The sequence below is a fragment of the Ciconia boyciana genome, chromosome 8, assembly GCF_034638445.1.
Source record: "Ciconia boyciana chromosome 8, ASM3463844v1, whole genome shotgun sequence".
Classification (NCBI taxonomy): Eukaryota; Metazoa; Chordata; class Aves; order Ciconiiformes; family Ciconiidae; genus Ciconia; species Ciconia boyciana.
In genome coordinates, this window is record NC_132941.1 from 29,033,630 (window position 1) to 29,101,669 (window position 68,040).

Below are 68,040 nucleotides of genomic sequence, written 5' to 3' on the forward strand. Positions count from 1 at the left end.
AACTGGTATTACCGGTGCTGCCGCACAGCCCTTTCCCTGGAGCTGGCCTTAGAGTCCTGTCCAGAGTGAGACTGAGAAGAAAAAAATAGCTAGACCCAGCAAATGCAAATGGTACCAGAAGGCATGTTCCTCTGCGTTGGTGGTGGTGAAGTTTGGGCAAGAGATGCTGAGAGGCCCTGCTTTAGAGGGCTATGGTGGCCACCTGTTCTCTGCCCTGGGCTTTAAGTATTCACATGGTGGGTGTCTTCTGCAATGAAAACAAGCAATGAGAGAAGCCCCTTTACTCTGGTGTTGGATTTGTTGAAATCCTGCTTATTTTTTAGGGGACTACCTAATTTATTTGCCCGTCCTAAGGGTGGTAGTGAGGAGCCTGATGATGCACAGCACGTACCGAACTGTGTGGCTCCCAGCCGCAAAGCTTTGGCGATGCCCTTTGGCAAACCCAAGAGGTGGTCATCCTTGGAGAGCCGGCAACACGGCATCCAGAAACAAGGCGCTGCTCTGACGCAAGCACCTTCTCCATCATATCTCTTCCTAAAAACAGAGAGGAGGAGTAAAAAAAAAAAAATCATCCCAGATGTTTCTAAACAGGATGTTTACCCTCACCTCATGAGGCGGCAGGGGTTTAAGTGCTGGGAGATTTGGCTCTCTTATGGAGCTCCTCTGTGCGGGGTCCCGCTCCAGCGTGGGGCCAGGGGTGGGTTTTGGGAGAGCCCCAGGGCAGGGAGGGAAGGGGCAGAGCAAGGGGGCTCCGGCTCCCCCTGCGGCTCCCGGCGCGCCTCGCCTTTGTTCGGGCAGGGCTGGAGCCGAGCGGCCGCGGGGCGGGGAAGGGAGGGCTGGCAGGCCGGAGCCGGCTGCCCGAAAAGGTTTTTTTTTTAATCTCCAAGAAAAGAACCATCCAAACGCAACTCGAGAACTTTTTTTTTTTAATAAGACAAAGTAAAGGAAATTAAAAATTTTTAAAAATTTTAAAATAAGAAATTTGAGAAAAATAAGAAAAAACCCCTAACTCCCACCCCTTCGCGCAGACCCTGCCCCCGGCCCGCCCCACGCCGCGCACGGGGGCCGCGGGCGCGCAGCGCGGCGCCGCCCGGCCCCCCGGAGGCGGCAGCGGCGGCGGCGGGAGCGGCAGCGGCCCCGGCCCCGGCCCCGGCCCCGGCCCCGGCGGCGGCGGCGGGGAGGCGGGCGCCGGGCGCCGCCCGCCCCGCAGCCCGCCCGCCCCGCAGCCCGCCGCGCCGCGCCGCGCCGCCGGCCCCAAATGGATTATCTGCGGCTGGTGCTCTCCTGCCTCGTCCCCCTGCACGGCTGCCTGGCCGCCGGCAGCGCCCCAGGTACGGCCCCTTCCCCGGGCGGCGGGGGAGGGTCCCGGGGGTCCGGGGGTGGGGGGTTGTTTTGACAGGTGGCTTGCACCCCGGAGGATGGGCAGGAAGGAGAGGGCTGCCGCCGGCGCGGGGGTTTGGTTCCAATGGGCAACCGGGGGAGATGGAGGCTGGGTGAGAAATAGTTGGCGTGCTTGGCGTGCGGGGGGCACGTCAGCCCGAGTTTATTCTGCTACGTTTGACGCGCCCGGTTAAAACTACAAAGCGGAGCTGCGTCGGGAGGGAAGAGCAGATGTTGGGCTTATCGGGCTCCGGCCGGGCTCGCCAAAGGCTCCCCGAGTTGGGTTGGCCACTGAAATCCCAACGTGTGAGCAGGATGCTCCGTGCCCACCGCCGAGCCCATTGCCTCCGTCTTGTCTCCGCAGAGCTTCTCCTGTCCGGCAAACTCAGCGAGTATGGTGTTATCATCCCCTTCAGCGCTGATTGCCGGGGCCGCTTCCTCTCGCACGTGCTGTCGGGCGACGCGGTGGTGGGGATCGGCGAAGCTGCCTGTCCCCCGGCCTCGCACCCATCCCACCGCCGCATCCCCCGCAGCCCCCTGGATGAGTCCCCCCAGCACCGCGGGGCCGGCGGCCGCTTGCTGTACTTCAACGTCACGGTTTTCGGCAAGGAGCTGCACCTCCGGCTGAGGCCCAACCGGCGGCTGGTGCCGCCGGGTGCCGTGGCCGAATGGCAGGAGGATTTTGAGGTGCTTTTCCGGGAACCGCTCCAGCAGCGGTGCCTTTTCACCGGCGACATCTCCGGCATGCCTGGTGCCGCTGTGGCCATCAGCAACTGCGATGGACTGGTAAGCTCGAGGCCAGCGGGGTGGTTCGTGCACGCTGCTTGTGTGTTGGTGTGGTTTCCTCTTAAGTGGTGTATCACAGTGTCCTGAAACCTGATTTTTTTGGTGATGCGTTAGGTGGCTGCACCATACATTGCCCTTTACTGGCTGGCTGCTGCGGGTTCCCTTTCCCCACGTGGCCTGTGGCATAAGCAGGGCAGGGTACTACACGTGTGAGTGCTCTGTCCTTCCCCTGTATGTGCAGCTATATTTATTTAAAGGGGTTGAAAAAATTGCCTGTCCTATGCCTGAGCTGCCTCCTGCCCAGAGGTGGACCATGTCAGATGCTGTTATGCCCGCGGGCTCTGCCCTGCCTCCAGGACGGGTACCCACGCTGCTGGTGATGCTGCTTCATCCTTGCTCACCCGTGTTTTACCTTGGGACTGCTTCAGGAACTTTTTCTCCGCATTTCGCATCTCTTAAATGAGGCTGACTGAGTTCGAGCATCTCCTGAAATCACTGTTAGCGTGCGGTCTTGCTCCCTCTAAGCATCTTTTTGGCGGAGGACCTCTTTTTTTTTTTTTCTAATAGCTGATGTGCTCAGAGTCTTTTGGCTTTCTGAGTGCAGGGTGAGCACAGTTCAGCATCGGTAACTTACTAGCACAGCGCTTTAATTACTTAAATGGCTCTGTTACCTCCTTAACCCCGGTGTCTGGTCTGCCCGTGGGTCCCTACCTTTGATATGCTTGAGGAATTTCTTATTTTTTTATACCTTTGGCCCATTGCCCTTCAAATGTCCTTTGAGCCGATCTAATTCTTGTTTTAGGTGCCAGCGTTTGCTGTTTTCTCCTGGTACCACTTACGTTACTCCTGGGTTGGAATAAACGTCTTATTTTGCCTTTTTTTATATATATTTCTTTTTTTGGTTGTTTTATTCTGGGAGTTCCTTAGCCAATTTTGGCTGCTAGCACAAACAATTTGGCATTCCTTTCTTTTTATATAGTGCCTGGTGTTACTATACAAGCAGAAATGATAGAGCAGCACAGCTAGAAATACATATTTTGCCTACATATAGTAGTTTATTCTTTTGCCAACAATTTTAGCACATAACCCACACCTTTTGAAGCATCTTTTTTGGAATCGGATGAAGCTGTGAATTTGCAGAAATTTCTCCATGACATGGATCGTGCTGGGGCTGGTGAATTTGAGCAGGCTTGAAAGCTTTAAAGATATTTTGTATAACTCCAGCAAGCAACTAGTAGTGCTGCGTCTGGAATGAAAACCCATTTTTTAAGTGTGCAGGTTGCATTGCAGATAGAATTCCCATTGGCATCGTGAGCGAAGGGATGCTGGAAGTGGTCGGCAGCTGAGTGTCTGTCCCGCCACGGCCAGGAAGCAGTGAGGACGGTGTTAGGGGTTTTCTCTTCCCCGGAGCCTGCTCTACTGCTAGGGTCCATTTCAAGTAGGCTTTAGCTTAACTTTTCCAGGCTTTTCTAGGTGTTAGCCCCAAGTTCTCCCATCTCAGCCCCAGGCACACCTTCTCAGGTGGAGGTTATTGGTATTTTTGCCCTTGATTCAGCCATCCTTTGGCCACAGGTAGTAGCAGCGATGCCAGTTTAGGATGTAGCTTGTACTGCAGGATGCTTTTGCATGTGGATTTATGCAGCCATACCTGTCTTGCCATGCATGGTACCCCCAAACCCACTCTTTTAAGCTCGTGTAAAGGAAGAAGTGGCTCTTTGCCCAGGATCAGCAGTTCAGAGCTCTTGCTTCATCCCTCTTTGCCTTCATTAACCCCCGATGCAGCCAGCTCTGCGGGGGCTTTGCTGCTGCTGTGTGGGGTGGGATTAGCCAAGCCGTGTTGTGCTGATGCATGGGGCTTCGGTGGTTTGCAAACGCCGAGGGCTTCTGCAGGGCGGTTTTGGTGTGTCCCCATTTCCGAAGCTATCCTGGGACACGGTGTTAGCATTGTGTCGTCTCGCAGATGTTTTATTTCTTCATGTAGAGCTTCAGCAGCACTAGGGAAGAGAAAAAAAAAATGCTTTTTTTTTTTTTTTTTTCTTCCTGCAATGTATTTATTGCTCCATGGCCAACAAATAAATGCCCTGGCCTCAAGCAGCAATTTCCCATCATCCGGCGAAGCACATGTGGCGATTGCAGGCTGGGGGAAGAGGTCGGGAGGACAGAGCCTGAGCAGGGGCTCTGCTTCTACCCCAGTAAAGAGGATTTTGTGATACATCCAACGTAGCAGTTGGTTTCTCTCTTTCATGGGTTTTTCTGGCTGGTGTAGATTGCTGTATGGTCCTCTGGCTTAAGTTAGTCTGACAGCTCAGGGTCTGTCCCCTTTGGAGGAGTTGTGAGACCAAGAGGACCCCAAAAAAGCAGTGAAAAGAGCTCGATTTAGCAAATGGAGCAAGAAACAGAACCAAAAGGCAGTGGTAGGTGTGGATGGGATGGGAGGGTAGTATTTATGACCACGCTGTACCTCCAGCATGACTGGGCAGAGAAGCAGCAGAGCATCCGGGAGGGATGTACACGCGTGGGGACTGTTGCTAACATCGTGCTAGATAGGGACTAACTTAACGTGGGGAGCACTGGCTGTAGGTAGCTTTGTTGCTCTTGGATATGCACGTACCTTGGAATTGCTGTGGACTTTTTCTGGAAGTTATCCACGAGCTTCAAAAGGGGATTGTGGCTTTTGCATCCCGGTATAGTGTGCGTGGGAGGCACAGGACCGCACTTGGCCCCTTGTTTCTGGTCAGAGGAAGCATTCTGAGATGCTGTGGATGAAGGCTGTGTACACAAAGAGATTATGCTGTGTATAAATGGAGACTGAGATTATAAATAATGAGGGAAAAAAAACCCAGTTCTTGAAAAAGAGAGTGCACATTAAGTCTTTCCCAAATCCATATTTAGCCATGGAATTGAGCTGATTTTTTTCACAGTTGCCAAACCAATGGCACCTTCCACATTGGTTATTTGCTGCAGGCATCCACGCGTGAAAATCCGGCCTTTTTTTTTTTTTTTTTTGCAAGGGTGTCTCCTACCAGGGTGGGAAGATGCTGTCGTCCATAACATAATTTCAAAGCTGATCCAAGCCACCAAATTCCTAACTGGTAAAGTAGCGTTAGGCAGAAATCTCCCCCAGCAGATACATCTCGCTGCAGTGAAGGCATCCCATCCTTCCACGCTGGCTTTAGCAGCGTGTGGTCGACCTTGCTTCTTCGTGCTTTGCTGGTTGCAGAGACGGGTGAAGAATTATCGTCTGTAGGCACCGTATTTGCTTTTCATGGCTGACTTTTCCCTGCTGCTCTCTGGAGTTATTTGCACTAAACGCCAGTGTGCTGCAAACTGTAGAGCCAGCGTTTTCCTGTCGCCCTGTCGTCCCTGTCGTCCCGGCCTGCTTCAGATGGGTGGCAGCAGATAAGCTGAGCACAAAAGCCCTCAGGAACAGTAATTAATAGGGAATGAAGGGAGAAACAGTCTCCATAACAATCCCCCTGTGCAAAAAGTATGGATTTGTCTTCCAGGATTTTCCCTGCAGCTCCTGAACTGTAGGGTTAATTTTGGGAAGAAAAAAGGTGCTGGTTTAAATGCCTGGATGGTGAGATGTCTCAAGATGTTGCTCTCAATGGGAATGGAGCAAATGTGTCTGAAGGTGGTATTTTACCCCCCAGCTTCACTGGTGGAAAGCTCTCTCTGCATCCTGCTTAGCATCTTGCCTGAGTTTGCAGTACTAGACTGTGTGCCCGGTGAGGAGCATGGAGTGAAATCTTGCTTAATTCCATGTTCCTCTGTGGTGCCAATGAGCTTGCAGATGGAGAGGTACCAAAATAGTGACCGAGCACCTCTGGGCCGTGCCCTGGTGCCACGCACACTGTGCTGCTGCCAGGTGTGGTCCAGGTCTGTGCAGGGCAGATGCATCCCTACAGATGCCCCCGATGCCCTCGCCGGGCAGTCTCTGGATGAACGGAGAGCGGTGGCTAGCGATGGTGCCTGTGTTCACACAGCCCGGCTTTCTGGGACTTTTTGTCCAAATTAAGTGTGAATCGTGTAGGAAAAATACATACTATGCACGCAGCTGGATTTCTCCCTCCTCGGCCCTGTTCGCTTCTCTGGCTGAGTGGAGCGGCTTTATTAATTTTTCCACATTTCAGCTGCGTTGAAGTGTCAGAATTTCCTGAATTCCTGGGGGAGTTGGAGCTTTTTTACCCAGCAGCGGTGGAGGAGTTGCTTACCCGGGGTGCTGGGGGGGTCCCCCTTAGTGGGGCTGGCGCCGGGCCAGCAGGGCCAGTTCCTCTCTCCCATAGCCTGGGGAGATGCAGGAGAGCTGGACCCTCTGCGAGCTGGCACAAGTGAGTTTGGTGTTTTCCTTAAAAGAAAAAAAGAGTATATTTTCCCTCTTTACAGTGGAATTGTCTTCAAAGGGTCATTTTCTAGTTTGGGAATTACCTTCACTGAGAGCTGTAGACAGCATCTCATGTTAGAAATATCAGTAATGATAGTCTCACCTTGCCAGATTTAATTTGATTTGGTATTATTAAACCAAATAAAATTGGGGGTGAGAAGCACATGGCAAATTGATCGTTGAGGATGGGATCGATCTTTTGGCAAGAGCCCAAGGAAAGCTTATTAGCTTATTTAGCTTATTTTTGGGTGACGTCTGGCCTCTCTTGCTGTCTCCCTACAGTTATAACCTTCCCCAAATGCTGAAATACAACCCGAGCTGCTCCTTTTTAAGACTGAGCAGGTTCATGCATGCCTCTTGCAATGGTGTTTTTAGGTTGGTTTTTTATTTTTGTAAATGCCAAGGTGACTGCTGTGGTTTCTGTTTCATTTGTTAGGCTGCTCTGATCAGATGTGTACACAAGTTCTTGCGGTAGCCACTTTGCCTGTCGGTCATCGCTGGAGTCAGCAGTGTGTTGCATCCCACCTTTGGGAGAAAGCATGGGCAAGAAAGTCTGGCCTGCTTTATTTCTTGAGCCATATATCATTAGTCACAAGATGTAGAGCAGTGCAAACACAAGTGGGCTGTGGCTCGGGACCAGCCTCTTTCATATTTTAATCCAGCCTTGCCCCAGCGCAGCGGCAGAGCTTTCCTCCAGCTGCCTGACTCAGCAAGTCCCGGCTTTCGCTGTAAACCGATAAACCAGTGTTGGAGTGCCTCGTCCTGGGTGAAATGCCCCGTGGCAGGGCTGCGAGGGGGTAGCAGTGTCCCAGCAGACCTCCTCCTGGGGCAGGGGTTGCTTCTTCTGCTGCCGGGCTAAAATGGGATGCTGGCAGGGCTACTGTGCCGGGCGCTTTCGGGTAGCAGGCGTGCCACTCCAGCCCAAATTTGTAGTGATGTACAAGCTGGAAGCACGTTAGTTGGTGGAAATCATCAGCGTAATTCTTGCATATAAAATCAAAGCGTGTTTGTGATGCCTGTGTCAGATGCCCAGCTCTCTGCCCTTTGTAGCTACTCATTTTTGTGTTAAGCAGTGAAAGCCCACCTTCTCTTACCATATAATAAAGGGCAATGGCTTGGACCTGCCCCATCATCATGGACTTGCCCAACCATCACTGGACCTGACCTGTGGGTTGACTCCCTGGCTTGATCTCTGCCTCATCACCACCGCCATGCCTGGTGCTCCAGACTCTTGGTTGAACCTGGCTGTGATCTTCATCTTGTTGGCTGGGGGTGGTGGGACAAGCCCTGCCTGGAGAGGTCCTGCCCTGGTGACCTGAACGTCTCCTACGGGAAGGACCTGAGATACGTGTGTCAGGCAAGTTGATACTAGCACAACTGCCTGTACTTAGATTCCTCGGGAAGGAGGTAAAACAAAACCAGCCAAAAGCCTGCTTTCCAGAGGAGTTAAGCAGCTAATAAAACCCAAGTGGAGCAGGAAATTTGATGAAGTCTAACAGAGCCAGGTTGGCTGATGCCATGATGAATGCAACGGTACGTGAATGCAAAGGAGATCCAGTGACCCAGGCGGACTTGGAAGAGTCCCAGCTTTGCCTGGCTCTTTAGAAAGCCCAGCTCATGTCTTCGTACCGCTGTGTGCAAAATATATATATATATAATTTTAATTTTATTTTATTTGATGAAAACAGTTCCAATACCCCAGCCTTGATGAGGACTCCAGTAGGTACATGCTGTCGAAGGCTTTACTATAAGAACAGATCCATATGCTCTGCCTGTGCTTTCCAGGCAGCTATTCAAACAGCAGGCAGCAGCGGGCAGCGCTGGAGGACGGACCGCGTGCGTGCGCGATGGAGGGAGCTGTGAGAAATGCCGTGCTGGGGGGGCTGCCCACGGGATAGAAGCCAAATCCTGGCAATCCTTTTGCTTGCCCGAGGTCTGAGCTGGCCGGCGCTGCGGGGTATGAGTGCTCGGGCTGATGTCAAGGGGGATTTGGTGGGAGCTTGGTGTTAATTAGGAGCAGGTCGGTAGCCAGGACAACATTTCCAGCGATGTTTGCCCTCTCATTCATCTTCCCCTTCATTGGGAGGTGGAGTCGTAACACTTTCCAGCTTCTCCTCCAAAGGGATTCCCCTGTGTTAATTCCCAAGCACTTCACAGGGCAAAGACGATGGTTTCTTTTTCCTTCCTTCTCGCTGTGACTGCAGTTAGTAGCATTGGTGAAATGGCTGATTTCCTCCCCAGCGCTGTGGGGATGGGGATGGGCATGGGGAGGGTGCAGGGAAGCGAGGCGGCATCAGAGCCGGTGCAGCCTGTATCCCCTGATGCGCAGGGTTAGGCAGAACAACTCATTGCTGATGAGAAGGAATGGAGTTTCCTAGCCATATAAAGACATAACTTGAAGGTTTTTTTTGATTGGTTGGTTCCCCCCCCGCCCCCCCCTTTTTTTTTCCATCTACAGGACAAATTAAGGGTCATCATACGTGAACATGGTAATGGATCCATCCCAGCGTCATGGACAAGACACGTGGCTTATTTGGGATGCTTTTTCCCCTTGCATTCATGCATGCTCTGCATCAATCTTTAATGAGTATATTGAGTGTGTATGTACACGTATGTGTATATAAAAACACACCTTTTTTTCCCCATTTCTTCATTTCTTTGTGGAGTCCAGGCTGGCCTGATTCGGACAGACAGCAATGAGTTCTTCATCGAGCCCCTGGAGAGGGGGCAGCAGGAGACGGAGAAGCACGGGAGGGCCCACGTGGTGTACCGGCGGTCGGCCATCCGGCAGGATGGCGCTGAGCCCCGCCAGGACCTCCACCCTGAAGGTAGGGGCTGCTGGAATCTAGTCTTTCCCAGCAATTGATAATAACTATTTCTTGTGGCGGGAGGATTTCTCCTTCCCTCTTGCCCTCTGGCTTATACATCTCGCCCTATGGCTTTAGGCTGGCTTTAACTGCCAGCTGGGTCATCAGTGAGAAGAAAGGAAAGAAAATGCTGGGCTTTTGCTGCGAACTTTGAAATTCTTCCAAATTTGGTTAAAATTGGATGAGTTATATATGAGTTGTTCTTCCTCTTCTTTAAAGAGGAAGAATCTCCTAGATGGGTGTGATCAGGCCTATGCATGATCACATTGGCCTTGGGATGGGAAGCAGAGTTGGGACTCGTGACTGAAGGGGTCAGGAGGAGCCGGACTTGGTCTGGCTTGGCTGCCGACTGTGGCTTGGAGATGTAGGTGCTGCAGTCTTGTTTTAATCACCTATACGTTGTGAAATGTGGTGTTGATTTGACTTTTTAACAGATGATAGAAGCCCTTCCTTTTCCCAGCATTCATAATTAATTTCACTTTTCTAGTGCCTTGTCCTTTTTTTTCCTTCTTCTGTGCCTTGAAGGAGAAAACATGGGGTTTTTTTTTAATAGCATCACTTGGCCGTGTGCTGCACTCTGCGCGCATAAATCGCCTGCTGACTTCCCCTCTCACCCGCACAAAGCCGAGCGCACCCAGAAGTGTTTACAAGCACAGGGTCAACGTTGTGCACAAGCACTCTATAAACCTGTTTATATTTACGCAGAGGCATTAGCCTTCCCCGGTGTTTATTCACCTCTTGTGGCACCGTAATCAGCTCCCTGATTTTTAAAAAAGTGTAAAAGTTTTCCAGGGTGTGCTCATTGCTGTTGTAGCATTGCTAATGGAATTGCAATTGAGAGCTTCCAAGGCACTGCTGGGTGATGGGGTGAAGGATGCGATGAAGGGTGAAGGATGCTGAAGGATGGAGGATGTTCTGGCTGCAGCTATCTGCTCTCAAGGAGCAACCCCCAGCTTTGCACGCGTCCTCCCCAGCTATCCACCACCTCCCCAGGTGTCCCACCACCACCCAACAGATAGTGTAGGACCATCATCGCATAGATGTATCTTTTAGTGCTGGGTGCTGCCAATTCAGAGCCGTTTCCCCAGCACAAAGCAAGCTGGATCAACAACCTGGTTGGAGTTAAATATCCTATTTATTTTTCCTGCTTAATGTGTATTTTTTTGGAGTGTCACCGTGGTGTCAGGTCACCTCAATGGTTGTTTCTTTTTCTGCCCCCCGTGCCTTGCTCAGTGCCTGGCGTGCAGGTGGGCGATCTCCCCAACTCCCTGGAGCTGATGACGGAGCAGCTGGGGGACGCGGAGCGCAAGAGGCGCCATGCCAGGAAGGACGACTACAACATCGAGGTCTTGCTGGCAGTGGATGACTCGGTCGTACGCTTCCATGGGAAGGAACATGTCCAGAACTACGTCCTCACCCTCATGAACATAGTAAGGCTTGGCTTTGGGGGGCCATTGGCTCCCACCCCTCCCTTGGTTTACTGCTCTTCGGGTGCTGCAAATCGCTTATCCTGGAAAAAAATGGGCTGGAGGGGGGAAAGTGCTGCAGGAAGGGCTGTTCCTTCACTGGAACAGCCAGCTGTGGCATTTAATAGCTGTGGTAATTGGAGTGATGGAAATCAGAGCACTTTTATGTTCATCTCCGTCATGTTCCCCTGGCCAACGGCAAGGTCTGGTGTGTTGGTTGTCGTCACTGTCTGTCACCCGAGTCCAAAAGCATCTTCTGTTTCTCCTGGCCAAGACCATCTCCTCCTTGTGGCCGAAATCTCAGCAAATGCTAGGAAAGACAATGGTTGTTGATTACTTAGTTTGAAATGATGATATTTATTATTTATTTTGAAATTATGATGTTTATTATTTATTTTGAATAATATTTGTTGATGGGGGATTTTTATAGATTTTCAGAAGTTTTTTCACATTCCTTGGAAAACCTGTACACCTTGAGGATTCGTCAGATGTGTTTGAAAAGGAGTTTATAGCAGCTTTACAGCAGCCCTGCTTCTGCACCTCTCCTTACCCGGTGGTGTGGGGCAGCCCATGCTGATTCCCTACACCGCTTTTCTTTCCTTTTTAAGATAAAAATGTACATATTTCCCAAGTCCTGAGAGATGTGGAAGGATCAATATTTATTCATCTCGTCATCTTGTGGGAGGTTTGCTCTGCCGGCACCTGGATGTCTGCAAATAGGGTCCATGTTCAAAGATCTTTCGTGCGCTCTCCCATTTTTGTTTTGTTTTCCATGCTTTATCCTTGCCTCTATTTATTTATTTTTATTTAAGTGCTCTTTTCCATGGTGATGGAAAGTGTTCAAAAGGCACAACCAGCTCAGAAATAACCGAGCTATAAAGATGCTTTTGCTTTTTGGTTGGTTGCTTGTTTGTTTGGGCATTATTTCTGCCCTGGCAGGCAGGCTCAGAGCCATATTGCCAGTAACGAAGGGGAAATTGTCAACAAAAGGGGTAAGGATTTGCAGGATCAGAGGAAAAGCATAATGTGGCCAGTCCTAAATAGAGAAGATATTGGTTTTAAAAAGCAAATGCCTTCATTGCAAAGTTTTATCCTCTGGTGCGTTATCCAGATGCCTGTGGTAGGATGCTCTCAGCATCACTTAAATTCAGTCTCTGAAAGTTTCTCCCCTTTGCTTATTAAATCCTTCTGCAAGGGGGAAGCCACAGGGTTCCCTGTTCTGACCCCGGGCTCTTCCCACGTTATGGGGGTCGGAGATGATGTAATTTTTCCTTTCCGATCCGGGGGGACGGACGGTTTGAGTGCCTGGGGATTGTCAGCTCTAATCAAAAGGTTGGTTTTCAGGCGCATTTCATGGTTTATACCCCGCGGGCAGGACTTTTCAGGGAGTGAATGCGCAGGATGCTGGGCTGGGAGAAGGGAGGACCACTGTCTATTCAAATAAAGGCGGCACTGGAGACTTTAATGAATTAAATAAAGGGGAGAAAAACCAGCATCAATAAAAGGGGGGAAAAAACCAGGATAATGCATGCAACAAATACTTCCCCCAAGTATTATTTCCTTCTATACATTCCTCCCCCACCCCCTTCCCCTTCTTTCTTTCTGGTTTTTAGTGCATTTTCTTTCCAGCTTTGCCATGACCTCCGTCCGCCTCCTCTTCCCTTGGCGCCGCCTCGTTTCCTTACCGGCTCGGATTGCCTTGAAATACCCGATTCAGCAGAAAAAAAATGCTTTCTGGCCTGGATGGCAGAGGAGGGTGCCGGGGGTTGGCGGGGAGGAGCGTGCTGGGACCACACAGCTGAACACTAATCCCATTAGTTGGAGGCAAGGGGAAGGAGGAGAGGCTTGGCCAGCCCTCTAACGAGGAAAGGACTTAATGAGCTGAGCTGGAGTACGCCGGGGGATGCTGCACGGGAGCCAGCTGGGAAAGCCTCCAGGAGTTTTGCTATCAAGATCTATCCCAAGGGAAGGGGGGCAGTGAGCTTGGAAGTTCATAATAAACTTCCCTGGCCTTTTCTGGGTCCCTGCTGGGTGCTGATGTGGTGGTGGGACACATATCCCTTCCCGGTCCTTCACGGGCTTGGCTTAACATGGTACTACTGTAGGTAGGGTCCTGGGGCTCTCCCCGAGAGACAAACCCTTTTAACAGGAACTCTGTCAGCTGAAGCTTGGTGATAAATGATTCATCATGGAGACTTCCCCCCCCGGCCCCCCAAAAAAAACCAAACCACCCTTATTTTATTGCCAGAAATGTGGATGCCAGGCTTTTCATCAAACAGCGCTGTGTCTATCTGAGGAAGCTGACATGAGGATGACTGCTCTTTTTGTGCACCTAAGAGCTTCCCCACAGGCTGCTGTCCCTGCTAGCTCCCAGCCTGCATTCCCAGCCTGCTGTTCCCTTCTTGGCTCGGAGGCTACACGAGGATTTTGGGTCAGGTTGAAGTGAGTGGGAAATGCATCCTTTGCCATCGCTTGCTGTGCCTGCTGGAGAAGGTGCATCTGAGCATATCTCATAACTCCCAGCTGAGCATCACAGTGTCCACCCTAGCAAAACCTGGCCCCCTCCCTGACGCTGGCCCTTGGGATGAATATTTGGTGATGTGGTGGCTGGGGGAAGCTGTTCCCCTGTCTTGCTTGCTGCCTGTGGCAGGGATTGTGATGCTATTGAAGCAAAATTAGCATCCCCCAGCCACAGTGACTGCTGTGTGCGAGGGCTGAAGGGTGGGAGAAGGGCTGGGAACCAGGAGAGGATCCAGCGCCCTGTAAGGGGAAGAGGAGAGGAAATGTTTTGTGTCCTGCTTTGTTTTTCAGCCTCTTGTCATTCAGTTGGTCTCCTTGGTTTTCTCCTCTGTGCTTCCCACCCCTTGCCCTTGATCTTCTCAAGGCTGGGGCTGGCCCTGCTTGGGGGAGACAAGCCAAGCTATGGGCTCTGTTAAGCCTGGCTCTGGTGTCAACGGTTTGCTGGGGTTTTTGTAGGATAGTGCCCACGATTTGGTTAAGGAAGCAAAGGTACTTGGTGTTTTCCATTGTTTTGGGTTACTAGGGAAACCCCGTGAGTCAGAGCCCTCTCCAGGCTGGGACTTGTTGGCTGAATTATTGTTCCCAAGGGCTGAGCGACAAAGACTGCTACTGAGACCCCACGCAGGAGAGGGTTAGGGGAAAAAATCAAACTTCCAGCTTTATTTTTAACGTGGGATTATCTGTAAAGCCAAGCTGGAGTGTGGATTGCTTGAGAGACTGATTTGCTGAGCTCAGTGCCATTTCAGGAGGGAGGCCAGTCTAAAATAATGGGCAAATTATAGTCCTTCTGGTGTATGGGTTTGTTTTGGGGTGGTTCATGAGGCATCTCCTTGCTAACTGATAATAGCAAAAAATACCTCTGATGTCTCTCTTACATGTGCATGCGCTGTTTCCCATGCCCTGTGTAGGCTGACATGTTTGTTGCTATGTTTTTGGGACAACATAGCCTGTTGCGTAGAGAGCTGTGATAAAATCTGGAGTCTTGCTCTGCAGAGCAAACCTCCCCTGTCCTCCATTCCTCTATATTGAAAATGTAGGTAGCATAGGTCAGCCCTTGCAGAGGGTGGTGTGAATCCCTGCAGGGGATGGAAGTGTATGCAGCAAGCCCAATAATGTGGTCAGGAGGACTTTTGCCTCTGTTCCTACCCCCTCAGCCCCAGCAAACGGGCTTGGGGTGAATCCACCGGCATGAAAATTGAGCGAGGGAATAAAAGAAAGGAGCTTAAAGATGACTTGGCTGTTCTGAGTGAGCGATCTGGGGTTTTGAAATGTCAGCTATTCTGCTGGTTTGGCAAATTCTTCTCGTGTCTCTCTCTTTTGTTTTCCTTCCCTGAAGAACGGCAAGGTCTAGACGTTGCCAGTGCGGTTTGCTGTCGAGATCTTGTGTCTGGGGCTGCAGACTCGGGGCTGGCCAGACTTGCAGGGATTTAGGTAGACAGCCTTGCTCACTCCCAGCGCCAGCGAGGGTCTGTGGGGGGTGGCCCATGCACTTTGCAAATTCGCTGAGCCTTTCGGAGAGGATGCACAGGGTTTTAATGTTTCTTTCACTCTTTGTAAAGCTTAGCATCATCCCCTTGGCATTGCAGGGCTGGGGGCTTTGGAGTTGCCTGCGGGGGGTCCTGTGGGCTGGTTGTTCTTGCTGGTTTGCCCTTAACACACACCTAGCCTTAAGGGCTGGTCTTTTTCAGGAGAAAAAAAATCCTCTTTTAAATGAAATAGGAGAGCATGTCTTGCCAGGTGACAGTATTATACAGGCTGGGCATCTAACCATGTGGGCGAGAGGGATAAGAAGATCTTTATCCCATCTGTCTTTGGGGAGGTGGGTCCCTTTACTGGAGCCCTTTGCTGAGCAGGTATTTTCTGGAGGGATTTTCTTTGAAGATGTTGACTCATTTAATGGCATCTGCAGAGGGCAGGGGGAGTTGTGCCAAGCCTGCAAACTGCTCTCCAGGCCCATTTCCATCCCCTCTGCTGGCTTGCACCAGCTCCAGGGCGGGCTGATATAGGCAGCAAGCGCCGAGCCCTTTTGATTATGGTTTGTTTTTTTTTTTTTTCTCAATCAATTATTTATGTCTGGCTATTAAGGGAAGTCCGTAGCCTTGGGCAGTCTGGTTCCACATCTGCTTTCTGAATTAACTGTAAAGGTCACTGCGGAGCTGGTATCTGTTAGGTACAGATCCCTGCCTAAATGCTGCCCTCCCCTAGACAAAACAGGGGCTGGGGTTTAGGGTTAACCCTTTGGCTCGGAGGCTGGAGGGGTACCTAGTCCCTGCTAGCTGAAGGAGAGTGGGATTTAGCACTGCTTTAAAAGGGAGATTTAGGGGATTAAATCCCATCTTGGAGTAATACGGCTTCTTGCATCTTAGTCCCTTAATGAGCTGTTTCTAAGCTGCTTGTGGTCCTGCTGCTGTCCATAGCTGCTTCTCTAGCAAGGCTGAAGAAGGACGTGCAGTGCTGGGAGGGTGTTGATGAATTTAGTTGTCAATGCCTGTGAAAAGTATTGCTTTTCCCAAATTTAGGATATATTCTTTCTCCCAGTGTAGCTAATGTTGTCTGGGGGTGCACAGTTTGGGGCAGGGAGCTCATCTCAGGCCTGGGGACTGTTTGCAGGTACCACTGGTAGAAAGAGACATTGCTGAGAAGAGGGCTGCGTGGTAGGTCAGCCGGCACGGAGCAAAGCTCTTGCCCCAACAGCTCTTCTGCTCATGCTCCTTCCTCCTCTGGATGCGACCCTCCTCTTCTCCCGCTTGCTGGGGCTGCCATGCGGCAGGCTGTCACGGAGCATCCTTTCCTGCTGCCCGTGGGGTCTGCCGAGCATCCTGCCCAAATATCCTGCACAGCTGGGAAAGGGGAGGTCTGCGCTGCTCCCTTGGATGCTCCAAGTCATGGCAAGGTCAGGCAGTGGCTTGGCCAGGAGCTCCGGCTGGCGGAGAGGTCACTAAGGCAGGAACACGGTTTATCCCAATGGATCGAGAGGTCCTTGGGAGTGGAGAGCAAGCAGCAGAGTGCCGGAGGATGATGCTGAGGTGTTGACTGAAGCGGAGGCTTAATGGTGCTCCAGCTCCCCACAAGTGCTCGTGGTGAAGGAAAATGTGTAAAGATTTTGGAAAGTGAAGGAAATAGGCATGCTTTCCCCCTTGTTCCCCTGAACCATCCCCCAGGTCCAGCTCTCTGGCTCTTCAGGCCCATGGCATATTTTTCATTTCTCCCTTTCTCCCCCCATTTCTTGCCCTTTTATATTACCTCTCATATGACACGCATTAAGGCTGGAATATTTTTGTAAAGGGCCAAACTCCTGATGGGAGACTTCTCAGATCCGCTAATGTTTTCTCTGGGACACCAAAGCCTCCTACGTCCCAAAATGCAGGGCTGAGTGTGATCCCCCTGGGGTGCTGTAGCTCCTTGCTGGGATGGATGCTTCGTGCTTTGGTGGGACTGTAGGTATGAGTAATGTTTGCAAGCGGGAGCCCAGCTGCAGCGCGGCACAACCTTCCTCCCATCCGCACACATCCCAAAAAAAAGAGTGTTGGAAGAAATCCATCATATTCTCATTATTCTTACAAAATGCCTTTAAAAGGTATTGGTGCAGCGTGAAGGAGCATCCCAACCACGATAAGCAGGGGTGAGCTGAGGATGGGTTGTGCGGCGTTATCTTTCCATGCTGCTGAAGCAATCACCCCGCAGGGCTTACAGCCTGTGCATCCAAAGGGATGCATAATGGGGATGGACTGGCAATTTATTTAGTGATTATTTTATTTTTTTTTAATCAATTTTGCTGCATTCGAGACATGGCAGGCTCAGGACCTGCACCACCTCTCTGCAAAGCTCAAAGCCGCTCCACAGGACTATTAGTTGTCAGGAGGAAACGTTAATACTGAGTCTTTGGGTTTAAAAATGGCCCAAGTGGGTATTTCAGACAGAAGCACAGCCTCTGTAAACCGAGGGGCTTGTAAAGCACTTGTGCAGTCTGGAAAATGGCAGACTTGGATGCGGGCAGCGGTAAAGGGGCAGGGTGGTTGTCACCCAACCCTTGAGTTCAAATGTAAGCCTAAAAGAAAAAGAGGAATGGGGAGAAAAAAGAGAAAAGCTCCATAAATCTGGCTTTATAATATTCATCTAGTCTGGAAAGCTATGATAGAACTGAGGTAAATTATTTCTCTCTTGGACAAAGTTGAAAAAGTATATTTTAATTTAAACGTTAATTCTAGTCAATATTAAAAATGGTTTTAATTTGACTTCCTCAACTTCTGCACTGAACCTTCATTTGTGGCAGTGTTCATTTTGGAGACATTTGGGGAATAAGAAAGTCCCATTCTCTAAAAATCAATATTTTTTTGTCTGAGCTGTATTTTCACATGTGCTGTGCAGGTGGTTTAAGGCTAGTGCAGGATCTCCTGCGCTTGCGTGAGTTTATGGCTGCCCTCTCAGTGCCTCTCTTGGTGGCCAGCTGTCACCACGCTCAGCTCGCAGGGACCTTTCTCGTCTGGATGTCTTCTTCTCTTGGTAGCACTTAGGAGTAGAATTTGTTTATTCATCCTAGAAACGCAGCAGGAAAAGGTTATAGCTCATTATTTCCTTTGCAAAGTCATTTTTAATAACTGATGTTGATAGATATCTTATTGACTCACAAGCCCTCCCTCTTCTTTTCATTGTATTGTCTTCTCCTGGGGTTTCTGAAGCAGGAGGTCAACTTTGACTCACTGGTATAACTGAGTAATGCCCTTGCTTTGATACGATTGCTCGCCTCTCCCCAAAAAGCCATTTTTTCTTTCCACCAAATGCAAAGACGTTGGAGTCTGAAGCGTTTCCTTCCATCTGAGGAATTCATACTCTGAAGGGGGCTCATTGCAAGATGCTTGGCGGTGGACTCAGCCCCCGTGGGAAATGCAGCCCTCCTCCACTCTCTTGATGGGATGGGCGATGTCATTGACCATCTGAGCTACCCATCCTGGGGAAATTTGGCTTATTCCAGCTTGGCTTTTTGACTTTATGGTTTTTACACAGGGGAAAATAAAAAAAAAAGCTGGGGGTGGGAGGAGGGAGATGAGATCTTTGCCCCTGGTCTTGTGCGGTCTTGGAAAGCGGGGTAGGATGCTGAACGTGGGAGTGTGGAGGACAGGAGGGGCTTGAGAGCTGGGATGATCATATCTTCTTCTCTGTTTTATTTCCCTCCCTTCTTCAGGTGGATGAGATTTATCACGATGAGTCCCTAGGTGTTCACATCAACATCGTGCTGGTCAGGATGATCATGGTGGGATACCGCCAGGTAAATACAGCACTCAGACATGATGAGGAGGAGATGCTATTCAGGCTGGCCCCTGCTTTTCGGCCGCTTTCCTGGCTTGAGCCCTGCCCCGTGAGGGAAGGAGGGTCGCTGAAATGCAATATAGGCACAGCAGACAGCTGCTGCTTCTCCCAAGGCTGGTGAGCGTGCAGCAACACCATGGCTTAGTGTCTCATCACCATAATGTTTAGCACTTAGGTAAGCCCCGGCTTGGAAAAATGTGGCCGTTCAGGTCAGCCATTGAAGTCCAAGTGACAACTGTGCTGAGCAGGGATGAATTTGAACCCTCATCTGGCTGGTTTTTGGGGCCTGAAGGTCTGGAGAGCCCCATAACCGTCCAGCCCCAGGGCAAAGAGGGAGTCCTTGGGGAGATGGCAGGTGGCTGTGATCAGCCTTCATCTGCTTGCTCTGGGGTGTGGGAAAAACCACGAGAGGCCTTCCTGAGAAGCTCTAGGGTGGCAGCAGGTGATGAGACAAAGGTGGCTTCCTAAATTGCCAGGAGCTGGATATTAGTGAAGAGAAGACAAGGCTAGGATCTCCTGTATCCCAGCCTTGACTCAGCAGCCCTGGAAGGCTTCACTGGCTCTCCTGCAGCTCTCGGGTGGCTTGGGCATGGACAGAAAAAGTATGGGAAGGTTTCATGCAGTTTCTCAGGTTGCATTTATTTTTTAAGGCTCGTTTGAGCGTGGCAGCCAAAAGATTTTCTTTAAAACAATGTGATTTGCTCTACTTTGTGCGGCAAGCCCCTATCCTACATGAAGCGTTATAGGAAGGGTAATCATGACTCAACACGGTGATGTCTGTGTGTGGTCCACAAATAAGCCCCATTAGGTCTTGGAAAAAAGCCCTGCTTGTAACAGAAATCTGCTTGGCGGGCAGAAACCCAATGCCTCCTAGAGACCCAGGGATGAGCCGGTGTTTGAATCGAGGTGAGATCTCAGCTCACCACTGTTTAGATCTCATGCTTCCTGAGTGAGGAGTCCTGTGGCTTCTTGTCTCCCACCTCTCACTTTGTAGGATAAAACCTCTGTGGCTTCCGCTTAAGGGCCAGGGGAAGGGCAATATTTCTTACCTTTCTTCCCACTGTTGCAGCTCAGCAGGTACCTACCTGAGAGCATAATTTATTTTATAGAGCATAATTTTGCAAAATGCTAGTCTTGAACAAAAAAAAGATGAAGGACAAGGTGACTGCTGTAAACAGTCCTGGACACCTCCGCCTATTTCCTATTGGGGTTTCGATCTCTGTGGGTCAGGTTTTACAGGGGAGCATTGCTCTGCTCATTGCTGAGCATCAGCATCTTGCGATGTCTCAACGAGGAGCCCGTGCAGGAGCTGGGAATCCAAATCCTCTTTGCTTCCCAGCCACTCTCCTCTTTTATCTACTGCTGCCTCGAGCACTTGTGTGACTGAAGAGGGTCATACACCCTCCTGTACCAGACCACAACCATTTGTGGGAATTATTTCCTTGCTGTTTTTAAATAAAAAAAGGTGCAAGATGCTTTGCAGATGCAAAGCGGGATGTTGTTGCTTCTAATGGAGAAGCACTGCTTAGGAGTCTTTCCGACCCCAAAACTCTTGGTAGGCTCCTTCTCCCCCACTAACTTACCCTTTTTTTTTCCTTTTTTTTTTTTTTTTATTCTTTACCCAGTCAGTCAGCCTGATAGAGCGAGGGAACCCATCTCGGAGCTTGGAGCAGGTCTGCCGCTGGGCTCACTCGCAGCAGCGCTCCGACCCGGAGCACACTGAGTACCATGACCATGCTGTATTCCTCACCAGGCAAGATTTTGGTCCCGCAGGTATGCAAGGTACTGTATTTATCTCGATCAGGTATGTGCAGTTTGCTGGGGGAAAGCCAGCGAGGGGAGAGGATTTCTTGCAAACACCGTCTGTTTCTTGGCCAGCAAGGTCCAGAAAAAGGTTATAAAAATTGGTATTTTTTTTTAATGTGAAATAGAAGAAAGACAGAATTAATCCAGAGCATCAACCTGAATGGATAAAAACATCAACTTTATTCATTTTGCCCCTGCTTTGGTTTCATGCACCAATCCTCCCCTTGTCCCCAAGTGCCCTAAACAGTTTAAAAGTAACATAAAAAAGATAGAATACAACAGGGAGCTTCATGAGGCCAGTCAGTACTTTCTGTCCTCTGGAGGACCTTTAAAACCTGGGTTTACATGGGTTGGTTTCTTGGCCTTCTTAGAACTGGACATGGGAGCATTGAGTAAACCCTGGGCCAAAGAGGAGGTCGGAAGGAGCAATGGCAATAGTCCTCTCACCCTCTTGGTGTAGAAGCTGTGCTGATGTGGTCTGAGAAGTTAGAGACCTAGGCAAAAAATTAACAAAATTTGCAGGAAAAGCTTCTGGCATTTCACAGCTTCATTAGAAACACGGATACTTTGGTGGCATCATGAAAAGTGACTTCTTCCAGTTCTCCTGAGCCCACTACCTCCAAATTGCCACCTCCTCCTTCCCACACTGGTGGCAAGATCTGAATTTCCCATCAGGAGGCTCCCTTTGATGCCACGAACGTGCTGGTAATGTCACACTGATTTGTAGCAAGAGTCCTTCTGATGTGTGTGGGAGGAAGGAGAGATGGAGAAGGAGTCCTGTCCTCGCCTTGATTACCTCCGTGAAAAGGTTATTCCTGCAGCAGGGGATGAACCACAGAAGACATCCATCTGGAAGCCCTCTTGAACCTGCTGTTGGCCATCAAAGAGCAGAGCTTGGGTTGTGCCAACAGCCTCCCTGCTGAGCCGTTGACCTCCCTTGGGCACCTTGTCCAGAGTCACATGGCAGTGTGGGTGAAATACCAGGTTTTGTTTCGTTTTTCTAGACCCTTCCTGGCAAAGTGACTGTGTCCAAAGGCATTGGTGAGAGGACCTTTTTTGGCATGTCGGCAGAAGGGGGAGACTGGCTGGGCTCCCCTTTGGTGGGAAGGAGTCGTGAGATTGATGCAGTAGCCCTGCTGTAGGGATGCTCGTTCCAGCTCCTTCCCCTTTTCCCTGTGAATCTGGCGCCCTGCTCTTCACACATGTCCGGGATGGACGTTTGCTTTCTGTGGGAGTCCCCATGGCTGCCGTGTCCTTGCCTGGCTGTGTTGCATGGCACAACGTGTGGGTGCTTCTCACCCATTGGGAACTGCCCTCTTGTTGGGCTGCTGGAATAGTAACACTTTGCTTACTCTTGCCTCTTTTCCTCAAAAAGATGTTGTTTTAGCTCCATATCATCCCTTTTCAGCTCAGGGCTATATGCAACGAAGGACCAGACCGTGGCACCTCCAATACTTGCTCATGGCGTATGTTCACTGGTGGTATCTAAGCGGCTTGCTGAGGTGATGGCAAATACCTGCTGGCTTCTTTAGCCGCTGCTGCAGGATGAATGTGCCAGTTGGGAAGCATCTGCCCTGCTCGTATGTACCCTGAAGCTGAGCTGAAGGCAGAGGTGGTCCTGCCCCAAAGACCCTGCAGCCTAAATGAACAAGCCTTTGAGGATGAAGTCCTCCAAGTTACAGGGACCTGGGAATGGAGCCTAAATGTCAAGCCCATGCTTAGCTTGATGCCTCATCATTCCTTACAGTTGTGTGCCCTATTAGCAATGGAGATGGGGCTGAATCTGACTCGTTAACCCGTGCAGTCCTCTTAGCCCAGGCTATTTCCATGCCAGCAAGCCAACCATGCTCCATCACCACATCCCCACCAGACACGGCTCATACCTCCCCCTGTGTTTTGTCACCTCCCCTTAGCCAGTAAACCAGACCAGCATCTGGTCTAGCGCGGCACTGGATGCAAGTCCTTGCAAAGTGTTGCAGTCTTGTGGCATAGCTCTTCTCTGTTGCAGGTCCAAGCCAAGCCCTAAGGAGGTTTACAAAACTTCTCAGTCCTGGCAACAGCCCTGCTCATGGCATCTCTTGATGAGGATGGGAGCAGTCATGGCCAACGTGGAGAAATTTTGGAAAGCTGATGCAATTGTTGCTTTGGAAATCAAGGGAAGCTGGAAGGCACGAAGGGGAAGGGCCAGGAGGGACAGCTGAGCTACGCTGCCCTCGCACGTGGTTGCAAATAAACCCCTGCCCTTCAGAGAGAAATGCATCTTGGCAGTGGACAGATGGGTTGTAAATTATTAATTGCTGCTGCTGAAGCCCTGTCTAAACCAGAAGAGAGTGCCATGTTCCTCTGCAGCGGGCAGGCACGGAGGGCTTTCTGGCCCAGGCTGAAGGATGCTTTTGCTTAGATTTAATTTGTTGCCCTGTAAGTCACCCACGGTTGGCCTTTGAGCAGGCTGGTGGTCCATGTAGAAGGTCAGAGAGGCTGAAAGCAGGTAGGAAATGTCCATAGAGAAGAATAAAGTGCATTTGGAGGAAGCAAGAGACTGGCTGGTGTCTTGCCGGTATGGTGAGGACATGCCACTTCTCCTATGTATGTGTCTGCAGGCTAATCTAGTCTTTACCAATTAAGTATTTTCCAGGTAGTTACTTCTCACCATTGTTCTCCTGTGGAGCACCCTTCAGTTCTCACTGGGGTCTTAATTATGAGACCAATGTCTGCCTTCCAGAGCATCCACCTTTGTCCCATGTCCCGTCCAGACATCCAGAGCCTCTTTGGTTGGGAATGTGTCCCATTTTCATATTAGACAAAATATATTTGCTCTCCCCTTGTACAGAAAACTTTCCACATCTTTGCCCTTTCTTGTGAAAAGTTTCATAGGGGGTGTGGGGGGGAATCTTTTAAAGTGATTTATCTGGGATTTGACTCATTACTGTATGGTTAAACCCAATTATCTGATTCTCTCTCTCAAGCTCTTAGTTTGGCCTGTTACCTTTTGCTTTCCTTTTGACTGCAGTGCCCATTGAGCATGTCATTTCTCCTCTCTCTTTCTTAAGGTGTTTTAGTTTATTTGTTCATTGGAGTAAGTCTTGTTGCCCACTTGAATGTGGGGAAGATGAAAAACAAATGCTTCCCCCAGTAAATAAAACCCTGAGTGTATTTGTAAACTCCGAGTGTATTTATAAATAAAACCCTGAGAAGATCGTTGTCATTGCAGAGGTTTCTCTGAGGTTATGTGGTCCTTTGCAGGCAGAAGCGAACTCGCTCTGCATGTAATGAGAATCAAGGGCTTTTTGCTTGGCAGCTTGCGTTCACCTGACTTCTCCTTCACTTGGAGCATAGGCAAAAATGCATCCATTGCTTCCCACAAAATACCATGTGAGTGAGCCCTTCAAAGGTTTGTGTCTGGGCTTGTTTTGAAAAATTAAATTATTATGATGAGAGAAGTATCCTTTAGAAGTTCCAGTGCAGGTGGACACCCTGCAAAGTCTCCACTAGGCTGATAAATAGCAATATTGAGGGAAATGCTTGCCCCACACCCCCTTGGTTTTGCCTTCTGCCTGGGGTGATAGTAATGTCGGGGCATCTGACGGTGCAGCAGCAACCTGCCCCTTGTCCTGTCAGGCATCTGATCCGCTTTGTGCCACCACACAGTCAATTACTGTTGACTTTAGAGCAGAACCGTAGGAAACCTTTTATTTTTTGCTTTAATCTCTTGTCCTTGGCCAGCTGCATGGTGCCGGGACCCACCTGCTCGTTCAGCTTAGGAACGGAGCTGAGTGCAATCGCATCTTTCCTCTCCACCCTCTTCCAGGGCAACTAGTCACAAGTTGTTCCCCAGGCGCTGGATTGGTGTGAGCAAGTGGCCCATGAGTACGGTGGCACGTTGGCTCTGTGGATCCCATTTTTTGGATGGGGTGTGTGCAGGAGGGCAGGTGTAGGGGTGTGCATCCACCCTCAGCTCATCAACACCCCTTTCCTGCTGCAGCTCAGCCTCCCTCTTGGTTCATTGAGCTTTCCTCTTGGAGCATCCCTATCCCCAGGGCAGAGTTATCCAGCATGGTCCTGCCCTGCTTTTTCCTCTTTAAGTCCTTCCTTCACTAACTTCCTTTCCCTTGATGCCAAAAAGGGTCAGTCTTTTAAAAAATATATATATATTAAAAAAAATTTGGAAAGTAAATTCTGGAAGGTGCCAAGGAATTAATTGAATTGGGCAGAAATGTGAGGGAAAAAAAAGGAAAATAAACCAAAATCAAGATGACGCATTGCTGAATGGGTGGGGGGAAGGCTTCCCTGCCCACGGCTGCCCCACTGCACTGCACTTGATCGAGGGCTGGGGGCTGGGGAGGTGCATGGTCCTCCCTGGCTCTGTCTGGCAGGGGGTACCCCTGTGCCTGGGGCTGGTGCGGGTGCATGTGTGGGTGCATGGCAGGGGTCCCCCATAGCCTGTGGTGAGCAAGGCTGTATTTTTGGTGGGGCTCTGGGGGACACCTCACACCTTTCGTTCTCTCTTCCTTTCTTCTTTATTTTTTCAATAAAGAATGTGGGGGATGCCATTTCTGGGCTGGGAGGTGGTGGTCACTGACACGGATAAAGCACCCATGGGTCCCTTTGCTGCCCTCTCGCTGGCCCAGGTGCGTTGGCACGAGGGCAGAGGGATGGTAGTGAGCCTCGGCGTAACCTCAGCCTGCTTTTGGCACTGGCAGCTGGGATGGTTGTACTGGTGAGCAAGTCCCTGGGCTGCCGTCCAAGTGACCTGGGCAGCTCCTCCTCTTCAGCGCCTTCCTCTTCGTTTTCTCCTCCTGTTGCAGTGAAGCGAGGCTGCGGGTTTTTTTGTTGGGTTTTTTTTTTAATTTTTCATTTCCCCCCCCTCTCTCAAAGGTTTTCTGTCTCCTCTCTTCCTTTCTCCTTCCCTTCTCTCTTGCCCCAGGCTATGCGCCGGTGACAGGGATGTGCCACCCACTGCGCAGCTGCACCCTCAACCACGAAGATGGCTTCTCTTCGGCATTTGTTGTCGCCCACGAGACCGGCCACGTGTGAGTCATGGGGACAGAGCTGGCTGTCCCCTTCGGCAGGGGGACAAGCGTGGTGGTGCCCCTTTCTTTGCAAAAGGGACTTTCTGCTGGTGCAGGCGTGCTCACCACCGCAGCATGAATGGGCTGGTGTAAATCCCTCAGGAACCTGACTTTACACTGGCTTTTCCCACCAGGTTAGGCATGGAGCACGATGGCCAGGGCAACCGCTGTGCCGATGAGACTAGCATGGGGAGCATCATGGCACCACTGGTCCAGGCTGCCTTCCACCGCTACCACTGGTCCCGCTGCAGCAAGCAGGAGCTCAACCGCTACATTCAGTAAGTCAATTTTAACCAAGATGGGATGTTCTCCCTTCAGATGGTGTGACTGCCTGCATTTTGCACCCAGCAGCTCCTGCATGCAGCAAGCAGTGGACAGGTCCCTGTTGTTGGGATTGCTTGTTTTGACCAGAACAGCAAAAACAGATGCTTGGGAGGTTATTTTCCCTTTTTGTTCTACTAACAGCTTTGGTTCCTTGCATGAGTCTGAACTGGTTTTGGGCTGTGGAGGCTGGAGGCAAATAGGAGCCTGATAAAAGCTGCAGATGTCAACAGAGCAATAGTTTGTAGAAGATCTCTGCTAGTGGAGCCCAGATCCAGATCTCAAATATTTTTTTGCCATTTACTTTAGGCAGCCTGTGTGGTTTATCATTTAGGCTATAAAAATGTTGTGTGCTGCATAAAAAAAAGGTGTAGAAACAGGCCAGCAGCTTTCTGTGCGTTGAGGCCAAGAAGAGTCGCAGGTGACAGTGGTGGTACCCACTAGTGCCAGGGTGCTCTGTCCCCTAGGGAGCTGCAGGTAGGGGAGGGATGCTTGTCTTTGGGGGACTCTGCTGAGGCAGGTTGACCCTGGCTGGATGCCAGGTGCCCACCAAAGCCACTCTATCACTCCCCTCCTCAGCTGCGCAGGGGAGAGAAAATATAACGAAAGGCTTGTGGGTCGAGGTAAGGACAAAGAGACATCACTCACCAATTACTGTCACGGGCAAAACAGACTCGATTTGGGGAAATAGTTTCATTTATTGCCAATCAAATCAGAATAGGATAATGAGAAATAAAACCTAAATCTTAAAAACACCTTCCCCCCCACCTCTCCCTTCTTCCCGGGCTCAACTTCACTCCCAAATTCTCTACCTCCTCCCCCCAAGCAGCGCAGGGGGATGGGGAATGGGGGTTGCAGTCAGTCCCTCACACGTTGTCTCTGACGCTCCTCCCTCCTCAGGGGGCAGACGCCTCACACTCTCCCCCTCCTCCAGCGTGGGGTCCCTCCCACAGGAGACAGTTCTCCACGAACTTGTCCAACATGAGTCCTTCCCACGGGCTGCAGTTCTTCACGAACTGCTCCAGTGTGGGTTCCTTCCGTGGGGTGCAGTCCTTCAGGAACAGACTGCTCCAGCGTGGGTCCCCCATGGGGTCACAAGTCCTGCCAGCAAATCTGCTCCAGCGTGGGCTCCTCTCTCCATGGGTTCACAGGTCCTGCCAGGAGCCTGCTCCAGCATGGGCTTCCCATGGGGTCACAGCCTCCTTTGGGCATCCACCTGCTCCAGCATGGGGTCCTCCATGGGCTGCAGGTGGATATCTGCTCCACCGTGGGCCTCCATGGGCTGCAGGGGACAGCCTGCCTCACCATGGTCTTCACCAGGGGCTGCAGGGGAATCTCTGCTCCGGGTCCTGGAGCACCTCCTCCCCCTCCTTCTTCACTGACCTTGGTGTCTGCAGAGTTGTTTCTCTCACTCCTCTCTCCAGCTGCTGTTGCTGTTGCACAGCAACTTTTTCCCCTTCTTAAATACGTTATCCCAGAGGCATTACCACCGTCGCTGATGGGCTCAGCCTTGGCCAGCAGCAGGTCCGTCTTGGAGCCGGCTGGCACTGGCTCTATCGGACATGGGGGAAGCTCCTAACAGCTTCTCACAGAAGCCACCCCTGCAGGCCCCTCTGCTACCAAAACCTTGCCAAGCAAACCCAATACATCCGTGCAGTTGTTTTTTGCTGAAAGCGTGTTTTCCAGCGGTGGGTAGTTAGCGTCAGCGCCAAGAGAATTCACATTTCTCCATATCTGAATCTGGAGAGAGGGCTGGAGGTGAGGGAAGGGGTGAAGGAGGGAAATCCTCCGCGTCTGACTCCGCTTTGCCTCTGCCCTGCATCTCTGCAGCTCCTACGACTGCCTCCTGGATGACCCCTTTGAGCACCAGTGGCCCGTGTTACCCGAGCTGCCAGGCATTAACTACTCCATGGACGAGCAGTGCCGCTTTGACTTTGGCGTGGGCTACAAAACGTGCACGGCGGTGAGTATGGAGCCAATACAGGTTGCATGCCCGTATTGCCCCCCCCGGACCCCCAGCCAGGCGCTGTGGGGGCGAGGAGGTGTGCCACGAGCCCGCTGGGGCTCCCCGTTGCCATCCCAGCCCAGCTCCTCTGTGCTCCCCAGTTCCGCACCTTCGACCCCTGCAAGCAGCTGTGGTGCAGCCACCCAGACAACCCCTACTTCTGCAAGACCAAGAAGGGACCACCCTTGGATGGGACTGAGTGCTCTCCAGGCAAGGTAGGGGCTGGTCCTGCCTGATCCTCCCTTGGGAGGGGACGGGGACACCCTCGAGGGCAGCAGTCGGTGGGTGCCTGGTTTTTAGCTGGTGTTACTCCTTATTTTCCTGTTTGTGCTCAGATGAGGTCTTTGTTTTTCTTCTGATCGGCCTGCTTCTGCAGAGAAGCAGGAATTGTTTTGTCACCTGGCAAAAGAGCGATGACATCATTGCACAGCCAACCTCATGATGTCATCAGGCTTTTACTTTAGGCTCTTTTAGCATGCCTGTTATCACAGTATGAAGGTGTGGATACATTGGAAAAGCTCCTGGCCCATGTAGTTTTTGGGTGGTTCTTTGCCGGAGAACAGATGGGCGTAAAGTATCCAACAACTTTTGCTACGTTTCCATATAAATCCCAGCAATCTCGCTGAAAACGCTGCCTCCTCGAGTGCTTGAATGACGGTTTGCCAAAAGCTTCCAAAAGGAGGCTTTCTGAATTGTGTATGGATGTGTTACACGTTGTGCTGGCACATGGCTCCAGAGGACTGCAACATCTGGACTGGGAGGTCCTTCCTTCAGGCCCATGATGGGTACAGGCTGGGCTTTTCCCCAGGGCTGGAGTTAAACTCTGGGTCTGGGTGCCCATGGGGTGACACTGCAGCTTCATGCCAGGCGTTGCTTGCGTGCCTGGGAAGAAGTGCGGAGCTCTGGATTTCATTTACCAAAATGCCCAGCAGCTTGCTGCTGTGCTCCTTGCAAAAGTTTGGGTTCATCCCCCCTGTGCCAGCAGGGAGACATCCCCAGGGCTGATCCAGTCCTGGACCCAGGTGTAATTCAGTGCCTGCCCGAGTTATCTGCATGGGTAGGGAGAGGCAGTTTGCCTGGAGAGAGAAAACCAGTCCAGGAACTCAAAAATTTGGTGTTAGGGAAAGAAAATCAAAGGGATTTGTTTTGCAGAGGGATCTTTGCATGCCCCAGGCTTGTGCCTTCAGCAGGTTTTTGCACGAGTTTTTGAGCAGGTTTATGCAGCTGCAGGCTCTTTGTACCTGATCCAAAGCATGGATTTGTTGGGAGCCTGCCCTGCTTATCCCTGCTACTTTGCTGCATTTTCTGCTGCGAGTCCCATCCGCGGAGCTGTGCTGGGCTCTTGGAGCAAAGCTGCGGGCTGCTTGTGCTCCTGGGTCGGTCATGAAATGATGCAGCTCGCTCGTCCCCAAACTAGCCTGGAGGGCAGGCCTGCTGTCGCATGCCCAGGGACTGGTCCTGGTCCTGCTTCCTATGGGAGGGATGTGCCTGAGGGCATGATGAAGAGCACCTTCGTCCTGTGCTTTGCAAACTGCGAGCCATTTTTGAAGTGCTGTGGGTGTAGGAGAGCTCTCTTTACTGGTGCCCAGCGCTTTGGAAGAGACAGGCATAGACCTCACCCCTCTTTCTCCTCCCTTCCAGTGGTGCTTCAAGGGTCACTGCATCTGGAAGACGTCGGAGCAACCCTACAGCCAGGATGGCAGCTGGAGCTCCTGGTCCAAGTTCAGCTCGTGCTCCAGGACCTGCGGGGGAGGCGTGCGCTCGCGCAGCCGGAGCTGCGACAACCCGCCGTATGTTTGGCCTCTGGCTCCCTCCTTTTAGCGGGGGTAAAGCTGGAAGTGGCTGAGAGCCAGAGGTTCCTTGCTCTTCCCCTTGTGTGCTCAGTTGGCAGGGATGGGGACATCTGCTCCTGCCTGGACTGTGCCATGCATTTGGGCACTGAGCTGCATTGCACTTGAACAGCATCCCCCCCAGTACTCTTTTAACCCACCTGCTTTATTTTCCAGCCCAGCGTACGGTGGGCGCCACTGCCCAGGAGCCACCTACGAGTACCAAGTGTGCAACGCCGAGGAGTGCCCGGGGCCCTACCAGGATTTCCGTGCCCAGCAGTGCTCCAAGCGCAACTCCTATTACACCCACCAGAACAGCAAACACGCCTGGCTTCCCTATGAGCATCATGATGGTGAGTGGTGACAGGTCCTAGCAAAGGAGCAGTAGCCAAATTGTCTTCCCTCCCAGAGGAAGCCATGCTGGTGGCTGACACCATGGGATGGGGACTGTGCCAGCTGCACAGATGTTGGGTTGTGAAAAGCTCCTGAGCTGGGAACTAGAGCGCAACAAGCCAGCATCAAGCAGCTAGGTCCTTAAAATCAATCTCTTCTGCTTGTTCTCAGGTGTCACGTAGAGAAACCCAGACATTGCTCTGGTTTCTGCTGTCTCAAAGCACAGCAGAGGTGGGCTGAGAAGATGAGCCCATCTTGAAACCTCTCCCTGCTCCTCCTGCTGCGTTAGTAAGAGGAGAGCTCCTTGTAATGGTAGCCAGAGATAAATCCGTTTGTGCTACTTTAAAAGTTTTATCTCTGCTCTCTGTGTGCTTTGGCATGCAGAGGACTTGTTTTCCTTGGAGATGGTGGGGTGACCACGCTGTCTGCTCGCTCCCGGAGCCGCAGTGTGAAGGGTGCTGCTTTGGGCTGGGATGGGAGCCAGCTCTGCCTGCCTGGCCTGGCATTCCTCATACATGCAGCCAAGCGTCTTGCATTTCAGTGTCACGTAGAGTGTCCAGTCCAGTTGCTTCCTCTTAATTTCCTGAGTGTGCTGGGCAAAAGTGCAGGCTCTTGAGCAGCAAATGGACGTGGCAAAATAAGGCACATGAATAGCCTGGGCTTTGGAAACCTGGCTGTGCTCAGGGGTACAAGCTGAGATGGGTTTCTATTTTCAATCACCCTAATCTATTTCTGCAAACCCTTTTTTTTTCTCCCCGCTTTTTCCCCTTTACTTTTTATTTTGCTGCAGATGCTCAGAAGTGTGAGCTGATCTGCCAGTCTGAGGGAACGGGGGATGTGGTGTTCATGAATCAGGTTGTTCACGATGGTACCCGGTGCAGCTACCGAGACCCCTACAGCATCTGTGTCCGGGGCGAGTGCGTGGTGAGGAGCTGGCGGCTGCTGCACGACTGTCCCTGTCCTTTGCCTGTCCAGGAGAGAGCTTGTGCATCCCCTTGACCCACTATCCCTTGGGGACGCGTGTTTTAGCCCGGGGACCCACCCCGTGTGCAGCAAAGGGCTATGGGGATGGTGGAGCGATGGGCTGTGGGGCCGCAGGGACGTAACCCCATGCTTGTCTTCTCTTTCCCCACTGGTGACAGCACGTTGGCTGTGACAAGGAGGTCGGCTCCCTGAAGCAGGACGACAAATGCGGGGTCTGCGGGGGGGACAACTCCCACTGCCGGACGGTGAAGGGCACGCTGGCCAAGACCCCCAAGCAGCCGGGTGAGCGGGCTGGACGGGTTTGGGAGCGTGTTCGGTCAGGGTCAGCTGGATTCACATGTGGGTGTGAGCGGGTGTGTGTCTGGTTGGAGCAAATGTGCTCTTTCTCTTTCTTTCATCCTTCCTCCCTCCCTTTCAGCGGGTGTTTTGAAGATGTTTGAGATTCCGGCTGGGGCGAGGCACCTTCAGATAGAAGAGATGGAGCCGGCATCCCACAGCATTGGTGAGTACACTGTAGTTCACCTCTCCCTTCACCTGCTACCTCTTTCTCAGCCCTATTCTGACAGTTCCCACCCAAAGGGTCTTATTTGGGTCATTCCAGTCCTTCAAAGGCAGTGACCAGAGGAAATTACATTGAAATACCTCCTTTCTCCTCCAGCTGTTAAGAATCAAGCCACGGGTAACTTCATCCTTAACGCCAAGGGCAAAGAAGCTAAAAGCCAAGTGTTCATTGAGATGGGCTTGGAGTGGGAATACACTGTTGAACATGGCAAGGAGAGCCTGAAAACCAGCGGTCCTCTGCATGAGGCCATCAGCGTTTTGGTAAGCCTGGCTGACACATCCTCTGGGGGTGTTGGGGACGACCATCACCCAGCGGTACAGAGAGGGAAGGTGGTCTGAGATGAGATGCAGGAGGTGGTGGAAGGACTTTGGGAGAGAAAGGATGTAGGGCATGTCATTAAAACCAGGGAAACGAGCTAGCCAAAAACAAGGGGCAATGAGCTGTGTGCAAGAATGGCATAATGACGCATTGCTCGGCTGCTTGCCTTTGAGTCCAACTGTATTTTGCTCTGTGCAGCAATTGCTTATGACTCCACGTCTCAGTTACACTGGTATTTGGGGGAGTTCGGGACTGGGTTCCCTGGGCACCCAGGGAAGGGTAGGTCTGGACTCCCATCCATCCCTGTGGCCAGCGCTGGCTTTGGATGTAGACTGTGGTCCTGCAGGTCAGAGGAGAGGCCAGGGGAATGTGGCCCAGTGCTGGGGTTGGGATGTTTGGGCAGCGTTTTTCTCCACAACTGGAGTGGTACGTTCCCGAAGGGTAGACTCTGTTCAGAGCCCACCTAATCACGTTGGAGGTAGTAACGGCGTTTGTTTCTCCTACTCTTGTGTGTACCATACCATGTGGTCATTGTTAACTTCTTTTTTCTTTGGCCTCCTCTTCCCTTCCCTCTCCCATGGCATCCCTCCTTCCTCTCCTTCTCCCTCTCCGATTGTCCTCTCTCTGCCTGCAGGTCATCCCTCAGGAGGAGGAGGCGAGGAGCAGCCTGATGTATCGGTACATCATCCACGAAGACCTGCTGCCCATGATCGGAAACAACAATGTCCTGCTTGAGGAGATGGATTCCTATGAGTGGGCCCTCAAGAGCTGGTCTCAGTGCTCCAAGGCTTGCGGAGGAGGTAACTTTCCCTTCATAGCAGCCTACAGGGCATGCTTGGGAGGATGCTTGGGTACGTTAGGCAGTGCATGAGCCCTTTGGGGCGTCTCTGGCTTGGAAACATGCAGATGCTGTTTTAAAGTGTTTCTCCTCAAGATCACACACGGCAAGGCTTTAGACCTGGTACTGCTTGGAGGCCTGGCTTTCTTCTCCAAATCCATACACATGTTCTTTGCATCTCTGTAATTTGAGGGATCTACTACATGGGAACATGAGTGTTAAAAACCATTATTGCAGAGCAGTTTAGGTGAGTATTTTAGCCAGGTTTCTTATGAAAACAGGCTTATGCAATCGTGTGTGCATACCTTTGTCTGTCTATCCTTGTATCTGCTATGAGTTTTTAATTTGTTGGCTGTTTTTAGCCCAGTTTGAGCCAAGGAGTAGTGATTTTGCAGATGACTGCTCCTAAAGCTTGCATGGAAATAGGTGTGGACACACTGGGAGGTGCTGTGATGGAGGGCAGATAGCACACGTGAGCTCCTGGCAGAGTTATTGCTGGATTTTTCGTTCTGGGAGGAAGCACGTGTGCCTGCATGCTGGTGTCAGGGGTTTGCTGATGAAAGCCTTGCCTTGATATGTCCAGTGGGGTCTGACTTGAAAACTGGCCCTGCTCTGAGCAGGTCCTGGACCAGAGACCTCCAAGGTCACTTCCAACCTACCTGACCCTCAAATGATGAAGACTTCGTGCTTTCACCTTGCGCTGTCCAGCTCGCAGCAGGAAGATTTTAGGACTTGCAGAGCTGGAAAGCGAGCTCTCACTGGCTCCCCGGACCTTGCTGCAGCAGGGCTCCTGGCAGGGCAGCAGGCAGGTCATGGTTGAGGCTGGCTTAGCCCCAGTCTGGTCTGCTCCCAAGCAAGCACAGCGTATTTGGCACATTATAGCAGTGCTTTGGCTGGGCTTGTGATGTGCTGCTCTTTAACCCCCATCTGGAGAAATAAAGCCAAACGGGTAGCTCGCTAAGTGCTTGTGGCTGTGTCTCCCCCAGGAAACTCTGATGTCTTGACCTGGGTTTTTGGGAGAGCAGCTTGTGGGAGGGAGGGGGGAAGGCTGAGTCTGCTTCGTCCTGCTCTGCGTGTGCCCACGGCAGCCTGGGTGACCCCAGAAGGCTGGGGGGGTCTGGCACCCACATGAGCATCCTCTGCAAGCCTGGGTGAATCACTGCTGGGGTCCCACCTGAGCAGTGACACCTGAGAGCATGCGTCCCGGCAGGGATGCAGGAGGGGAATGGGCGGGGAGCCGGTGGGACCCCCACACCCATTGCCTCACCACCCATGCTCTGCCCCCCCAGGCATACAGTACACCAAGTACGGCTGCCGGCGGAAAAGCGACAACCGGATGGTGCATAGAAACTTCTGCGACAATAGCAAGAAGCCGAAGCCGATCCGGCGGCGCTGTAACCTGCAGGAGTGCTCCCAGCCAGTGTAAGTCCTCCCCGGCCGGCCTGAGGTGCTCTCATCCCCTCTGGGGGGGTATCTGGGGCTGCGTTCGGAGTGCGCCAGCCGCTTCCCAGCACGGGCATCGCCTCTAACGCCTTCGCCGTGTCCGTCTTCCCCCCCGGCAGCTGGGTGGCCGAAGAGTGGGGCGCCTGCAGCAAGTCCTGCGGCAAGCTGGGGGTGCAGGCGCGGGCGGTGCAGTGCGTGCAGCGCCTGCAGGACGGCACCAACCGCTCCCTGCACACCAAGTACTGCCCCGGGCAGCGGCCCGAGACGCGCCGGCCCTGCAGCCGCCTGCCCTGCCCTGCACAGTGGAGGACAGGCGCCTGGTCGGAGGTGAGCTGGGGCGGGAGGAAGCCCCCCGGCTGCATGGCAGTGTCTGGCGGAGGGGCATAGGGGCTGGATGTGAAGGCCAGGTGCTTATAGAGCAGGCTGGTCTCATAGGGATGGAGATAAGGGTACAAGAGCCAGCGATGTTTTCATTGAGGTTTGTGGGGAAACAAAATTAGGGACTAGCATCCTGGTGGAGAACGGGATGGGGTTGCTGGAGAGGGGGGAGGAAAAGCCCTTATTAGCAAGCAATATCCACCCAAGGCATTGTCATCTGCAAATACTCCTCCGGGGTGGCTGTCGGGGTGTGCCGGCTCCCCCCCCCACCGACATCTGTCTGTCTGGGCACAGTGCTCGGCGAGCTGCGGGGAAGGTGTCCAGCAGCGGCAGGTGGTTTGCAAAGGCAGCGAGAGCGGCGGGCGCTGCGAGGGCGACAAGCCGGAGACCGTCCAGAGCTGCCATGTGGCCCTCTGCCCGGGTGAGAGGAGGAGTAGGTGGTGGCACCTGGCGGGGGGCACGCTGGCAGGGACCAACCCTCTTGCATGCCTCCAGCCCATCTCGGCTTCAGGGGGATGCCAGCAAAGCAGGTCGTGTTGAACGCCCCTGATGCTGGCAGAGAAAGGGTTAAATGCCAGCCAAAATACTGCGCTTTCCTGATCTTGGCCCTGATATTTGCTGTAGATGGCTTTGGGTTTTCTGGCAGTTGGGGGATGCGATGAGCTGAGGGTATGATGGAGATGGGCATCCTGGAGTTTGTTTTGGGGGTTTTTTGGGTGGCTTAAGTGCTGGGCCAACCGGGTGCTCCCCAAGGGACCTCGTTTTTAAGGAGATGCCTTAAAACAAAAAAATCCCCCACCAAAACCCCCTCCTAAGGTGTGCCCCCAACCTCCCTTGGTGACTGGGCATCGTGGCACTCTCTCCGCAGGGAAGCTCTCCAGCATCACCACCAGCACCGACGCCGGTGACCACAGCACGCCCAAGGGGCAGCAGGTGCCCCAGGATGGGGCCAAAAACCCCGTTAGCAAGATCTCCTCCAGTAAGTATCCCTGCTTGGGTAAGGATGGCGCTTCCCGGGATAACCCTCCCGAGGGCTTCTGCAGCTCGGAGGGAGGATGAACATCCAGCAGCGGTTTTGGAGGGTTGTACCCTCTGCTGCTGCTTGCTGGCTGCTGCTCTGCAAAGCCTGCTGCTCGGTTGCCATCTGGTGGAGTCTGGGATCTTGCAGTTGCCACTGCCTTTGGCTGGGCACCGTGTTGCACTCCTTTTGACTCCTGGATTTTATGCCATTGAGGCGTAAGTTCCTTTTACTTTTTAAAAAAGTGTTAGTTCCTTTTTACTGTGAACTTTTTTCAGCCTCCCGTGTTTACCCAAGCGGGGAGATGGCTTCTGGCTTTTGTCCCTTGCTCCAAGCAAGGGGTTGCTTAGGGTGCTTCCTACCTGGGGCAAGCTGCATCATGATCTGATTTAAGATGCTGGTTCAGAGCATCCCTTGCTCTCTGTTTTTATTCTGGTGCACAGAAACTTCGAGCGTTTTGGCTTTGTTTTCCAACTCCCTCACCTCCCTTCCCATACAAACATTGCCAAAATTGCTGCCCTGGGGCAGAGAGCAATCGTTGGTTTGGTAGCACCCTGCAAGGGGGGCACCCCACATCCTTTGGGTCCATCGGGAAGGTGCAGGGGTGGGAGCCTAATGCCGCCCTCGTCCTTCGCACTGTCTGACGCTGCTCTGTCCCTGTCCAGGGGAGCCTTGCCTCGGGGACAAGTCCATCTTCTGCCAGATGGAGGTCCTGGCCCGCTACTGCTCCATCCCCGGCTACAACAAGCTCTGCTGTGAATCCTGTGGCAAGAAAGCCTCCTCTGCCACCGGCTCGCCCCCCACCACCAGCCCCAGCGCTCCCCTGGGGACTGCCGCTCCCAGCCCCGCTCTGCCACTCTCCCCCCGCCCCACTGCCCCTGCCCAGGGCGAATCTGGTGGGGACCCCACCCTGGCTCCTTGGGCCGGGCCAGCTGCTGGCGGAGGGATGCCCGGCAGTGATGCTTTCCCCGGGGGGCTGCCAGCCCCGAGTGAGCCGGGCAGGGGCCAGGCAGCCAGGTAACCCGCTCGGGATCACCTCGCTGTGGGGCAGGGGAAGCCTTTCGCCTCCCTCCCTCTCTTCCTCCTTCTCTTTTTCTCTCTCTCCCCACTTCCAGCGATGGTTTTCACAGGTGGTGCTGCCGGTTTTGAGCCGCAACCCGGCTCACCCAGAAATTCCTGGGAAAAACACTTTTTTCTTATGATCTCCCCCGCCCTCCCAGCTGTGGCATGATTTTTTTTGACAGCGCCACGGAAAAAAGGTGAAAAGGAGCAAAAAAAAGCAACAGCGGCTTGGCTGCAGGAAACCCATGATGGGCCGCTTCCTTCCAAGGTGCTAAAAAGATGGGGGGGGGGGCTTTAATGTTGTTTTTTCCTTCCCCCTGCCCCAAGCAGCAACACAAGATGTGCTGGAGAGGAGGGTCCTGGCTCGTTGGTTCAGCCCCGGTGCTTGGAGCTTGGGGGTAGCAATGGGAGGCTGCTGGGAAGCTGGGGGAGCAACTAGAGGGAGGTGGTGAGGTAGTGGGGGGGAAATGTTGGGAAATACCCTAACTGCTGCCCTGGGCTGTCCCCGTTGGGGTAGAGAGTTAGGGAAACACGTCTGGGGCAAGATGGAGCGTGAAAACCATAGACCAGCTTCTGTCCTGCATTGTAGGATAGGCAGGAGATGGTCCCAGCAACTCTAACATGAGCAATAAGAACAAGGTCAAAGATCAAAAATACGTGTAAAAAATGCCTGTCACCTGGCGGTGGCTTTTTAACCAATACTGCCCTTAGCCAGCCTGGAGCTGATACTGATGCCCAGCCTGCCCAGGACACCAGCCCGATCCCTGTACCCTTGTACCCAGTGCCTATGGGGCATCAAAATGGGGATGACTGGGAAGCTGGGAGTGGATTTTAGGGGCAGTTGCAAAGAAAGGACAGAGGAAGATTAATCTGTGTCTTTTTTGTCGCATGGGAGGGCATGAAAGGGGGGTGATTAACAGCATTAAAAAATATTGTGCCAAGTACTCAACATATGCACAGCACTTTAGGAGCCTAGGGCTGCGTGCAGCTTGCTTGGTATCAGGCCGGCTCCAGGCACAGGATCTGCCTGGAGGAGTTACAGTCCTCAAAATCTCCCCAAAGCGGGGTCAGGTGGCCTGCTGTGTCCCCGAGGGGTGTCCCCAAGGGGGCTGCCATGGTTTTGGTGCTTAGGGGTGTGCAGCCTCCCAACTGAGGGCATCCAGCACCTCCAGGTGCAGTGGCAGGGGGAAGGTGGGCTCCCGTGGGGGATGAGTGCAGGTAGGGATGAGGTTTTGGGGCCAGAGAGGTAGAGTCCGAGAAAGGCAAGGCTTGATGGATAGACCAGTTTGGCATCACAAAGCGGGATCTCTCGGGAGCGCGTGCATGGCGTGGGTGCATCCACTGGCCCCGATGGTGCTGCTTCCCTGGCCATCCGAGGAGCAGGATGGGGCATCTCTAGGGGCAGTGTTTGGTAAGATCTTCAGCTGTCTGGGGCTTGCTGGCGAGGCAGCTGGGGGTGCTCGGCATGCACTGGGAGCCCGCGGGTTTTAGGGCATGCTGGTGTTTGAGCCTGGTGCTTTCAGTGCTGTCGGCACAGGGGCGGAGCGCTGCATCAATAGCACTCGTGTGGCCACAAGAAACTTGAGGTCGGGGCATCTCAGAGGAGGTCATGTCAGTGTGCAGGCTCCCCTCAGCCTTTGCTAGTCTGGCGTGGCTTGCAGCAGGGGAGAGGTTGAGGTACGGGCTTTAATTGAAATGGAGACCTCTGTGCGTTCCTGATGTTTTAAGCATTGGACTCCCTCTGCAACGCTCCCCTGGAGTTACCCAATGGTACAAAAAAGGCTGAAGAGATGTTAAGATGGCAGCTTGTGCACCCTTCTGCCCCTGGATCGCCTCTGAGTCAAGGCTGGATGAGCATTTATTTAACTACTCTTAAAAGCACCTGAGGCTGGAGGACCCTGCCTCCCAGGTGCTGCCCTTTGGCATTAAGTGGGCTTCATGAAAGATGGAACAAAGCCACACATCTGTCTGAGCCAAGCAACTGGCACACCTCATGGGAGCGGACAGACAGAGGGATGCCTACAAAATGCTGCAGCGGGGTGCCCAGGTCCAGGGTGTGCAGGTATTGGCACCCACAGGATTGATGAGATGCTGGGGGTGTACCAGGGTGGGATTCATCCCTCGGACTGCTGACACCATCGCCATGCCTCTTGCCAGCGTATCCACCAGCACTGCCCTCTTTGGGAGTGCCAGCATTTATTTATTGTGCCAAAGATAACGCTTCGTTTACTCTTCAAGGAGCATCTCTCCCCGGCGGCACGGGGTGGGAGGGCTGGTGCCAGTTCTGGCTGTGCTGCAGCCCTCTGCTGCTGCTGGGATAGCCCTGGGCTGGCTTGGGGCAGGACTGAGCTTGCTTCGCCTTTCCCTGCCCGAAGCAAGGTTTTCTCGAGTGTTCAGCCCCCTGCCCCATAGCCTTGGAGGCACTGAATAAAAACAAAACCTTCCCCCCCTCAAAAATGGGCTCTAATATCTCCAGGGCTCAGTATAAGTGCGTGCGTGCATGCATGCTCACTCCTTCCTCCCAGATTCTCAGCTGCACCCCTCCCTTCAGTGCTGCCCTGGGCATTAATGCTTTATTGCATTGGGAATATTTGCAGTGGTTCCTTGCTATACCTCAGAGGAGAGCTGTGGCTCAGGACTGGCCCAGCCCCCTTGCACCCCGCAGCCAGGGTCCCTGGGGGGGCTTTGGGGCAAGGTGGCTGTGCTGCAGGTGCTAACCCCCACCTCCTGCCGAGAGAGGTGGGTGCGATTATTTAAAGCAGGGTGCGATAACCCCACCACCACCACCCCACGTGGATGCTCTGGGGTGGTGATGCTGCAGGGCCGGGACCTAGCACTGGGGTATTTATTCCACGCAAGAAGCGCCTCGGGCAGGCTGAGGTTGGGTTGCTTCTCACAGTACAGATGCCACAGTGCATGGAAAGCTGTGGTGTGGGGATGTAGCGATGCAATGTCCCAGCTCCCAGCAGGGATTTGGTCCTGTCTCCGGGAGGAGAGGGTGCGTCTGGTCCCCCGTGCCCTCCTGGGCCGGGCGGACGCCCAAAATCATTCCTGTGATATAACCTTGTCCAGTGTTATGATGATGTATAAAGTTTTGTACATATGAGATTCAGAGCTTTTTAACTTTTAATATTTATTAATTCTGTTGGGTTCTCTTTTTTCTTTTTTTTTTTTTGAACTCTAACATAATGTAAAAAAAAAAATTACACATCAAAGTCTCTTTCTGTTGACTTATTTGGGGGATGAGTGTGTGAGTGTGACCTGTGTGTGGTTGTTGAAATGGATTTCACGCAGCAAGCCACCACCTCTTTATTTCAACCTAGCCGCTCCCCCCCGCCTTAAATAAGACAAAGACTCAGCAAAACCCACGCATGTATAAATTAAAAGCACGATGTCTAAATTACAAGCACCTTGCGATGGCTGTAATAACATTTCATGACACCCAGCTGCTCAGCCTTACTCTTGCAAGGCTTGTTTCTAGCTGCGGTTGGCAGCAGCTTTATGGCACAATGTGCTCGTTTCCAGGGTGCAGAATAATGTCGGGATCACTGGACTGGCCATCCCTGCTGCTGCAAAGGGCTGTGAGTGTGGGGTGACTGGTCATCTCCCGGGGATCCTCCTAGGACAAAACCCGCTGGGGAGTTTATCATGCTGCAGGTCTGCAGTGACAAGCTCCCTGGATGCATGGTCCCCAAGGGCATGATGCTGCATTACAGGGTCGTGGGGCTGAGTCCGACCCTGCTGCTGCCTGTCTGCATTAGCTGCTTTCTCACTTGCCTTGCCATCCCCTTTCACGTTGCAGTACCCCAAGTCAATAGAACTGATGGTGAAAAGCGCATTTCTGACTGCCTGGGACATGGCTTTAGTGCCATACACTTGTTCTGCCTGTGCCTGCTACTGTTGGCATAGCAGGAGAAAAAAACTATATCTATATACATATATACACACACAAAAATGTATAGCTTGGCCATTCCAAAATAAATAAAGATCTGTTGCCGGTTCAGGCCAAGAAGAGCCCCTGAGCTTGCACTGACAACTGATGCCATGGTCAGGTAATAAATAACGAGTGACGAAACCAGGGCAGGGCTGAAGCTGCAGAATAAATGGCACTGTGGGCAGCAATGCCCAATGTTGGGGTGCATTTCAGCAGCCACCCCCTTCCCCTGTGCACGGCGGGGAGGAGTGATGCCAAACACCAGCTACCATTGCTGCTCATGGGCGAGGTTTGGGCAAGGGTTTTTAGGCAACCCCTAATGCAAGGCTTGGTGCTGTGTTGGTCGCCCCAGCTTGCACATGCTGCACTCCGTCCCTGAAGCAGAAGCACGGTGCTGGGTGCAGGGTGTCCTCTATGCTTGGGGTTGCTCGGTGGGTGCATGCCTCACCCCATCGCTGGTGGCCGCAGCTCCTCGGACGCAGCAGCAACGAGCAGGGGCAGGAGTGGGTCTCCAGCTCAGGCTGTGTCCCTCATGCTTGGGCAGAGCCCATCCTCCCGCAGCTCAGGGGCACGTGGCAGCAGAGAGATGCCGGTGGAGATGCTTGATGAAGTCTGCTTGGGACTGCGGCAGGACATGGTTAACAACAGACGCGGGGATCCAGCCCTTCCAGAGAGAAAACACCCCCAATTTGCTTCTGCAGGGTCAAAGAGAGTTGGGGGTGCCCATCCTGGGGAGGAAGGTGCATTTGCCTGCCAGGATGCATACCCCTTGCTGTCCCACCCCAAGTAACACAGCGGCACTTGCCTTCAGGTCCATGCTGAGGAGCCAGGTGAAGCGGGTACGGCTGGGGTCCCCCGCCAGCGGCTGCAGGACGATGCAGCTCAGCCGGGACTCGGCCCTGCGGTGGGCAAGGGAGCGGGCAGTTAGGGTCCCCCCATGGGGAAAAAATGGGGTAAGGAGATCCCAGAGCAAACACAACAGGGAGGTAGCTCTTGGTGTGTCTCCCTTGCCATGCCCGGTGCAAATGATGGCTGCAGTGGTGGTCTCCCCCCACAGGGAAATGATACCCCGTGATGGTCACTTTGGGGGGGCTGTACCTGATGCACCCTTCCTGCAAGGGCAGCGGCTCGACGTGGGTGGTGGTTCCCACCAGGTAGACAGCTGTCTCTCTCCTCACGCAGTGCCGCACGCTGACGAAGTCCCGCTGGCCCACCAGGTTGCCTGGGCTGGGAGCGGTGACTTCGTGCGTCACCAGCGTGTCCGTCCCAATGCGCTGCAGCACCTACCAGAGCAAGGAGCGCCACAGGGATTAGGCTCCTTGTGGCTGCCCCTCCAGGGACATCCCCGTCACCCCCTTACTCCTGCCCAGGGGACGTTAAGCCACCTTGGGGACAGAAGTGTGGGGTAGCAGCATGAGCAGAAGCAGCAGCAAGGTGGGAGCTTGGGGCTGGCACCTGGTGATAATTAAATCCTAATCCCCTGCAGGCTATTAAGGGGGAAAGTGCGTGATTTTTGCAGTCTTTTTTATCTGGGATGGGACCCTCTCTATGCTATTTCTTTTTCTGAAGGGACAGGGAAGTGGTAGCAATAAATAAGCAGAGACTGGGTAGCATCTGAGCCAGCCCAGGTGAGCTAGGGGAGGCTTTCTGAGGCTGGCAGCTTGCTTAGGGATATGGTGTGATTTGGGAGCTGAGAAATAAGGCAAATACTCAAAAGAAGCCTAAGATAATACATAAGCTTCCTGGGGGTGCCCCTCGCAGCGTGGTATGTTTGGTTTGGCCTCTTTTTTTGAGCTGATTCCCTTGAACAGCTTCTCCCCTGACATTAAAGTCTGAGCAATGTCAGAGTCCCTCAGCGTGGAAAAACCTCTGTGAGCAGGCACCGTGTGGAAGAGAGAGCTTGGAAACAACACGTTTCTCAGTGCCTCACTGGTAAAGCACATCTTCTCTCCCTGGGGTGATATGCTGCTCTTGCAGGAGTGTGGAATTAGCTTTAATCCTTCAGCCATCTTAAAAGGCTCGATAAATATGATTTTTTTGGATGCTAGCAACCCTGGTGATGCAAAACCTCAGACCGTCTGCCTGCGATGGCATCGCTTGCTGCCTGTCCCTTCTCACCTTATCTTATGCCATCCCTCCTCACCTTACCTTCACCTGGCTGAGGGTCAGGTTCCACTGGGGCATTTGCTCGATCTTCTCAAACAGCTCCTGGTACAGCCGTGCCACTGGCACGGCCAGGACCACCTCTGCCCGAAACACCTTGCCCAGCCCGGGGAGGGTGGTGCTGGACACGGCAGCCCCGGTGTCCTGGGAGAGCAGAGAGCCTGTATCAACCTCTTGCCCAAAAACACCCCAAGAGGCACTGGCTACGCACTGAAATGCCTTGCCAATAAATCATCCCAGTCCTCTTTTTAATCACCGTTTGGTGTACAGTCGAAAGCTATTATATCTAAATCATGCTACTATGGTTGCCTTTTTTTATTTTAAGCTCCTTTCTAGCTAAATTAAGCAATTCAGCAAACAGCTTAATGAACAAACACCGTAAATAACAACAAAGTCGCAATCTGTTGGGTTTTTCTGCAGAAATGCTCGTGGCTTTCCCCAGGAACGTGATTATCTGAGTTTCCCCTTCCAAGCTTTTTCTGCTATTTACTTTGCAGATTTGCTTGTGAATGTGCTTAACAAAGGCTTGCTTGGAAACCCTCTTTGCTGTGCATGCTTTTGCATGGCACATCTCCTGTGCTCACGGTTTCCCTTCAAGCAGGAGGAATAAGAGAAACAAATCCCCCCTCCGCAGGCTCATTTCTCCTCCTGAGAGCTTTTCTGGCATGAAGCAGTAAAGGCAAGAGGCGGCCGGGCTTTACCAGCTTCGTTTCTGCCTGCCAGCTGGTGTGCTGCTGCAGGATGCTCAGCGCTCGCTGCAGGGCCGTTTCTCCCTGGGTGATGTAGGAGAGGTCCATGCTGGAGAACTGGCTGGGGCTGACGTCTCCAGCAGGCTCGCAGCAGGCAGCTGCAGGAGCAAGGCAGAGCAATGTGAAAAGCCCCCCTGGCTTTGCCTGTGCATGTGGCTGTGGGTACAGAATTGCAAATGGAGCTGGAGCAGAGGGTTTTGCTGACCCAAAATCTCAGCTCTTACACTGCCATTTCCCCCACGCAACTGGTCGCCTCTTGGGCTGGGGGATGGCTTGGTGCAGAAAACCTTGCTGTCAGGAGCATCCCCGGCATTCATTCACTGTGTCTGTCCTGACCGCTTGGAAAGCTTTTTGAAATTGCTTTCCAAATCAATTCCCAGTAAGACTGTGGTACAAATTGCACGTTGCTTGGGTATTATTAACATTGCATAGGCAGCCTTTGGACCAAGCCACACTTCTAAAAAGCAGATGAATTTGCCAATTTTCAAGTCTTTAGGTAAGTGGTGGAACTAGAGACACAGCAGACATGCAACAAAACACTGATAAATGCTTGTAACCTCTGCTGAAAGCTTTGGCTGCCTGTACGGTGAGCCAATGCAATTTACCTTCCCGGAATCTCAGCGTCTCCCCACTAACCCAGTTTGCCATCAGTACAGGGAATGCTTTTAAGCTACCAGAGGGCTGGAGACCAGCCCAGCAGTGAGAAGACAATTAACTCTGTCCCCCAAAATATGGGTCAAATCATATGGTCTCCATCATGTGTTGCAAGGGGGTTGTGAGTAGGGCCAGAAAATGTAGTACCCAAGCGCCTGGGCTGAGCTTACCTGTCTCCTTCCCCATCTGCCTCTGAATATAATGAGGAATTTTGGAAGGCAGGCAATGGGATCCTCTTACCACCAGCCCTCTCACATCCTTCTGTATTACCGCAACGGCTGTTATCTTCAAGCCTAGGAGAGAGACGCACAGGCTTTGGTGAGCATGGAGTGTGCGAGGAAGATGCCGTGGTGCCCTGCATCTCTTCTTGAAGTTCATTTACAGCGAAGACCAAGACTAGCCTATGCATGATACAACGCAGAAGGAAAATAGATGCATAGATGTGACATTTCCAAGGGAGCACCTCCCAAGGGGATGCCCATCAGATGCAGACTTAGCATCTCCTTTAGGACGCTCTTTTCTGCCTGTTTTTCCTGAGGTCGGAGAGGAGATGAGCGGTGCTTACCAGGCAGGCGGCGGAGGTGGTCATGGGCGATGCCGCAGCACAGTTTGACGGTGGCCCGCAGCATGGCACAGGAGCAGGGCTGCCTCCAGGAGCACGCCGCATCCCAGCGCGCCTTTATAGCCGGCCTGAAGGACGGCACCTGATGATAGGACCATGCTGCCAGATAGCAGCTGGGAATAAGGAGTACTCAAGGACAAGGCAAGCGAGAGGAGGGGCTGAAGGGAAAGGCCACGCTTCCTTCTGAATGAGCCATCCCTGCCTTGCCTCCTGCCCTGGGCAGGCGGCTGTGAAATGAACACATCCCCAGGACACAGCTGAGATGGGACACTTTAGTGGTCCCCAGTGCCACTTGATCAAGGACTACGGTGGCAAACCCAAGCTGGCAAAGGCAACTGGTGGCACTTGCATGGAGGGAAGGGTGGGGTGGAAGATGAAAGCAATGTGGCTTTACTCTCGGGGAGCATGCAAGCTGCTGTTAAAAGTCATGCTCATGGAAAATGGTGCTTCTTCCCATGGAAACTTTATAGAAGTTATGGTGGTAATTGCTGCTGTTGTAACGCTTTATTTTCCTAAAGTAACTCTTTATTTTCCTCTTTTCTACTTTACTCTCTCCTAATCGTCCCCTGCAGACCTCTGTTACTCATGGTGATGGTGGGACCACTACATCTTTTGGCATGAAGTTATTCAGTCCTTCCCCTTGTGTTTTTAATGGCCCCTCTTAAAAGGTTAGACACAAAACCTACTAGGTCACTCCTTAAAATACAGCCACACTGTATTCCTCTTGCCCTTTGCAATACCTGCTTTTTCAAGTGCTTTGAAAACCCCGCTTGATTTTTGCCATGGAAAGGCTCTTCCACCTGTATGTACCTAAGGGGCTGGATGCTTTTGTTTCACTTAGCATCACTATGGCTCACTTTACCTTCAGCCTCTGAGGCTGCAACTGCCAAACTATTTGGGCAAGGAGGCCAGGAGGGCTTTTTGGCTTTAAAAGGGACAGGAGAGACTTCAAGGCTTGCAATCTGGGGTGATTGTGGTCAGCAGGTTTCTTGCTGGGGTGGGAACAGTCCTTCCGCAGCTGCCATGCAAGCACTGAAGGCAGCTGCCTGCAGACCCCTGTTTCCTGGCAGCTCTGGGGCTGTCACAGAGGTGACGGGGACAGTCTGGTGAATCTATACAGTATCGCATGTTGATTTAATAAGTTTTAGGAGTGGGGTAGTAAGAGAGGTGGCTTTTGGGCATGGCAGAATAACTGTGGCGGAAGGTAATTGAGTAAGTAGGAAAAGCAGTGGTAGGAAATGACTTTTCACTCAAAGCTGATGGAGTTAAATATGGTTATTTGCTCTTTCTTACTCACGGTGCTGGGTCCCTTCAGGTGAGTGCTCGCTCCCAGAAGCAGCCACTCACTGATGGGGTGACTCTTGCAGCCTGCCCAGCATCCCGGCTGCTGAGAAAGGCAGCAGCCCTTGCCAGTGCAGGGAGATGGGCCAGAGCAGGGGCTTGTCCCTGTGTCACCCTTCACAGCCTTGTCCCACACAGGAGCTGGGGGCTCTGGCTCTCTCTCCAAACACCTTCTGCACTGCTAATATCTTTTTTCCTATAGCAAGCATCACATCCCTTCAATACTCCCACTGTTGGCTGGGATGGAATGCGTGGAACAATTTCCTAGGAAAACTTCAGCTTTTTTCCCATGGGTTTTGGCCCTGCTGTGCCGGAGGGTTTTATTCCTGCCCTGGGGACTTGTTGGCTTGGCTCAGCCAGTTCCCACGTTCCCCGCCTGACTCACCAGCCCCAGCCCTGAACTTTCCTGCCCAGCTTTTCCTGCAGGGATAACCTCATGGCACAGCCACTGTGGCTTGCACAGCTGTGTCCCGTTGCAGCTTCACAGCTTTCTCCCTCCATTCCTGATTGCTGGGCAGGTTATAACAGCAACCCCCTGCCAGCTTCTGCTTCTTGGATGCTCTCCTGCTTATTTGCAGTCTGCTCCAGGGTGACTTCACATGCAGTGGCACCCAGATAAGTGCCTGTGTACATGTCCCATGCTTGCAGGAAAGTCTTGCAGATATGCATGTGTGATGTACATGGCCCAAAGCAGCTGCAAGCTTTGCAGGAGGGACTTGGGAGGTGCACTGTAGCCCAGCTGCAGCTCTGTGGGAGATTTGCTATTGCCAGAGCTCTCTGTTTAGTGCTGGGATTTACACTGCTCCTTTGGTGAGTTGCAAACCACTTTTTCTGGATTTTTCATGGGGTCTGGGGAGTCTCTGGGGCCCAGCAGTTAGGAAATACAATACTTTTTTTGCAAGCTGCCTAGGAAGGAGAGAACAGTGGCTGGTAAGAGATCTGGCCCAGAGCTTTAAACCTGCACCTCTGCTAGCTCCCAGGGAGAGCTGGTCCCTGCCAATGGTCTATCCTCTCATATGCGTTCCCCTCACTTTTGCGCACACTTTCTCATGTTAGTTTTGTCTCTGTAGAAAGCTGTAACTGACAGGCAGATAATGTTTTATCTCCCCATTTGGTGAGCAGCATCCATACGGTCTCCTGAGGGCTCTATGAGATGCCCTGGGAATAGAGTGACTTACAGGGGAAAAAGGAAATATCAAAAATTGCCTGTGATGGCAAGCCTGGAGGCCAGGAGAGGATGGCATTGCCACGTGAGGCCCCAGCTCAGAGCGGTGAGGGGCTGCTATGGGTCAGCCCTGGTCCATTGTCTGCTGATGCAAAGGTCCCACAACCTTGGGTGCTGGTTGTGGGACACCCCTGGGTGCAGGGTGCCGTGCACCCAGCCCCTGCTTGGCTGCAGCGGAGCGGTTTTCACCTGACATCTCCACCAGGTTTGGCTGCAGCCACTGGAGGTCACTGCTGATCTGCAGCTCCACATGCAAAGCCACTTTTGGAGAGGCGGGTAGAACCCCTGCTCCCAGGTGCTGGCTCTGGACTGCTCTGCCTCTAACCCCCTGCAAAATCCCTGGGAGCTGGGTGGTTGCTGGCATGTAGGACCTCCACTAGAAATAAGATCTGGCACCCCCAAGCCTCCCCAGATATCCCTGTCTCCTGCTCCTGGATGCAAGGACCCTTTGGGGACCCATCACTTCCAATTGCACAGCTCAGTGTAGGACCTCCTGGGAGGGATGCTGGCTCAGGCAACCTCCTACAGCTCCCGAGCAAACAGTACTGCCAAATGTGAAATGCAAAGCCTGTAACCGGCGCTTTGGGAGGCAAAGGCAGAATTTCAGCAGCTAATTCTTCCCTTGTTGTTCTTGTCAAATAGGCTGTAATGAAGTTAGCTAGTAGGAATAATGTACCTTTGAAGGAGGATGCTCTCATTCGTTTCTCTTCTTTGTGGCCAAGACCCTTTCTCCACGCTCTGAAGGAGGTGACTCGGTGTCCCATTTGGTGTTGCACTCCAGCTCTGTGGGTGCAATACAGTCAGCGTTGGGAGCTTGGAGCTGAAAGGTCCCTTGTAGGAGAGTTTGGAGCCATTGCCAAAGCAAGGGGTGATTTTACAGAAATGCCCATGTCCCTTCACGGTCTTTTGCTGTTTGAACATCCAACCAGAACTGGAAAAAATCTCCAGAAGGGACCTGGGAAACTTTAGGGTTCACTGTCTCAGCAGGAGATCAATACTTCCAGCAGCAATGCAAACTGATAAAATCCCCATTGAAATGTCCTCGCCATTTCCAAGGGTGCTGGAAACACATTTCCAGCTCCAATACCAACTATAGCACCTGGCCCCTCTGGCAGGACAAGTATCATCCTTCAGGACTAGAAGTTCAACCAATTTAGGGTAATGCTGTTGCTCAGCATTTAAGTAAAACCTGGACTAAAATCTTTTGGGGTTTCCACACCCCCTGAATATTGATGTCCCCTTGTCTGCAGGTAGTGAGCAAACCTCACTTATTTGTTTAGGGCAAAACTGATCTGCTACCTGCTGTAAGAGCTCACCCATCAGCAATATTATCCTCTCCCCACCCCAAGGAGTAAGGGTAGCATTTTCTGATTTAGCCTGTGCAATGCAAACCTCAGCTAAATTACAAATCTGCCTCTCTAAATCTCCTTTAGAGAAGGAGAAGGGGGAAAGAGAGCAATGGAAAAGGTCCTAAATGGCAGGTGGGTGCCTTCTGGCTTTGGCTGAGGAGCAAACACTGAGACAGGTTTTGGGTCCAAATAGTCCTCTCCAAACACCTGGCAAAGCAGCATGGTTTTGGATGGGGATTAAGGCTTGTGCAGGTCCATAGATGGTCACAGGGGTGGTGTGTGCCAGCAGAGATTACAGCAACTCAACAGCCTGTAAAACAGTCTGAGTCAGTCCAAACCCTGACTGTGAGACAAGAGGAATGGGAAATCATGGGATGCTCCCTGGGGAAAGGGTGAAGATGGGGAGCTAGTGGGACTCAGAGCTGCTATCAGTAGCTCTACAGAAAGCTGAGCAATGCAACAAGGGAGATACGGGCTTCTTCCTCCCACGGTCACACAGGGATCCTCCTGTTCAGACCCGAGGGCAAGTCCCAGGGCAATTACTCTCTGTGTCCTTGGGGCCTGCTCTGAGTGAGACTGCTCTGTAATCAGCAGATCCTTGATGCAGGAGAAGCCCTGATTTTAAGCAAAGTCTTGGATGGCCTCCAATACCTTTGCAGAAGTTGGCAGGAGAGGATAAGGCAGTGTCTTCAGCCCCATGGGAACCCTCTTGCAGGGCTGCTGTCATCCCTAACAGTGCTCTGGGGGTTTCTGGGAGCAGAGGTAGCCCTTGTGTCCCTGTCTTGCAGACCTGATGGGGCATTTAACTATGTGTTGCTGGGGTACCCTAAATATGGACCTAGAAAGCCAGGTCCCTTGGGAGTGTGACTTTATTTAAAGGTGGCTTTGGCCATACTGCTCTTGCTGGAAATGCCTGTGCTATGGGAGCTGCTCTCTGCCTCTCTCCTTTTCCTGGCTGTGTGTCCAGAAACGTTAAGAGTCAAACAGAAAATATAAAAATACATGGCATTTATTCCTGTGCATAACCAAAGCGCTCGTAATTAGTATCTTGAGATGGAAACCCAGACAGGTTTTCTTCTCCCAAACCAGGAGACTCGGTACTACATTGTCAGGCTCATAATTTTAAAAAATGGTCAGTGTCCCTCTTTTTCCTAAAAAGCACCTTCTATAATACAAAAAAAAAAAAAATTTCAAAGGCACATTCTTATCAGGAAGGAATGAAGAAATACTGCTTTTTCCTTGTGAGCCTCCCTCTAGTGCTGGAGAGGTGTTCAGTGGTTGTGGCTGATAACAATCCAACTTGAGAAGAGAATGCAAAACAGAAGAACAATATTTACTTGAAGCTAATTGTAATTTTCACAAATGGTCACCAAAAGAGCCCAAATATCAGCAGAAAAGGGAAGCTGCTGTATCTCTTTGTTGCTAGAACGCTGCCTTCCTGCATGTAGGGTTGAGGCAATCTTATCTCCATCTGCTGCCTCGATTAAAAGAGAAGGGGAACTGCTGTTCAGGCGATAAGAGAGGCCAGAGGCTTCTCCATTAATATGTAAACTTTGGATCAAAAGGAAGACGAGAGGCTCTAGGCAGAAGCCACCTCTCAATAGATGGGTTCTGAATCTGCATGCACCAGCAAAAGGCACATCTAGTATGTGCTCCCTTCTATAAAGAGGAGGAAGGGGACAGGATGGAGGTGTGACCCTGCTTTTAACTTTTCCAGTTTGGGCTGAATAATGTCCACCCTGAAGCATATTATCTGAAGTAACAGCTTTGTGATATTTGCCCAAGCGCTCTGTGATAGATTCTCAAATCCAGAAAGAACCACATCAGTCAAACATGATCTCTTGCCCTCTGTGGCAACCAGCATCTGAATTTGCCCTATAGCATGGACTGAACCACCAATAATTCATTTAAAAAAATACCCAAAGGATGGAGAACTTTCCAAACACCTTGGCAGCTTTTGTCCATGGTTTGAAAACATCTGGTTCCCCAGCTGAGCATTGCTGACTTCGGATCCAGCTGTGCATGTCACCCCTGTTAGAGTAGTAATTTCTCTACTTCCAGTGTCATCGCCCCGTGCTGAGTGTCCTGATAATCTCAAAACACCTTTTTAATCCACTCTTTGCAAACACTAAAATGCTTGTGCTCTTGTGGTTTTTAATTACAAGGTGTTTTTTATGACCTCGGATGATTCTTGCAGCCCTGCCTGTCTTAGAGGGGAAAAATGTGGAAAAATTCAAGTGTAGACACTACAGCAGGAAGCAGTCGCTGAGGATCAGCATCACGAGGGGAATATGCAGAGCTGCAGTGAGATGCTTTAATGCCTTGGAGACACCAATGTCTCTTCCCTTTTTCATTCTGCCAGTCCCTGCTCAAGTCCCCCATCTCCTTCTAGCCTCCCCCAGTAGCTGGTGGGTCTCCAGCATTTTTTTCCACATTTTTCAGCTCTATCTTCAAGACAATTCTCCCTGTTTCAAGATGAGGATTGAGACTGCTGGCCTATGCTCTTTAGAAGGGTCTTTTGCAATTTACTACACTCTCCCCTGCTCTGTTTTAACTTTGCCTTCATTTCCCCAATTTTTGGGAAAGCTCTGTGGGTTGCATTCCTCTGCCTTGCTCCTGTTTTTGCTCCAAGTGTAAATCCGACCCCCACTGAAATACAAGCTGTCCGTCCGTCTGTGTTGCCACCCCCCCAGCCTCATCCTTGATGCCTGATGTGACACCAGCCACATCCCTGGCAACAGAGTGCAAATTCCCCCCAGGAGTAAGAGGATGGCACTAAGCTGCGAGGGAGCTGAGTTGCCTTCACATGCAAATAAATGCAAACACCTTCGATTAATCTGGAAAGAACACACAATAATTGGCAACAGGTTATGCAGCATCTTGTCTTGCTTCTCTGCCCTTCTCCCTGAGGATTGTTCTGGGGTGGATGTCTCCGTGGTTGCATTAAAAAAATAATTTAGAAACCCCACACCTCCTCCAGAAATAAAATTTTGCATGTTCCTGGGCTCTTTTGGCAGCTGTAAAACTGTGCATTAAAGGAAGGTCATTCACTCTCTCTGTGGGGAACCTCCTCCCTGCTGGCTGCAGGTGTGCTCCCTCCCGACTGCTTTGATAAATGGGGAGAAAATACAGCATTTTTGGGTATTGGCTTGCAGAAGGGTTTCTTGGGCTCTGAGAAACTCATTCATTTGCAAAACAAGGCTGTTTTTCACAAGGACCAGTTTGGTTTCCAGTAAGTCCTTCCCCATGAAGGGGAAGAGTTCAGGAAGGGGAAATCTCAGCCTTTGGGGTGGGGAGGGCTGGCTTGGCTCCTCCAGCCCCAAGCAAAGGGTGCCTCTGGCTGTCCTGCAGTAGTTCCTCTTGTGGTCTCTTCTGATGCCCTTATTGCCCCATTTTTCTTATTAAAAGATGGTTGTGGAGGAGTTGGGCAGAGCCCTTGACAGCTCACATCAGGTTCGCAGAGAATTGGGATGCGTGGCAGGCTCTCAAAGTGCTCAGACTCCCTTATTCTTCTTCCGCTGTCAGCAGGAGGTTGCAGACCTTGGAGTTAGCCCCGTGCAAAGCAAACTCCCGCCCGGGCATGGTGCCCTGCCTGCCTTTTCGAGCAGTGCTACTCTGGCTCCCGACAGACTTGGAAACTGTGAAGATTTCTCTGTGGGACAAGGTGATAGCAAGATGGTCAGGAGGCTGTGGTGCTGGTGGACCTCATCCTCCTCCCAGCCCAGTATATTCACCATCAGGGCTTCTCCTGATGGTCTAAGCATGGGACTTCCATCCCCATCACCATGAACTTGTGGTGTCCTTCGCCCTCTCCCTACTGGTTTTGACCCACCCTGCTCAATAAGTGTACAACCATTAATTCTCTCCTCTCCCCAAGAAGTCCTCCTTTATCTCAAGCACATCATGATGTTTCTACAGTATCTGGCTGTATCCAGAGCTTACCTGTATGGGACCTGCTCCTCTCTCAGCTGCAGGCACATAAGAATTGGGCTGCTGGAAAACCTCAGGATGGTATCAAACTGGATTGAGGTCTCCACCTCTGTCTGGCTTCTCAGGGTGGCTTGGAGGAAAGGGGCATCTAGTTCTGCCTGGAAATCAATGGCGAGACTTCCCCTGCGAGAGGGAAGCACGTGGATCCAGTCACCGAGCAACGGCCCTGTACTGGGCACCCTGCACTGGCACCAAACAACCCCATAAGCATCTTAATTTTAGGTCTGGCCATGGAAAAGGAGTGTGTAACCGATGCCCGTCAGACCCCTACCCAACGTGTCTACCAGACAGGGCTGGACCCAGCAGGAGAAGAGCAAGGGGCTGTGGGAAGTCAGCCTAAGGTGGAGCATCCCTCATGCTGGGTGCTGAGCCCCGCCGAGTACCCCGCATCCCCAGAGCCAAGCAGTTTCTCACCCGCTGACCTTGTGTTGATGCTGGTTTTCAGTTCCTGCTCCCAAATGCTCACGTCCATGTCAGCTGAAATGTCAAGCCCCAGCCCGCCCTGGAGTTTGATGGCCACTTGGAGGCCAGACTGTAGAGGAATGACCTGGGAGATGGAGAAGGCAGAACTTTCTGTGATCGGGCACCTCTCTTGGCCAAGCAGCTGATATTGGCAGTGATGCATGTCTGCTGGGACTATCCCAACCCTGCAGCTGGGCTTTTGTGGGAGGAACTCAAGCCACATGTGTCCTGTGGCAGAGCCGAGCCATTCTGCTCTTTTACCAACCCCAAGAGACCTCTGGCAGTGCCACCGTGCTCTTAGATGTGCATACACAGTGAGTAACATACCTCAAATCCACTGGCTCATGCTATGGGATTCACTAGGATTTGGTGTCGAGGCAGGTTACCCCCTCCCCCCCCCCCCCATCCAGTACCTGGTGATGGTCCATCAGCAGGAGGTTCCCTTTGACCACGCTTGTGGGTTCTCCGCTGCTTAACAGGACCTTGGCCATTAAGTCTGTATATCCCTGGAAGAAGACTATTGGCCGCAGCTGAACATCGAAGAAGATGGCAGACATCCCGGCCATGAGCTCTGGCTCCTCTTCACCTTCCAAAACATTTTCTCCCAGCATCGACTCCATCCCTTGTGCTTCAATAGTGACCTAAAACACAGAAGCAGAGACGTGCAACCTGTGCAGAGCAAAGCTGGAGAGTCCATTTCGTGCCCTGCAACACTATTTGAGTTGCTATACTTGTCCAACTCTTGGATAGACACCCTTTGAAGCAGGAGGAATAGTGATGGCGTGGGCTGGATGGAGCATCCATGCTATCCCTGAGCACCATGCAGCAGTGGTGCTTTTTTTTGGGGGGGGTAGCAGACTCCCTTCTCCAGAGCAGGTCTGTCTGGCTTCTCATCAGTGATGGGGGGTATGCATTTATGCATTTCTGATACAGGGCACACTGAGTGCAGAGGTGAGGTCAAGCATCATAAGGAGGTTAAGAGGGGACACAGGTGGGGCAGTGTCACCACTGGGTTAGTGCTGCCACCCCCCTCCGTGTATGTCCCCCCAGCTGCTCTCCTGGCAGCACACCTGAGCTGCGTGAAGCCGCCGGCCATGGCTGAGCAGCGAGAAGTCAGAGACGCTCTTTCTCAGGAATCCACCTTCCAAAAACAGCAGGTCCAGCCCGAAGGTGGAAAGCAGGTCCTGGGTGACTGAAAGGCAGAGAGATGCCTGTAAGCATCCCTGGGCAATGTCTGGCACACCTCTTTTTGCAAATGAGTCACTGAACAGTGGTGAGCCATAAATGCTCTGAGAGCAGCAGCAGGGCATGAAGGCTGACAAGAAAATAAAGAGCCCATAGGTAGGATGTGCAAGGCTGGGATCCCGGCAAGCATGTCCTCTGCACCCAGTGCCACCAAGTCAGCACTCAGCAGGACGGGGCAGTTTCTTAAAAGAGCTTGTCCAGATTGCTTGTGGGAATTGGGAGGTCACTGGGTATGTCTAAAAGCAGGATCCTGAGAGCTCCTTGGTAATTTGTAAGCCTCCTCAACAGATTGTATGGCTAGTCCTGTAGAGCTGTCCCATCAATGGTCAGTGCAGCTGACCCGCACAGATCTTGTATGTTAGCCATTAAATATCTGATAAAGCTAAATTATTCAGAGGGGAAAGCTTCTCTGCACCATCGCCTTCCATTCTTGCAATAATCAAAGGATTTAGTGTTGCAATGTTTTTCTTCCAGGTGTTGGCTACTTTGCTTCCACCTACCCCCTACAAGGCTAGACTGAGCTAATTTGAAGAGGGACGGAAATGAGAGCTGAGGGGCGAAGATTTAAGCAGATATTTAGCAAGCATTGATTGTTGCAGTCTCTCTGAAGTTTGATGATTTTTATCTCAGTATAAGGATTCTCCTCTTTGAAGAGCTTATTAAAAATACCTAAGGAACTGAGGAATGGAGCTTCTTGACTTATCAGGAAAAGCACAGAAACTCCCACCTACAATCTACCATTGGTTTCATATCCAGCTGAAGTTCTTCTTTCAAATTAGCAGGACTTGGGAAAAGTATGTGGCACAGCCCAGCCCTCCTGCTGTAGAAAGCCAGGTGGTTGCAGGGGTGTCGGAGAGGCATATACGTCTCGGGTGATGGCAAGCAGCCAGCCTCAGCTGGTGCTGGGGGGCATGCTCAGAAACCTCACACCGAGATTTTGGGGCATTTCTATAAAGCCAAGGCCTCTTCTGAAAGCTGCCTTTTCCCACCAGCCCCTCCTTTAGCCATTTGAGGGGACCATGGGGTGAGTGTCCTCTGTGGTGTCACCTGTCAGAGGTCCTGAGAAAGAAGAGGAGATGCCAGCTTTCGAGAAGAAGTTGTAATTATTTATCCGTGGGTCTCTCATGATGTCTTTCATTATCTTCCTGGAAGCAAGAGGGAAAGGGTATGTCAGCACAGGGAAGGAAGGAAGGGAAAGTGTCAGTGGTCATTACAGAAATCTGTACAAAGAAGGAAATACAAATTTCAATACTATCTCTCAGTTGCCCAGAGAAGTGTGAGCAAAAAAGGAAATGAGCAGACGTGGGCTACCCTGGAATTTCCCTCTCCTCTGCTTTATTAGGATAAACCAGTCAGATATTTTTGTGCAGCTTTTGCTTAGCTCTGAAAAATGTTAGTGCTCGGTTCGTTTTGTGCAGATAGGAAGATTAATGCAGTTACAAATTGTGCGCTGCCCTGTGAGCCAGAGCGTTGGCCTCCAAGGACTCTGCCAAAGCCACGAGCCTGGGTCCTGGTGCCGTGGGGCAGAACAAGGAGGGATGCCAGGTTTTGGCTGTCTGGGCATCATCTGCATTAGCAGCCCTGCTGTTTTCTTCCTCCTGCAGCTGGGAATTTCCAGGCAGCTCCACGCAGTGATGCTAGCATGTGCGCTTATCCAGCTTTAAAGGCATGTTGGATCAAAAGCCACAGCTGGAGTGTGCAGGAACTAAAACCAGCAATGTAGAGCTAGGGAGAAAAATGCAACCTTCCCCCCAGACCCACCTTGCTGGGTGGTGGTCGGCATGCAGGCTGTTCTGGACCTTCAGCAGCAGAAATGTCGCTGTCTCTGTCTCCAGCTCATTGGCAGCCAGCAGGATGTTGATCACATCCATGGGCGAGGGCTCGTTATCTAGGAGGATTTCTGCAGCAGCCAGGCGACATGTTTTTTCATAGCTCTTCCTCTTCTCATGGAAAATCCTCCTCATTGCTCGTTTCACCTGATGTGAGAGAGCAATTAAAATGGTACTGTTAGGGTGGTGGTGATGTGCAAATGGTGGCTCCGTTTGCACACTGATGGCTTGGCTTTGAATGGGAAGAGGAGCACCAAGCCTTGGCAGTTTTGTATCATACCTTGCTGGAGATGTGCCGAGTGGGGAATCGCTGCAGGGCAGAGATGGCCACGGTGGTGACGGCGGCGGGACCCTCCTCAGCGTGGTCCAGGAGGGTGGGAATGGTTTCGGGGAGCACTGCATTCCCCAGCGCTAGCAGGTAAATGACCACCTCTGACTCCTCCTCAGCACCTCTTAGCCCCCTGAGGATGGTTTCCATCCCACGCTCCACCTCCTGCTCGGGGTTTGCAGGAGGGCAGAAAAGAAGGTGAGGGACAGGAGACGTTCTGGGCACCCCTGGAGGGAAGGGGTGTGTCTGAAAAAGCAAAGTATGGGGGTCTTCAGAGGACCCACCTGCAGCCCACACAGCTTCTGCTGGCACAGCTTGCCGACCACAGAACCCATGGCAACTATCCCTGTCTCCTGGACTTCGGGGGCCAGCTGCTTCCCATCCAGCTTGTCCTGGGTACCGGGAAAGGGGTATTAGGAAGCAGGAAAGAAAAATGGGGAAAAAGAGAGAGGAGGAGTATGTTTTACCTCTTATCTCAAAGTGTTTACCAAAAAAGTAAGGAAAAACTAGTTCTTACCTGCCTTGAAGGAGGCAATGCATGGTTTAATTGGATAAAATGCTGATTTTTCACAGTGGCTTTTAATTAAGCTTTTATTATCTGTAATGTGCTGATATAAAGCACTTTCTGCTGAATGCTTTTCCTCCGAGGAGCAACTACTCCCATCGCCACTGTCCCATTAAAAGCACATAAAATAATCCCATAAGCAGGAAGATATATTTCTACAGAAACATATTTTCCTTTTTCAGGAAAACATGCTTGCTGTTCCCTCCTGCCTGAAATGTGGTGAGGATCCATCCCAGACTCAGGACCCTCAGGGAGGGAGAGAAAAGTCCGTACTTACTAACACCAGGCGGAGAAGCTCTCCAGAAGGCCGGGGAGAGAAAGCTGCTGCATAGAGAAACTTCTCCAGCAGGGACTTGGGCTCCTTGCTGAAATCCAGAAAGTCCGAGAGAGCTGCCAAGGATGCCACCGACTGTGCGGCCACTGCTGCTTCCACGAGGAAGGGGCTGGAGCGAGAAGAGCGAGATCACCTGTGGCATGACCCACCAATAGAGCTGGAGAAGAAACAAGGTGCCCTGTACAACTCCTCATCCCCCTTTCTCTTCTCTATGCTTTCCTCTTGCTTTAAAATCCACAGGAACTTCAGTTCATGGGTTAAAAAAGCCTAGGAAGTTGGCTCTTGCTCTGAACTCACCCATGTCTAGGTAGTTCACTGCAGAGCAGAGCCCGGCCCCAGCACCCACACTGACAGGGATGGATGCTAGAGCCATGGGTGGACGGTCTGTAAATAACAGGCCTTCAACGACATTTGCAGAAAGCCTTGCTGGAGCATTCGCTCTGCTCCAAAGCCAGCAAAAAAAAAAAAAAGCAAGCCATGCAGTGGTTGTACAGAACAGGCATTAAGAAAAAAGCAGAGTATGTTTGCACTAGTCAGGACAGCTGCCTTGACCAGGTATGGTGTATGGACCAGCATCAAATGACCCTAGTTGCCAGGGTCAGGAATGACCCTACATGCCAGTACTCTACATGCACAGAAAGCCAATTTTGGCAAGATAGCTCCTGGGAGTCTCACAGCATCTCCTCGGGCGCTCTTCTCAGCAGCTGCAGAACATCTCTCTTCTTGGCGCTGCGCAGCATCTGGATAAACCTCTGGAACTGCCATGTGGTCGCTGCCTTCGAGGTGTCCATTTTGACTCTCTGGGTGTCAAAAGCCTTCAGGTAGGCTCTCAGCTGCAAAGATGAGGTTTGTTAGGTGGAATTTAGCCTCTTTTACCTCTCATCCTCAATCATGGGGGATTGTTTATACTTGGGAAATATTTAGGAGTGGGAGAGGCTCATGGGGTTGTGCAATTTCCTGCAGGCATCTACTGCAGCCTCCCACCCCCACCACTGAGGGCTTGTGCTGAAGCCCAAATGCCTCAATTTGTGGTATGTGCCAGGAAAAGAGCAGGAGAAACTGTGAGTATCACCGGTGCCTGAAAGTCACTGCAATTCCAGATTTCCTAGGTGAAAAGCCTGGAGGACTTGAGGAGGCAGAAATAACTCCTCCTTTGTCCTTGCTAGCCTGACCTGTGGTGGAAATGTTTCCTGACCTCAGACCTGTGATGAGTTTAACCCCACTGGATGTGCCAGCCATGCACCAGGTTACTTCTCCCATCACAGAAATGCAGCTATGTCTGGGGGGACAGTGGGGTCCTTCCACCACAGGTAGCAACATTAGACACTATTTAGGAGAGGTAACAAGTCAGGCTGCTGCTCTACAGCGCTCCTGGGGCTGCATCCTGCCTCGACAGTGGTAACCAACCCATCCAAATGCACCACTGTGCTTTAACCCCAAATCCCACAGCCTTCTCCTGCCTGCTCAGGTGCCCAGCTTGGAGGAGAGCACATGGCAACTTTTGGGGGTGGATAGCATCACTGACCGATGGGCAGCGGGTGCAGACCCTCCTGAAGGGCAGGCTGGCCATGCCCAGGGGCTGGTGCTGTCCCCCTGTGCCAGCCAGCACATCCTCGAGGCTTTGTCCAGCCACCTCTGCTGGGCCGGGCATCGGAGGAGACGCAAGCTGGAGCTGCTGCCTGTGGAGGGAGAAGAAGCCATCAGGAAGTGCTTTGTCATTTACACCCTCCGTGGCTCAGAGGCTGGTTGGGTTCATGCAGGTTTGGAGAAGGACGAGATGTGGGGGGAAGCTGTCAAAAGGTGTCTGGTGTTCCCTCCATGCCACGCCCAGCTGCTGCACCCTCTCCTCCTTGCTGCCTGCACCAGGCTGTGCCAGCCAAGCTGGCAGGAGAGCAGTGAACGCTTTAACTCCAACAGAGGCACCTTCATCCCATGCCAGGCTGCCTAGTTCGGGCAGTGGTATAGGGACATCACTCACCTTGAACTGATTTTGATGCCGGTGGTGGACCTCAGGGCTGGAGACACCACGTGGCTTTCCTCCGCCAGCACCGACTGGAGGAGGTTGCCTTTCACTATGTACTGGCTTTTGCTGGTGGGCTGCCACTCGACTCCAAAAATCTTGAAAAAGGAAAAGCAAGGAGAAAAAACACACCCTTTTCTCTCATCCCCTCTCCCCAGATTTCTCTCCTCTCTAAGGCAGCAAAAGAGCTTTCCAGTCCACGAAGTCACCTGCTTCCCTTGCAAAATGTAGGAAAGGAGAATCCAGAAGAGCCCAACCTTTTCCCAGATGTGGGAGAAGGCAGCACCAGGTGAAGACCACGGCGAGGGGATGCTCTCGCCCATGGCTGACGTGGGGGGACAGACTGGTGACACCATGCGGGCTTTCTCTTTCATTACAAGGTGATGTCACCCTGGCTCAGCCACAGCAGAAAAGGGCAGCAGAGGGAGCAAGGAATGCTCCTGCCTCGTGTGGGTGATGCCTGGAGACTGCAAACTGGAAATAAATGCCTCCCAAAGCATTGCCCTTCTTTCAGATCCATTTGACAGCGCTAGCTCCGTAGCTGTCCCAACGCAGCTGCATGGCATGGGAAGAGGCATGGCCCTCAATGCCAAAACCTGCCTCATCCTGACGAGCATCAGCAAGGACATTATCCAAGCGAAAGAGAAAGCTAAGCAACAGCAATTTCCACTGAGCTCATGCCAAAAAATGCTTGGCTTCCTTGCTGTGCTGCATGGTGACCTTGGGGAAGCTCTCTGGCTTTTTTCCTTCCAAAAGAAATGACGCACTTGCTGGACTTCACCTCTGCCTCTTCTCCCTGCCCCAGCGAGGGGAGCACCGGTCATGCCGGGAGATGTTATCAGAGTAGCTGGGCTTGCACATGGCAGGTCTTGGGGAAGGGGAAGAGCTGAACCATGTGCAAGCGGTGGTTTTTGACAGCAAATGGCATTAGCAATAATAATATCGCTATTTTAATAGAGAGGGGTTTTTTATCCATAGGCTTTGCCTTTTACAGAGCTGGGCAGCATCGCTATTTTGCTGTCACAGCTATGGATACAGGCAAGGTCCAGAGAGCTGCCTAAGTCCAGGTGGCAGGCTTGTGGGAAAACCTTATTGCCAAAAATGTGCTATGCAGGGTTGGTTACTTTCTTGGTTAAGTTTGCCATGATTCATACCCCAGAAAGCTTTTATTATAAGAACATTCAGAGTTTGACTGCCAGGTGTCGACACCCCTGCTGAAGCCCAGGGGCTCTCTATGCAGTGATGTCCATTTTTATATTTAATTCAGTAGAACTTATATCTTTTAAAAAAACAATTTTAATCGTGGCAGGTATAACTGCATTGGGACCCACAGAGTTTCATCTATTTATGTCAGGGCTGAACACGGGCTACTGCTTTAAATGAAACAAGCAGCAGTCTTTGGTCCTGTCCCCTGTCAACCTAATCCCCAATCTGATGAGTCTGAGGTCTAGAAAACATTTCTGTATCTCCACCTTCCCAAGCAGGATTAGCTGACAGGTCAGAAGTGATAACAAGGATGGGGATGGGATGACCCAGGACATCTTTTCTGCTCCTACCCACCTCAAAACCATATGCTCCTCCTGAGGTATGTTGGTGCATCCCACTTTTGGTATGGGTCTAAGAGCTGGAGCCCCATCCCAGGCTGGTGCAGAAGGCTGAAGCCAGCTGGGAGTAGGACTCACAGCCCACCTGTAGGAAGATTTTGGGGACTACCCTGATGTACTTGATGTAAGTTGAGCCCACCACCGCGAGACCAATGGACTTGCTTTGTTTACGGAGGCGAATCCAGACTTCGGCTTTGTGCAGCTGAGGAGATCTTTTGTCTTCATGATGGAATGGTTGGACATGGCATATGTGATTTGGCAGCTCCCAGAGACGTCCTCCTGAAACACAAATGTAAGTGACCATGGTTAAGGGTGATCGGCTTTGATTAAGCCTGAATAAAATGATCTGTGTAGAGGACAGACACAAAAGACAAACTACTAAAGAGAAAAATCATCAAAAAGCTAGAAACTGGGCTGTATTTGGGGGTGTTGTATAGCTCCAAGTCCATCTGGGCAGGAAATTTGCTTTTGCAAATTTAGGCTAACACCAGCAGCAGCACCTTTGTGCCTGCATTTTGGGTTTTGAGGTTATTTCATGTTGTTTGCAGGTCACTACAGCATCAGTTGAGCTCTGGAGGGAGGGATTTCCCTGCCATTTGCCAGCTGCTGGCTGGGCTGAGCAAAGCAAATCCTGCTTGGCAGAAATTCTTGTAGAGTTTTTTCTCCACTTTTCCTACTGTCCAGGGAAATATGACAATTTTGTAAGTGTGCCCACTTCTGAAAATAATCTACAGATTATTTTATTTTAAATCTTCTGTCTTTCCAATAGCCATCCTCGCCTACAGCCCAGGGGCAGCTGGATCAGCAAAGCCTATGATGTTTATCCTGAATTTTGGCTCTGCTGAAGCACCTTGGCTGGCTGTGCTTCGGGGCCAGCTCTCCTGCTGCGGCATGGTCGGCTTTCGGGCAGGATCTGGCCCTGGCTCTGCACCTACCTCCACTGTGATGCTGGCATGGGGCTGGAGCTGGAGCAGACTGACAACGCCTCGCTTCAGGTTTGAGATCAGGATGCTTTCTGCTTTGTCCCCGTAGAAGGCTTTGACCTGGGAGGGCAAGAGGCAGTGTCTGCTTGTGGGGACGGCTCTGGGGGCCCTGCGGGCGCTTTGCTGCCTTCCCTGCTGAACTGCATCTCCCCCACAACCTAAGCAACACCCTGTAGATACCCGAAGATTTTTCACAAGGAGGACTGTATCCCTCAATAGCACAGGCTTTGTGGATGCATGCCCACAAATTTTCCCCCCCTTTTTTTTTTTTTTCCCCCTGATGGTTTTCCTAAGCCTTAGAGGAGAAGGTCAGAAAGAAGCTCACATCCCACAGTCAGGACTGAGGCCCTTTTCACACAGGATGCTGCAGCTCTGGCCGAGCCTGCAGCCCCTTTGGAGAATGGGGCTTCATCTAGGGTCACACTGGACCTTGCGGGAGGCCTGCATTTGTCACCCTGTCAGGTTCCTCGTGCTCTGATATGAAATCAGATGTGGAGCAGGAGTTTGTACGGGCTTTTTAGCCAGGAAAATTTGGGGTGTGGGCAGGAATGCTCTACGGAGGGCATGAGCAAGCCCAGGAGGTGTCCAGCTGACCTTCCCACTGCTCCAAGAGATGAACACTGGCTGCTGGAGCTCTGCCCGGGCTTCCTGGCTCAGTGCAATCTCTGCAGGGGGACCTCCAGTGCCGTCCTGGCTCCTCTCCTCTTCTGGCTCGTGTTGGGCTTTCAGGTCGCTGATCTATGAGAGCAGAAGATGGCAGAAAGCAGTGCCAAGCATGTCTGCTCTAAAGTTGCTATGCATTTTACCTGCAGGCGATGGCCTCTTGGTCAGAGAGGTCATTTTTCAGATGGCTTGGGCTAGACAGGGAAGGGGCTGAAGAAAGACAGCAGCACTGCTCCCAGGAGGAGTACCTGGGTGCAATGGCTTTACCACCTCACGCACCTGCACCTGGAGCAGCTCTTCCCCACCTCGGTCCCTCCAGAGCCGGTGCAGCTGGACCAACGCCTCAGCCCGCAGCCAGGGTCCCTGTGGGGACGGCGTGGATGCATGGTCCAGCTGGACGTCCAGGGTATAGCGGTACTGATACAGGGTCCCAGGCTCGAAAGAAAGCGGCTGCAAATCCCCTAAGGAAAGATGCAAATGTTGGAGGTACGCGGTTGCAGACCTCAGTCCCTCTGCTCGCTGCAGCCAGCATCCTCCACCCTAGAGAGGACCTGGACTTGCAGGGATCCTTGCAACCTGCATCACTTTGCCTCCTGAAAGTGTCATTTTTATGCCAAGCACTAGGTATAGCTGACATGTTTGGGGGAGAACATGGGAAGGTTTTCTTGGGAAATTATTTGTGCCTGTGGCTTGGATATTTGGGTGTTCTCAGGGTGACAGCTGATTCCTGCTTGTGTTTCCAGTGTTGCCTTAGAAATGATGGCCAGAGTGGGGGCCCTCCTTGGGGACTTCAGCACTTTTTGAAAGTGCCAGAGAAACACACTTTAATCCTAAAGGAAAGTTTTCTGAGCATGCCCATGGACAGGAGGGATGTCTTGAAGTGTCCTTTCACCATTGTGCGTTAACTGGGGCAACGTTACCATTTTTATTTAAGGGAGAAGAGAGGCCATATTGTTCATATCATGTGTTTCCCATCAGAACTGCCAATTCTTAATTAAATCACTGACTTTGTGTTGGGGCAAAATGAAGTTGATGGGGCAACTTTAGATCAAACTCCCTGTTTTAATCTGATTTATCTAGAATTATTTGGACTCACTTCTCTTGTTCATATACAAAGATGATTGTAGGGGGAAGGGTTGCCTTTGCCATGACATAACCAGTCTCATCTATTTTCTAAAGTAATTTGAAATTCTTCTGCAAATGTGATGCACTTGCTGGGCTTCTGAAGTGTCTTATAGTTTTGCTACTTTTGCTATAATGATAAATGAATCGAAGGAAATCCAGCTCACTCCCTGGGGCTTTCCTCCATGAGTCAGACTGGGGAGTTCCTATATTTCTGCACTGTGTGCAGTTTGAAAAGCCCCAGCTCTCTGGTTTTCCTCGCCCCCCCCAGGGAAGACTTTCACAGTCCCCCAAAATTTCCCTGCCTCGGGAGATGCTCAGACCATTTGCAGTTGTGGCAACAACTCTTCCCTCCCCAGCCTGCATTATGGCGAGCCCCGGGAGGCTCTGTGCACCGGGACGAGCATCCCGCCTCTCGGGGCATCGGGGCCCCGTTGTGTCCCTGGACCCTGTCAGCCCAAAGTCTCTTACCTTTTGCTGTGCTCACGAAGGACAAGCAAAGCAGGCAAACGTATCCCGAAACGGCCTGCGGATTCATGGTGGGCCCTGGGAGCTGGGCGGGAGACGGGAAGGAAGGGGGGTGGGAGAGGGACTGTACAACAAAAGTGGGCAAGATTTGCAGCGTCAGGCGATGGGGCCCGACCTTCTCCCTATCCCCGCCTTACACACCCAAGGAAAAGCAAATAATTAAACCTTTGCACCAACCGCCAGCAGCCACGGAGGGTTTGGAAATCAGCTGGGGTTTGCCAAAGACCGGCGGGAGGGGAGGAAAGCTGCAAAAAAGAGCTGCCAGAAGCATTGCGGGTGGAGAAACTGCCGGTTTGCCCTGATACGGGAGGGGGATGCTCAGAAAGCTGCTCCATCCCTTGGTGAACCATCTCTTCCCACCAGAAGGGAAAGGGGAATAAATTGTTGCTTTTAAGAGAAAAGATCTGGAAGGGGGAAAACTGCTTTTCCATCCTTTTAGTTAGAGACTGGGATTTGCAGCCCGGAGGCTCAAGTTACTTAAAGGGCCAGGCTGGAGGGGGACGGGGAAAGCCCGCCGATGGGTCGGACCGTGACCACCTTTACCCCCTGCCAAAACAGCCCGGGAAAGGGTTTAGGAGATGGGTGCTTTGCTGGTTGTGCTCCACACAGCCTGCTAACCCCTCGGCCCACCAGCTGTGCATTTTTTTTTCCATGCATGAGCTTTCTGATTGCTGAGTTTAATTGCTTCCTAAAGACACTACAGACTGCAAAGGGTCAAAGTCCCTCCGAGGTGGCGATGGAGCGGCTTAGGGTCCTGTGAAGTCTTTTTCCCAAAAAGAGTGGGCAAGCGGGAGAGAGCAGGGCACATCGCACCCTTCTTGTACAGGGACCTGAGAGGCAGTAATGTCATTACGGAAGCGATCTGCGTATTGCAGTGGGACCAAAACCCAACAGGTTTGGTGTTATGGCATCTTCCAGCTCTGCATCACCACTGGGCTTTTGGGCCAGTACTGTGACTCAAAAAGCAGGGCAGATCCAGCTGTGAGCCACCTAGGGAAAGTCTAGCTATAGGTTTCCCATATGTGGTGTCTCCACTTGGTCCTTTGATGGTCTTTATGGACAAATATCCCATATTTGGACTGAAGCCTTTTCTTCTCTTTATTATTGTCTTTCTTGCTGTTTTGTCAGCTTTTTGTTCAACAGTTTCCTTTTGAGTGATGATCATTAGGGCTATCCTTGAGTCACAGGGTGTGACACCATTAGTTGGGAGGGTCTGCCTGCATCAGCTTCTCCTCCTGGGATGTATGGACCTGGGGGACTTCTGCTCTGCCAGTGTGCACTGAGAAAGCAAAGCACACTGGGGATGAATGAAAGTCCCGCTGAACACAGAAAGCTTTAGCCCTTTAGCCAGGGTGGGGAAAAAAATAAATATTTAGAAGAGCAAAGTGTCTGTTGAGGGTCTGAGTCCCAAAAATAAGGCCCCAGAGTGTTTGCTGGTTGCAGCTAAACACACTACCTGGAGAGGAAAGGCAAACAGAGATAGCTTGTGAAAAAGACCCTGTTGATAAGGAGACTTCAAACTAGAACTGAACTTTGGCAGGTTTGCTTATTTAGACTTGGCTGCTGAGTCCTTCCAGGACCGGGGTGTGGGAAGCCGACAAGCTGCAACCTGCTTTCCCATAGGCAGCTCTGGACTGCCAATTTCTACCCGCTGGGAAGTTTGGGAGGCAAAACCATGCGATAGTCGCTCAGCAGAGTTTTCCCAGCAGTCCCGAGGAAGGGAGTTCATCCACTGCCTGTGCTACTGGGGATGAGCTGCTGAGTTCCCACTCAAAATCTGTGTGGGAGGTGTCTTGTTGCTGTCATTTCTTGATCTCCTCTGTTATAATCTCATCCTCATGACAAGATGGCAACGGGCAGGGAAAGTAGTCATGTAGCTGGAAAGTCACCAGGGATGGGTTTTATCTCTGGGTTCCTAAATCAGGTCTCTAGACTAAACCAACCATCCCAGATCCTTCTGAAGGCAGTGGAAAGAGAGAGGTGTCTTTGGAGGATGCTACGTGCTGCTGATCTTGGGCACTGCCTTACTGTGACATTAATCTCCCTCTGATGGTATTTATTTAACTCCATCAATTATGTAGGAAATTTAATACCTCGCTCAGACTTTGATGTGTAACTTTGAAACAAATCCTGCTTTCTGACACGTGGCTTTGCCAGTCACTGCAATAACTTCTCTGCCTGGAGAGAACACTCCTCCCGCTTTGTTAGTGCAGGAGAGGAGGCCGGGATGCACAGTGAGTTTCAGTGCCTGTTTTCACCTGGTTTCTCTTCCTCCAGACCTGATTTTTGCTTCTGTCTCCGGGATAATCTGTGAAAGAGTAAAGCAGAAGAAATTGGATGTTTTATATTCCTGGTGCTCGTCAGGAAAATGAAGGGCAGATGGCTTTGCCTGTTGCTCGGTGTTGCTGTGTTTGTCCACTCTGTAGTGACTACCCGACATGGTGGCTGTGGGTCTAGGCAAAGGCACTGCCACCCAGCATCACTGCACGGTTACCCATACCCTGTGCTTTCATCCATGTACTGCTCAAGTGACAGGATAAATGTCCGTGAGCGTTGAATCCATCCCGCAGCTGAACCAAAAGAAGGGGAAATAAAGCATTTGGCCAAGACTAATTTCAGTAGCATCCCCTGATGCATCTCTTCCCATGTGCTGGTCCTTTCTCCATACATGGAGGAGCCCTGGAGCATAGTCTCCCCAGCTGCCCGCTCAGCTCCCTGGACCTGCTCTGCAGGTACCTGCTGGGCTTGGTTGGTGCCCCTGTGCTGATCCCCGGAGACCAGACCTCTGTGCTCTGTGGTCTCTGCCCCCACCGCCTGCGGCTCAGACTGCACGTTGGCAGCTCTAACAACCCCAGAACGATGCCCTTCCCTGTAAGAAGAGGGCAAAGAGGAAGCAGAAGGAAGCACATTTCTACTGTTGCATTATAAGTTTTGATAGTAGTGTCACAAGCTGATCCTCTTTTCCCATGCTTGCTGGACCTTCACTTTTAATTTCCCCTCACTTCAAAATTAACCAACTTTTATTGGCCTCCAATTTGCTAACCCTTCTCCCATCTGGGGCTGTCGAGCTGTTGAAATGATGCCTTATGAAACTTTGCAAACCTATGGACAGATGCATGGTCCCAAAAACAGCTCTGCTGAAATCTGTGGTGCTTCTCCAGCCTCTCACATATGTGATGTCCCATTTCCATCCAGGAACAACCTGCCAGGGCAAATCCTTTTCTAATAAATTAAATTGATGTAGTGCAGTCAAGGATACCTGTCCATCATTTCACTTTCTTATTTGGACACTGTGCTGCTGTCTAATTTCCTTGCAAATGACCTGGTGGCAAGCTTTATGGACAGAACTGGGATGCCAAGCCCCCTACCCTGGTCCCCAACCCTCATGCTCCAGGTGGTCCTCACCCCGCTGGCGGGCTGCGAGCAGCCACTGCTGAATTGCCTTCGGGGAGTCCGGCTGCAGGACCTGACGTGGCAGCTCCAAAACCCGTTGGCAGGAGAGCAGAGCAGAGAGGATCAGTGTCACTGGGTCACCGTGCCCCCGGGTCAGAGAGGCACGCGGGGACCTTGCCACTGAGGTGTGACGTCAGGGTG

General features: G+C 51.8%; 3 protein-coding genes across 9 annotated transcripts; 1 reads left to right on the top strand and 2 right to left on the bottom strand.

The window, feature by feature from the left end:
- Positions 1-1,207: 1,207 nt before the first annotated feature.
- ADAMTS14 (ADAM metallopeptidase with thrombospondin type 1 motif 14) lies at positions 1,208-39,904 on the top strand. Of its 7 annotated transcripts, none has more exons than XM_072870242.1 (22): positions 1,208-1,331; positions 1,745-2,166; positions 9,222-9,378; positions 10,651-10,847; positions 18,586-18,669; positions 20,336-20,492; positions 25,441-25,546; positions 25,720-25,863; positions 27,737-27,869; positions 28,013-28,126; positions 29,553-29,701; positions 29,918-30,093; positions 30,924-31,057; positions 31,276-31,399; positions 31,536-31,619; positions 31,776-31,939; positions 32,632-32,797; positions 34,125-34,257; positions 34,398-34,605; positions 34,951-35,077; positions 35,525-35,635; positions 36,340-36,829. In XM_072870242.1, the coding sequence occupies exons 1-22, from the start codon at positions 1,259-1,261 to the stop codon at positions 36,693-36,695; spliced, it is 3,519 nt and encodes a 1,172-aa protein (XP_072726343.1). In that variant the 5' UTR covers positions 1,208-1,258; the 3' UTR covers positions 36,696-36,829. The 7 variants fall into 7 exon arrangements, 6 of the variants coding, with proteins under 6 accessions (XP_072726343.1, XP_072726344.1, XP_072726341.1 ...); XM_072870243.1 differs by having other exon boundaries at positions 20,336-20,483; XM_072870240.1 differs by lacking the exon at positions 34,951-35,077 and having other exon boundaries at positions 36,340-39,904.
- Positions 39,905-41,232: 1,328 nt separating this feature from the next.
- LOC140655634 (steroidogenic acute regulatory protein, mitochondrial-like) lies at positions 41,233-44,865 on the bottom strand. Its single transcript, XM_072870372.1, has 7 exons — positions 44,802-44,865; positions 44,407-44,529; positions 43,535-43,680; positions 42,819-42,977; positions 41,769-41,953; positions 41,476-41,569; positions 41,233-41,334 (listed from the first exon to the last, which is right to left on the bottom strand). Exons 1-7 carry the CDS (start codon positions 44,863-44,865, stop codon positions 41,233-41,235), a joined length of 873 nt encoding a protein of 290 aa, XP_072726473.1.
- A 6,918-nt stretch (positions 44,866-51,783) lies between these two features.
- LOC140655952 (microsomal triglyceride transfer protein-like) lies at positions 51,784-64,456 on the bottom strand. The gene is made up of 18 exons (XM_072871058.1): positions 64,390-64,456; positions 63,076-63,257; positions 62,728-62,871; positions 62,086-62,193; positions 61,313-61,429; positions 59,505-59,644; positions 59,052-59,205; positions 58,202-58,359; positions 57,470-57,635; positions 56,912-57,019; positions 56,580-56,792; positions 56,232-56,446; positions 55,518-55,615; positions 54,296-54,417; positions 53,639-53,866; positions 53,186-53,310; positions 52,716-52,886; positions 51,784-52,425 (listed from the first exon to the last, which is right to left on the bottom strand). Exons 1-18 carry the CDS (start codon positions 64,454-64,456, stop codon positions 52,278-52,280), a joined length of 2,664 nt encoding a protein of 887 aa, XP_072727159.1. The 3' UTR covers positions 51,784-52,277.
- Positions 64,457-68,040: the final 3,584 nt, after the last annotated feature.

Bases quoted from the DNA above. Each gene is read 5' to 3' on its own strand.
- LOC140655634 (XM_072870372.1), bottom strand. From the start codon at position 44,865: ATGCTGCGGGCCACCGTCAAACTGTGCTGCGGCATCGCCCATGACCAC. The intron at 41,570-41,768 runs GTACAGCCCCCC...TGCCCACCGCAG, and splicing joins TTGCAGGAAGGGTGCATCAG to GGCCGAGTCCCGGCTGAGCT. The intron at 41,335-41,475 runs GCAAGTGCCGCT...TCTCTCTGGAAG, and splicing joins TCCTCAGCATGGACCTGAAG to GGCTGGATCCCCGCGTCTGT.
- ADAMTS14 (XM_072870240.1), top strand. From the start codon at position 1,259: ATGGATTATCTGCGGCTGGTGCTCTCCTGCCTCGTCCCCCTGCACGGC. The intron at 18,670-20,335 runs GTAAATACAGCA...TTCTTTACCCAG, and splicing joins TCATGGTGGGATACCGCCAG to TCAGTCAGCCTGATAGAGCG. The intron at 25,547-25,719 runs GTGAGTCATGGG...TTTTCCCACCAG, and splicing joins GCCCACGAGACCGGCCACGT to GTTAGGCATGGAGCACGATG.
- LOC140655952 (XM_072871058.1), bottom strand. From the start codon at position 64,456: ATGAATCCGCAGGCCGTTTCGGGATACGTTTGCCTGCTTTGCTTGTCC. The intron at 56,793-56,911 runs GTGGGTCCTCTG...AACCCCGAGCAG, and splicing joins AGAAGCTGTGTGGGCTGCAG to GAGGTGGAGCGTGGGATGGA. The intron at 53,311-53,638 runs GTACTGGATGGG...TCCATCTCCCAG, and splicing joins TGCTGATGGACCATCACCAG to GTCATTCCTCTACAGTCTGG.